General features: G+C 41.7%; 5 protein-coding genes and 1 pseudogene across 5 annotated transcripts; 4 read left to right on the plus strand and 2 right to left on the minus strand.

Annotated features, from left to right (window-relative positions):
* The first annotated feature begins 2,450 nt into the window (after positions 1–2,450).
* On the plus strand, positions 2,451–3,044 carry LOC117662206 (olfactory receptor 5V1-like; annotated as a pseudogene).
* Positions 3,045–7,338: 4,294 nt separating this feature from the next.
* On the plus strand, positions 7,339–8,475 carry LOC117662207 (olfactory receptor 2D3-like). Its single transcript, XM_034411522.1, has one exon. It carries the CDS (start codon positions 7,339–7,341, stop codon positions 8,281–8,283), a length of 945 nt encoding a protein of 314 aa, XP_034267413.1. The 3' UTR covers positions 8,284–8,475.
* Positions 8,476–16,561: 8,086 nt separating this feature from the next.
* Positions 16,562–17,604, minus strand: LOC132711563 (olfactory receptor 2D3-like). The gene has a single exon (XM_060690931.2). It carries the CDS (start codon positions 17,602–17,604, stop codon positions 16,660–16,662), a length of 945 nt encoding a protein of 314 aa, XP_060546914.2. The 3' UTR covers positions 16,562–16,659.
* Positions 17,605–28,958: 11,354 nt separating this feature from the next.
* On the minus strand, positions 28,959–29,903 carry LOC117662208 (olfactory receptor 5P76-like). The gene has a single exon (XM_034411523.3). It carries the CDS (start codon positions 29,901–29,903, stop codon positions 28,959–28,961), a length of 945 nt encoding a protein of 314 aa, XP_034267414.3.
* A 21,339-nt stretch (positions 29,904–51,242) lies between these two features.
* Positions 51,243–52,187, plus strand: LOC117662209 (olfactory receptor 5P76-like). The gene has a single exon (XM_034411524.1). The coding sequence runs from the start codon at positions 51,243–51,245 to the stop codon at positions 52,185–52,187; it is 945 nt and encodes a 314-aa protein (XP_034267415.1).
* Positions 52,188–69,211: 17,024 nt separating this feature from the next.
* LOC117662210 (olfactory receptor 2B8-like) lies at positions 69,212–71,999 on the plus strand. Its single transcript, XM_060690930.2, has 2 exons — positions 69,212–69,387; positions 71,042–71,999. Exons 1-2 carry the CDS (start codon positions 69,212–69,214, stop codon positions 71,997–71,999), a joined length of 1,134 nt encoding a protein of 377 aa, XP_060546913.1.
* Positions 72,000–72,089: the final 90 nt, after the last annotated feature.

Here is a 72,089-nt window from a genome sequence, read left to right on the forward strand (position 1 = left end):
TCCTCAAGAAGCCTTCCCTGGACCCGGCTGAATTAGTTAACTATCGTCCGGTCTCCAACCTTCGTTTTGTGGCGAAGGTTGTTGAGAATGTGGTGGCACGACAACTGCCCAGGCACCTGGATGAAGCTATCTATCTAGACCCGTACCAGTCAGGCTTCAGGCAGGGGCACAGCACAGAAACGGCATTGGTCGCGTTGGTGGATGATCTCTGGAGGGCCCGGGATAGGGGTTGCTCCTCTGTCCTAGTCCTATTAGATCTCTCAGCGGCTTTTGATACCATCGACCATGGTATCATGCTGCAGCGGTTGAAGGGGTTAGAAGTAGGGGGCACCGTTTTGCGGTGGTTCTCTTCCTTCCTCTCCGGCCGCTCGCAGTTCGTGTTGGCAGGGGGACAGAGGTCAACCTCGAGGCATCTCGCATGGGGAGTGCCACAAGGGTCAGTCCTCTCGCCTCTTCTGTTCAACATTTATGTGAAGCCGCTGGGTGAGATCATCTGTGGTTTTGGGGTGAAGTGTCACCTGTACGCTGATGATACTCAGCTGTACATCTCCACCCCAGACCACCCCAACAATGCCCTTGATGTGATGTCTCTCTGCCTGGAGGCCATGCGGGTCTGGATGGGGAGGAACAGGCTCAGACTCAACCCTTCCAAGACCGAGTGGCTGTGGCTACCGGCGTCCCGATATAGTCAGCAGGTGCCATCGCTGACTATTGGGGGTGAATCTTTGCCCCCCACAGAGAGGGCTTGCAATCTGGGTGTCCTCCTGGACGCACGGCTGTCTTTAGAAGAGCATATGATGGCCGTGGCCAGGGGGGCCTTTTATCAGGTTCGCCTGATCTGCCAGTTGCAGTCCTTTCTGGACCGGGACGCCTTGCGCACGGTCACTCATGCCCTTGTCACCTCCCGGCTGGACTATTGTAATGCTCTCTACATGGGGCTCCCCTTGAAGAGCACTCGGAGGCTCCAGGTGGTCCAGAATGCGGCCGCGCGGGTGGTTATGGGCGCACCTCGTTGTGCCCACGTGACACCCCTCCTGCGCGAGCTGCACTGGCTCCCAGTGGTCTTCCGGGTGCGATTCAAGGAGTTGGTTACCACCTTTAAAGCGCTCCATGGCCCAGGACTCGGATACCTTCGAGACCGTCTTCTGCCACCAATAGCCTCCCACCGACCAGTCCGTTCCCACAGAGAGGGTCTCCTCACGGTGCCATCAGCCAAGTTATGTCGGCTGGCGACACTCAGGTGGAGGGCCTTCTCTGTGGGAGCCGCAACCCTGTGGAATGAACTGCCCCCGGAAATACATAAGATCTCCGACCTCCGGGTGTTCCGCTGCGCACTGAAGACCCTGTTGTTCCACCAGGCAGGGCTGTCAATATAATAATTTTAAATTGGGGTATTTTAATTTTTGGGGTTTTAAATCGGCCAAATCTATTTAATTATTTTAATTTTTAATTATTGTTGTGTCTTGTGTTTTTAAATTGGCTGTACACCGCCCTGAGTCCTTCGGGAGAAGGGCGGTATAGAAATAAAATTATTATTATTATTATTATTATTATTATTATTATTATTATTATTATTATTATTATTATTATTATTATTATCTGTATTCCCCTCTTAATTAATGTTGTTAATTTTGAATTTCAAAAACTTTTCATCATCCATATTTACTTGGAAACCATCTCATAGCAACCCCAAAGATTTAACACAAATTGATTAGGTGAAGATTTATTTTCTTTAAACCCTATAACATTAATTAAGAGGTTTAAACAAAGAGCAAAACATTTATAATGATTTACTGAAAAGGATCAAGGGGAAATGAATAATTTCCATTGTAGATCTCTAGTCAATGAAAGCTCTTCTTATGATATAGAAGGAGGATAACATGTTCCCACTTCTCTTCAGGTCCTAAATAATTGCTTCATTAAGGTAATCTGTTGACAATGTCTTTGGTACTGTTCTGTACTAATCAAAAGGTAGAATCCAGATAGATGCATTGTCAATCAAGATTTCGCAGCTGACAGTGGATATACAGATTTTTCTTCCTCTTCTCTATCAGTGTTTTGCATTTAAACTCATTGTTATCTCTGCTCTGTAGGCAGAATGCCAAGATGGGCGCTGAGAACTTCACTTCAGAAACTGGGTTCATCCTTTTGGGGCTCACCTCACATCGAAATCAAGGCTATTTGTGGTCTTCCTAATAATGTACTTGCTCACAGTTTTGGGTAACCTGCTAATCATCATATTGGTACACATGGATGCTCAACTGAACACACCTATGTACTTCTTTCTCAGCCATCTGGCAAGCCTGGACATAGTGTATGTCACTTGCTCTTTGCCTCAGACTTTAGCCCACCTCGTGGTTGGAAAAGGAGTGGTTTCCTCGATAGATTGCATCTTATAGGGGGGCACTGCTCTGAGCTTGGCCTGTACTGAATGCTTGCTGTTGGGTGTCATGGCTTATGATTGCTACTTGGCCATCTGCAACCCCTTGAGATATGCCTCTTCCATGGACAGGAAGCATCAACATCTGCTTGCCATCTCCTGCTGGATCATAGGCTGCCTCCTCTCAATGGTCACTATTGTTTGAATCTTTGGTCATTCCTTCTGTGGTCCCAATCACATTAACCACTTTTTCTGTGAGGTGCGTTTTTTGCTAGACCTTGCATGTGATGACATAAACCGCACCAGAGACATAATTAATGGTCTATCAGTATTTGTAGTTCTGGTTCCCTTTTCAATTATCTTGCCTTCCTATTGTTGCATCCTGCATTCAATTTTTCAAATGCAGTCAGTTGCAGGGCGTTATAAGGTTTTCTCCACCTGTGGCTCCCACCTTGCTGTGGTCACCTTGTTCTATGGAACCATCATCTCTATATACATAATCCCCCAGTCAACCTCATCTCCTGATAAGAACAAAAAGGTTGCGATTTTGTATCTTGCGGTCACTCCCCTGCTTAACCCCATCATTTACACTTTGCGGAATAAGGATATCCACAGGGCTGTGATCAAGGTGTGGAAAAGAAGGAACTTTGAAGAAAAACCATGAAGAGTCTTATCTTGTTGAGTTCACCTCTTTTGACTCTTCCTTAAAGTCACTATCAAGATGTCACTAAAATAATTCAACTGTTTATTTCTGAAAAGTTTTCTGAAACATCAGACATGATTATCAATTGAATGGAATGCAATTTAACTCTGATTCCTCTAACTTTGTTCAAAGAAAAGCTTGGAACAAAAAGCTATGAAAGCTCAATGTTTTTAATTACTGAAAAGCTACTGCAGAAAAGGAACAGCAGCATTCTCATTCATTAGAATGAATGGGATGGAAGGGACCTTGGAGGTCTTCTAGTCCAGCCCCCTGATCAAGCAGGAGAACCTATACCATTTCAGACAAGTGACTGTCTAGACTCTTCTTAAAAACCTCCAGTGATGAAGCACCCACAATGTCTGAAGGCCAGCTGTTCCACTGGTTAATTGTCCCCACTTTTAGGAAGCTTCTCCTTAATTCCAGGTTGCTTCTCTCTTTGATTAGTTTCCAACCATTGTTTCTTGTCCTGCCCTCCGGTGCTTTGGAGAATATTTTGACCCCCTATTCTTTGTGGCAACCCCTGAAGCAGGGGTGAAATGCTCCCGGTTCAGACCGGATCGCCCAAACCTGGGAGTCCAGGAGCGATAGAGATAGGTGGTTCGGAGAACCGGTAGCAAAAATCCCTGCCCCCCCCCCATCATGCCCAGTTGAGCTGCACGATCATCAGAGGCTTTTTTTTTTTTTTTTTACTTTTAACAGCATTTTTTCTACAACCTGTTTGGCCGAAAAAATGCTTTTAAAAGTAAAAAAAAAAGCCTCTGATTATTGCGTGGCTCAGCTGGGATCATCAAAGGCTTTTAAAAGAAAAAAAACTTTTTTTCTTTTAAATGCCTCTGACGATCCAAGCTGAGTTGCCTGATTGGCAGAGGCTTTTTAAAAAGATCAGGCAAAGGTGGTCCATGTTTTTTTACTTCCATTTTTTAAGTGCTTTCAAAAGGCTCTGACGATCCCAGCTGAGTTGCTTTATCAGCAGAGTTTTAAAAACTCAGCTGGGATCATCAGAGGCTTTTTAAAAAAGCATCTGCCAATCAGGCAACACAGCTGGGATCGTCAGAGCCTTTTGAAAGCATTTTTTACACAATCTCTTCACCGAAGTTGTTGTAGAAAAAATGGTTTTAAAAGTAAAAAAAAAAAACAATTGGCCACACCCACCCAGTCACATTACCACCACCCCGCCACCAAGCCATGCCCACAGAACTGGTAGTAACAAATTTTAGATTTCACTACTGTCCTGAGGTGTTGCAATACTGCTATAATGTCACCCCTAATTCTTCTTTTCTTTAGACTAGCCACACCCAAATCCTGCAGCCATTCTTCATATGTTTTAGTCTCCAGACCTTTGATCGTCTTAGTTGCGCTTCTCGTGAACTTTTTCCAAAGTCTCAACATCTTTTTTGCAGTATGGTGAACAAAATTGGTTGCATTATCCCCTGGGACTCCGGCTGGCTCCTGACCTCCGCACCTTCCACCATGAATTAAAAACATGGCTGTTTGTGGCACCTAGCCTGGACTGAGGAGGTTTTCGATTATTTTAATGGGGTTTAATATTTGTTTATGTATGTATTTTATGTTTTTATTGGTTTGTTTTAATTGTTGTGAGCCGCCCTGAGTCCTATGGAGATAGGGCGGCATATAAGTTATATTAAATAAATAAATAAATAAATAAAATTATTCCATGTGTGGTCTTAAGGTAAAGGTAAAGGTTCTCTTCACACATATGTGCTAGTCGTTCCCGACTCTAGGGGGCGGTTCTCATCTCCTTTTCAAAGCCGAAGAGCACTGTCCGAAGACATCTCCGTGGTCATGTCTAAATGCCAAAGGCACATGGAACGCTGTTACCTTTCCACCAAAGGTGGTCCGTGTTTTTCTACTTCCATTTTTTACATGCTTTCAAACAGCTAGGTTGGCAGAAGCTGGGACAAGTAACAAGTAGGGATTCAAACCGCTGAACTGCTGACCTTTCGATCAACAAGCTCAGCATCTTAGCCACTGAGCCACTGTGTCCCTATATTTTAAAAAGTTTTAAAAAGCAGTACTAATACTTGACATCATCTTCATTCTATGCCTCTGTTTATGCAACCCAGGATTTTATTAGGTTTTTTTTTTTTTTTCTGCTGCTGGCCCATATTCAAGTGATCATCCACTAATACTCCAAGTTCCCTCTTACAGTTACTGTTTTTGAGGCAGGTCTCACCTCAATCTGTACTTGTACCTTTGATTTCTACCTTTTATCTCCATACCTTTTATCTCCATATCCTGTCTAATGTCTCTGTTTAATACATCCAATGTAAATATAAACAATATTGGGCACAGGGGACATTCTTGTCTTCTACCTTTTTTGATGCTAAATTCCTCAATTATATCTCCATTTACCATTATTTTCGTGATCTGTTTATGATATATCGCCTTGACTATGTTAACAAATTTCTTCCCAAAGTACATCTTTTTTAATTGGATTAACATAAACTGCCAGTTCTCATTGTCAAGTGCTTTCTGTGCATCTAAGAAAATCAGTGCCATTTGTTTCCCTGGATGTGCTTCATAATACTCCAAAGTAATATTTGACATCATCTTGATTCTATTCCTCTGTTTATACAACCCAGGATTTTATTACCTTTTTTTGTCTGCTGCTGCACGCTGCTGGCCCATATTGAAGTGATCATCCACTAAGACTCCAAGGTCCCTCTCACAGTTACTATTTTTGAGCTTTGATTTTTCCTGTCTAGATGTAAAACTTTGCTTTTCTGCATTTTAAAATTCATTTTGTTGGTTAGAGCCCATTCTTCAAGTTTTCAATATCTTTTTGGATCTTGAGCTTGTCTTCTGGGGTGTTGGCTATTCCTGCCAGTTTAGTGTCATCTGCAAATTTGAGGAGTTCCCCTTCTGTTCCCTCATCTAAATCATTTAGACTTAGTTTGTCTTTCCCAAGGGAATGCAGTCATTGTGGTGAGATTCTTGTACCATGATTGTGTAGCAATAAAATTTCTGTTTGAGACTCTTAACAAGTACTTCTGGTTGCTTTCACCTGACAATCATGGAGAATTTTCTCCTGAAGGACCTCTCATGAAAATTAAAAAATCATCTTAGTGTGACTGAACATTTAGTAACGAACATATATTTACCCTCCTATTTAGTCCACATTACCAGAACAATCATTCTAAATTGTCATGTATGAGAAGCCCAACATCTGTCCATATCTGTTTTCTCCCCTAATTCACTGAATTCCAAAACTCTTCATAATCCATACTCAGGGGAAACCAGCTCATGTCAACATAAAACTTTAACACAAATTGACGAGGTAAAAAATTATTTTCTTTACACATCATAACATTAATTATGAGGTTTAAAGAAGGAACAAAACATTTATAATGATTTATTGAAGAGGACCAAGGGGAGTGGAGTAATTTCCCTTAAGTGGGCCTCTAGTTGATAAAAGCTCCTCTTATATTAAAGAAGGAAGATCACATGTTCCCACTTCTTTTCAGGTCCTGAATAATTGTTTCATTAAGGTAAAGTATGTTTCAAGTTGACTTCAGCTCCCATGGATTTAACTGATACCATTTTCTTCGCAATCAATAACAATCTCTCTCTCTCTTTTTCTTTCTTTCTTTCTTTCTTTCTTTCTTTCTTTCTTTCTTTCTGTCTCTCTCTCTGTGTGTCTCTGTCTCTCTCTCTGTCTCTCTCTCTCTCTCTCTTTTCCCTCATGATGTTTTTTTGACTTCCACATCAAGCTATGGCCCCATTTCTATTAGAATCTATATCTCATATACAGCAACCAAAAACTTTCTATTCTGTACTAATCAAAGGGTACAATCCAGATACATGCATTGTAAATTAAGATTTTTTAGCTGACATTGTGTTAATAGAATAGAATAGAATAGAATAGAATAGAATAGAATAGAATAGAATAGAATAGAATAGAATAGAATATAGAATTGGTCAAGGGTGATTGGACATACAAGGAATTTGTCTTTGGTGCATATGCTCTCAGTGTACATAAAAAGACAAGATACACTCTTCAAGAATCACAAGGCACAACCCTCAGTGACAGTCATGTGCTATAATAAGTAATCAAATCATACTAGGAAACAATCAATGTCAATATAAATCGCAAGAATACAAGCAACAAAGTTACAGTCATGCAGTCACAAGTGGGAGGAGTGGGTGTACTGATTTCTCTTCCTCTTTCCTATTCATGTTTTGTGATTAAAATCATTGTCCATCATTATCTCTGGTCTATAGGCAGAATGCCAAGATGGGTGCTGAGAACGTCACTTCAGAAACAGGGTTCATCCTCTTGGGACTCACCTCTCATCGTAATCAACGCATTGTGCTTTTTGTGGTCTTCCTAATAATGTATTTGCTCACAGTTTTGGGTAACCTGCTAATTATCCTATTGGTGCACATGGATGCCCAATTGCACACACCTATGTACTTCTTTCTCAGTCACCTTGCAAGCTTGGACATAGCGTATGTCACTAGCTCTTTGCCTCAGACTTTAGCCCACCTCTTGGGTGGAAAAGGAGTGGTTTCCTTGAAAGGTTGCATCTTACAGGGAGGTAGTGCTCTGAGCTTGGGTTGTACTGAATGCTTGCTGTTGGGTGTAATGGCTTATGATCGCTACTTGGCCATCTGCAACCCCTTGAGATATGCCTCTGCCATGAACAGAAAGCACCAACATCTGCTTGCCATCTCCTGCTGGATCATAGGCTGCCTCGTCTCAATGGTCACTATTGTTTGCATCTTTCGTCATTCCTTCTGTGGTCCCAATCACATTAACCACTTTTTCTGCGAGTTGCGTTTTTTGCTAGCTCTTGCATGTGATGATGTAAACCGCACCAGAGACATACTTAATGGCTTATCAGTAGTTGTAGTTCTAGTTCCCTTTTCAGTTATATTGTGTTCTTATTGTTGCATCCTGCATTCAATTTTTCAAATGCAGTCAGTTGCAGGACGTTATAAGGTTTTCTCCACCTGTGGCTCCCATCTTGTTGTGGTCACCTTGTTCTATGGTACCATCATGTCTATATACATAAGACCCCATTCAAGCTCATCTCCTGATAAGAACAAAAAGGTTGCAATTTTGTATCTTGTGATTACTCCCCTGCTTAACCCCATCATTTACACTTTGCGGAATAAGGATATCCACAGGGCTGTGATCAAGGTGTTGAAAAGAAGGAACTTTGAAGAAAAACCATGAAGATTCTTATCTTGTTGAATTCATCTCTTTTGACTATTCCTGAAATTCACTATCAATATGTCACTAAAATAAGTCAGCTTTTATGTCTGAAAAGATTTCTAAAACATCAGACATGATTATCAACTGACTGGAATGCAATTTAACTCTGATTCCTCTACCTTTGTTCAAAGAAAAAAATAAAAATCTATGAAAGCTCAATCTTTTTTAGTTACTGAAAATGTATTACAGAATGCTTAATACTTTGAAAGGGTAAGAAAACTGGGACAATATTAAGAGAAATTTTCAGGGAAATGTTCTTAATTTGGTTCAAACTCATGATAAAATGACATAGCATTGCAAAGATTGTACCCTTTTCATCACTCACTGCAATTTAATCCTAATGGATTAAAAATTGTATCAGCTATAATAATATTGTACTGCTTAAAATATACTCCCTAACGCGAGATGAAAATGTTGTTTCTGAAAGATAACCCTGGGAAATGCTAAATAGGAATTACGATAAAAGCCTATGTCTAAAATTTGCCATATCGGCAATATCAGTTTTACTCTGGAAATGAAAAAAGATAATGACAAGAAAGTGAGGAAGATTTATAACCAAATCCAACAACACCAAAAATTAACAACAATGTCCTGAATTACAATATAAAAGATACACTCACACAATTTTGCTGCATATGCTCATAGACATATAGTCTTGCAATTAAAACTACTGTATGCTCAAAATGTAAGGTTTAAATTGGGGCCATCTAAAACTCAATCAGTTAGTTCGTAAAAGCCCAGGGGTTATCTTATCTCACCTTCTTCACTGAAGGATATTTTAGAACTAATCTTTGAAATAATCTGCTTCCTGACATTATTAACCAGGGATCTTCCCAAATTTATGAAAAGTTTTTGCTGTCCAGTATCGGAGGCAGAACACTGCAAGACAATATGGCTGGAGCAGGCAGGCTGGCATGTTAAGGGAAAGGGATGGGAAATTGGAGGATTAACGTCTTCTATCTGCATCTCTGTACTTCATTGAGTCTGTTGAAATGGGAACATTGAGATGCTGCTGTGTTTCCATGGCTTATTCTATTCTATTCATAATTTCCAAAAAGCTTAACCTTTATCCCTTTTAATACATAGCCTGTAGAAGTCTATATTTAGGCAGTATTCTTTAATATGTATTATGCAGACTTCTTTCATCCTAACCTGATCAGTGACTGGGAAGGAGTCCTTTGACTGACATAATGTGTATGCAAGAAAACAAAATAATGTTATGTTGTATATTGTAAATATTTGTATTATAAACTGCCCACAGCTACCTTATGCTTAGATGGGTAGTCAAGAAATTTAATAAAACAAATAAATAAAATAAACATTTTTCTTTATGATTGTGTTTTAATAGTTAAAAATAAATTTATTTAATTTCTTATTTTTCTTTCTTTATTTTTTTAAAAAAGATTTGATTTTGACTAAATGCTGGACAAAGACCCCAATATATTAAAATGATATCTTATATAAACTCAAAGTTATTAAAAAGATCTAACAAGTCTAGAAACATTTGTACAGCCTGTGGTAAACAAAAATTGTTGGCCTGTTATATTTTGCAAAAAGGATCATTTATTCCCAAATTGAATCAAAGGTAACTTTTCTGATATATCACATACATAATTTCATTGAAAATATTGGTATCTGTGAAGTTTGAGGGGTTATTTGAGTTTCATAATCTACAATTAATAGATCTCAAATAATAATGAGGAAATATTGTCTGGCTAGAATTTTTCTGCCCAGTATAGCTCTAGTACTTAGACTTAAATACCATTTGACAGTGCTTTACAGCCCTCTCTAAGCAGTTTAAAGAGTCAGCCTATTGCCCCTAACAATCTGGGTACTCATTTTACCCACCTCGGAAGGATGGAAGGCTGAGTCAACCTGGTGAGATTTGAACTGCCAAATTGCAGGCAGCTGGCAGTCAGCAGAAGTAGCCTGCAGTAATGCACTCTAACCACTGTGCCACTATGGCTCATATTAAGTAAAATTGGAATTCCATGACCCTCTGTAGTGCTAATTGAAAAGCAACTCCTCTCACAGTTCAACAACAGGAAGTAACTAAAGAGCACCATGTAGAATGTTCCTCCAACCCCTTCTATTCAACCCTCTGAAGAGTAAAATGTGTGGGAACTCATAGACATCATCTTCCTATTTCTTAGGCCAGGGGTGGGCAACTATGGCCTCTTTATCTTGTGTTCCTATAGTTGCATCCTGCATTCAATTTTTCAAATGCAGTCAGTTGCGAGACGTTATAAGGTTTTCTCCACCTGTGATTTCCACCTTGTTGTGGTCACCTTGTTCTATGGAACCATCATGTCTATATACATAAGACCCCGTTCAAGCTCATCTCTTGCTAGGAACAAAAAGGTTGCAGTTCTGTATCTTGTGATCACTCCCCTGCTTAACCCCATCATTTACACTTTGCGGAATAGGGATATCCACAGGGCTGTGATCAAGTTGTGGAAAAGAAGGAACTTTGAAGAAAAACCATGAAGATTCTTATCTTGTTGAATTCATCTCTTTTGACTCAAAGCCTCTTCCTTGAAGTTTTTACCAATTTGTCACTAATCTTATTTTAATTCATGAATTCAATTTCATGAAATTAACTGCTATGGTATTTAAAAAAGAACTAGGCTGATATAATTTATTCTTCTTCCTAAACTGCCACCCCCCCCCCAATGATGTTTTGTGGATTACAAACTCTCTGTTCAATGAAATGTTCTACTGCAGGGGTGTCAAACTCAAGGCCCATGGGCCAAATCCAGCCGGTGGGGCCACCTTGGAAACAGCAAAGGACTGGCCAGCGATGCCTCTGCCAATGAAAATGGAGCTGCCTTACTGAGCTCCATTTTTGGCTGCAAAGGCCTTCTGCAACACTCTGCAAGGGAAAACAGAGCTCCAGAGGACAGCATGCAGCCCTCCCAAGTTTTTTTTTCACTGGCAGAGTGCTTGGACCACCACAGGGCCCCCGACATGAGTGATGTTGAGCTGGTCATGCCCCCTGGGCCCCCAAGGTCAAACGCAACAGTTATGTGGCCCTCAGTGAAATCAGGTTTGACACCCCCTGTTCTACAGCATCTTACGTATCAACACAAAAGCCACGAACCTATATTTTCTCCCATCCAATCCTTCCCCTTAGGTACTACAGGATAGAATAGGCCTACGTTCTACTGAGAGCTAAAATAGCAGGTTCAAGCTATGAGTCAATTGCCTTTTCAATGAATCAAAAGATAAGGTCTGATTTCCATCACAAAGATGCTGTACTCTGAGCCATGCTGTTTCTCATCTTTATGACTGCCCACAGAAAACTAAAAGTGTATTCTGAGACAATAATAAAATGGTGGAATGACTGGAAACAGCAAGATAGTTAACAAGGAACTTGGAACTAGATGTCTGTCAGGTTTCGATGTCATCTCTAATAAATTGCATTTCCAAACAAATAATCTTTGCTGAAATCTTCCATTTATTGTACAACAATACAAGTACAACAATTTGGTCCTGATTCCGTCGTAGCCGACACTAACCCTCTGACCCCAAACCCTTCCCTTTCCGTTCCCCAATTCTCAGCGTCTCATTGGCCATCTTCCAAGTCAGTCTCCCCACCTCCTGACTTCAACTCACAGGAATGTCCCCCCTCCCATTCCATCTCCTAGGGGATATTATCTACAGAGAAAATAAGTAGGTGAAAAGTCAAGCCTCTTCTCCATCTCTTTATGGCAGCATTAGAATGCTGACAATGTCACTGTTTGGGAAATATAAGCCAGGAGCAACCACCCAGCAGCATGGTAACCACTGATGGGATTCAAATAATTTAACAACTGGTTCTCTGCCCTAATGACCACCTGGCGAGTGTAGTGGGCGTGGCCATGGTGGACTCACCCTCCTGAGAGCAAAAATGGGTTGTACGGGGTACGTGCTGCTCCCCTGTACCCAGTTTTGGGTCTAGTAGGCCTCCCTGCAGCCTCCTGGGAGTGAAAACTGGCCAACAGGATCTCTCTTCAATGGAGAAGGTGGCCCTTTAACTCCTACAAGACCAATTTGAGCTGACTCTCTCAGTCTCTCAACTAAGACATTTAAGTGAATTTTGTCTTGCTTTAAGAGCTTTCCTGTCACAGTGGTTAAGTGAATCACTGCAGTTATTAAGTTAGTAACATGATTGTTAAGTGAATCTCACTTCCCCATTGACTTTGCTTGTCAGAAGTTTACAAAAGGAGAATCACATGACTCTGGGATGCTGTGACTGTCATAAATATGAGTCCATTGCCAAGCTTCTAAATTTTGACCACATGACAATCAGGATGCTGCAATGGTTGTAAGCGTGAAAAATGGTCATGAGTCACTTTTTCAGTGCTGTTGTAACTTTGATCAGTCACTAAATGGACTGTTTTAAGTCGAGGAGTACCCGTAAGAGCTTGGTGAATATCAATTCCTGTACTATTTCTTATCTTCAGAATGTCGATTAAAATGAGGTGGGAGAATCATTGTATTGTTAACTCACAAAGCATCCCTGGCCATAGGCAAAGGGGATGGGAAAATGGCGAAGCAGCATGGCAGCCAAAAACAAAAGCACATTCTGGACATATCTCTCTCAAGACTGTCTCCCAGGGTTACCCACAGCGGCCGGAGGGGAGTGATCTCTACAACAAGCAAAATTGCTCCATTGGCGAATGTGACTGATGACACACCCTGGAGGGAGGGGGGAAACAGGGTCAAGATTGGGTTGTAAATTACGTGGGATCAGAGTTGGCTTCACTTGGAATGTGCTGACATGAAGCTCCTAATAAATGACTGGATTTCTTTTGAAGCTTGGCTCGAGGCTCATGATTTAATTAGGGCATCCGTCAGAACCCTGACATGTACTGTATCATGCAACTTTTCTCAATAAGATCCAGGGAGAAGATATTCTTACCATGGAGACTAAGGGCTCAACTTTGATTTATTGTATGTATTGGAAGAAATATCCATCTGGTTCAGTTCGAAGCCAGGAGAAAGACACTGGAAACATGGAAGCTGATTGGAAAGATGGTTTAATGATGAAGCAGAAAAACATCAGTGGTTCTGGTGCAGCTGACCACATGGAGTTGAGAATGAGGGGTATTTAAAACTTCTCTTGGGCTTTGCACTTGAACTTCCTGTTCCTGTACAAGAACATGTATTCTATTGGTTGTTGTCAGGCTCCCATGAGACCAGGTACAAATCCTAGGAGTTTGTCTGAGCTAAATTGAGGTTTGTTGAGGGTGATGCAATGTCCTTAGCAGTTTGTGTAATGCAGTGAGTTCTGTGTCTTAGTGGATTAATCCTATTATGTCCCAAAGGGTCATGTCTTAATTCCTTCACCCTGGAGCTCTTTTGTTCGAAGGTCTTTTGTTTTGTAGATAGGTTGGCCCAATCTTTCTCAATGGGCACAAAATAACTGTTCAGGGAGAGGAAGCTGGGGTTTTGAGTTTCTGTCTCCCTTAAAATTTTTCTTTCTCTTTTAGGGAAAATATTTCATCCTGCCTTTTAAAAAAAAAAAAAATCCCTCCCTCAAAATATTTCATTCTCCTAGGAGAGGAGTGGGTGCTAACTTTCTACATATGTATTGAGCAAAAAGATATCTTTCTTTGATTATTCTAAGTTTTTTTTTTCCCACTGGGGGTACTGCAAATGCTAATTACACAAGAACTTTGCATCACTTCTCAGTTTCAGATCTTCAGTGACTTTGGTGGCAGCTTTTCCAGTCAGCCCTACGTTGTCCACTGAGATGTTTTCACCCACTTAGTGAAATTGCCAGCAAAATTATACAGTGTGTGGCAGGACAGACATGTTACGTTACATTGCCCTCCTTATTTGAGTACTTGGAATATATTTGTGGATTTCATAAACTAATAGCTATTCATTTAGAGAATCCCCAATGATCAGTGTAGTTCTGTTGCTCCGTAATTAAACCTCCTGAGAATCTGAAGTAGTTTAAGATAGCAAAATAATAATTTAAAAAAACCTCTTTTGAACAATGAATCATAAAAGCTAAAATGTTCTTTCCTTCTGACTAAAAATCTCACAAACCTTTGACATTCTTTGACTGGAAAAATGTGATGGAAAACATACAGTATGTGACAACAACATATAAATATTAAATCTTCCAAAAAGAACATTATTCTATATCCGTGATGGCAAACCTATGGCACGAGTGACACATGTGCGTGCTGGCCAGCTGATTTTTGGGCCTTCCGGGCCCACCAGAAGTCAGGAAATGGGCTTTTTCTGGACCTCCGGAGGGCCCGGGGGGGAAGCCATTTTCGCTCTCCCCTGGCTCCTAGAAAGCCTCTGGAGCTTGGGGAGGGCAAAAAATGGGCCTACTGGGCCCACCATGCTATCATGTGCCAAAAGCGGGGGGTGGGGGTCACGTGCGCATGCATGGGGGGGACGGGGCACATTGAATTACGGGTGTAGGTACGCGTGCGTGCAATCCCCCCGCTTTTGGCACGCAACGGCAAAAAGGTTAGCCATCACTGTCCTATATGTTGACAAAAGAAAGACTGAGGAGAAATATTTTTTTTCCTTCTGTATTTATTTTTTTTAAAACTGCCAAGGAAATCTCAAACTGCATTTAATTTGAACACACTCACCACCCATAAATATCTCTTATCCAAACTTCTTAATACATCCTTTAGGAGGTCCAATAGACATAAAATATCCCCTTACCCAAATTAATTTCCTTCTCAAGTAATATGAAATATATTTTAGATTTCCTTTTTAAAAAAATTATCATTTTTATTTTTATTATATAAAATACAAAGAAGAAAACAAAATAGGAAATTAATGGAGGAAAAGGGAGGGGGAAAAGGGGGTGTGAGATTGAAAGGGGAAGAGAAGAAAGCAGTAAGGCCAAAGAATTTAAAAGTATACAATAAATTTTGTAAATAAAAACGGTGACAACTCAGAAAGATTACTAGGTACAAATAGAAATACACATTATTCCCATAGCAAGGAAGATAAAGCAGGAATGGTTAGTTGATTACTTTATTTAAAGAAGAGAATATGTTCTTATTTGGCTATCATTCTGGAATTTGTGCTTGTGAAGAGAAAAATAAAACTTTGATCTTGGTTTTGTTGATTAGAAACATTTGGTGTTGTAGAAATGGCTAGTTATGTAGTAATGTGTAGAAGCAACAAGTTGAGGTTGGAGTGTGTTTATCTTGTACTGTGCTAGGAAGAGTTGGAAGATTTCTTAAACTCGATTTCCCCAAATTGGGTAGTCTAATTCTTTGTTCCACACTTGCATACAAACTGATCTTAACTTTAATCCTGTTTTTCAAATTCCTTATAAAATTGAACAGTTGATTTCACTTCAAGGGCTCCACTCTTAAGAATTACAAGTCCTTCTGAACTTCAAAATACATGAATCTTAATGTAAACACTTAATGTAAGTTTTTGTCATTGAGTTATAATTACTAAAATTGCAGCTATATATTTAAGCATATTTACTTCACATAGTGTGATACATTTTTTTAAAAAAAAAAAACCAAACCCAATCTGAACAAAGTATATGACCTATTTCTTATAGCAGTTTATGGATATTTTAAATTTCAAAGGCCAAAATTAAACATTTTCAAGTTGATAGTGTAATGAGATTACGATTCTTATTACTTTTTCGTAACTCACTCATTAAGTCATGTCTGATTTTTGGAAACCCATGGACCACAGCACATCAGGCATCCCATTCTCCAGTGTCATCTGAAGCTTGCCCAAATTTATGTTTGTTGCGTAGATGACACTATTTATCCACCTCATCCTCTACCATCCCCTTCTCCTATTGCCTTCTGTCTTTCCCAACATCAGGATCATTTCCAATAAGTCCTCTCTCTTCTCATTTGAATGCCAAAGTGTTTGAGCTTCAGCTTCAGTATCTGTCCTTCCAAAGAACATTCAGGTTGATTTCCTTCAGGATTGATGGATTTGATCTCCTTGCAGTCCAAGTGAAGAGTCTTCTCCAACAACAATTCAAAAGCATCAATTCTTTAGCACTCATCCTTCCTTATGGTCCAGCTCTCACAGGTATACATTATTACTGGAAAAAAACCCATAGCTTTGACAATATGGACCTTTATTGGAAAGGAGATGTCTCTGCTTTTTAATATAACTTTAACACTGACACACATATTTATTTAAAATGTTTGCATCGTTGGTCTAAAGAAACAATTTATATTCAAAGTACTTTATTTCACATGGATTAGACTGGAGGAACATAGCAGTGTAAGATTTTCAAATTGAATTCATGAATTAAGATTAGTGACAAATTGGTGAAGACTTAAAGGAAGAGGCTTTGAGTCAAAAGAGATGAATTCAACAAGATAAGAATGTTTATGTTTTTTCTTCAAAGTTCCTTCTTTTCAACACCTTGATCACAGCCCTGTGAATATCCTTATTCCGCAAAGTGTAAATGATGGGGTTAAGCAGGGGAGTGACCACAATATACAAAATTGCAACCTTTTTGTTCTTATCAGGAGATGAACTTGAATGGGGGGTTATATATATAGAGATGATGGTTCCATAGAACAAGGTGACCACTACAAGATGGGAGCCACAGGTGGAGAAAACCTTATAACGTCTTGCAACTGACTGCATTTGAAAAATTGAATGCAGGATGCAACAATAGGAACATATAATAACTGAAAAGGGAACCAGAACTACAACTACTGATAAACCATTAAGTATGTCTCTGGTGCGGTTTACGTCATCACATGCAAGAGCTAGCAAAAAACGCAGCTCACAGATAAAGTGGTTAATATGATTAGGACCACAGAAGGAATGACGAAAGATTAAAACAATATTGACCAATGAGACAAGGCAGCCTATGATCCAGCAGGAGATGGCAAGCAGATGTTGGTTCTTTCTGTTCATGGCAGAGGCATATCTCAAGGGGTTGCAAATGGCCAAGTAGCGATCATAAGCCATGACACACAACAGCAAGCATTCAGTACAAGCCAAGATCAGAGCACTACCACCCTGTACCATGCAACCTATCGAGGAAACCACTCCTTTTCCAGCCAAGAAGTGTGCTAAAGCCGGAGGCAAATCATTAGTGACATACACTATGTCCAAGATTGCCAGATGGCTGAGAAAGAAGTACATAGGTGTGTGCAGTTGAGCATCCAAGTGCACCAATATGATGATCAGCAGGTTACCCAAAACTGTGAGCAAATACATTATTAGGAAGACCACAAATAGCACAATGCGTTGATTTTGATGAGAGGTGAGTCCCAAGAGGATGAACCCTGTTTCTGAAGTGAAGTTCTCAGCACCCATCTTGGCATTCTGCCTGTAGACCAGAGATAATGATGGACAATGACTATAATCACAAAACACGAATAGGGAAGAGGAAGAGAAATCTGTACATCCACTATAAGACAACATCATCTAAGGAATCTTGATTTCCAAAAGAATCTTTCTGGATTCTACCTTTTTTTTTTTTTTTTTAAGTACAGAACAGTAGCAAAGACATTGTGAACAGTTTATCACAATATGTAATATTTCCCAGATAATGAATCAACTCCTATCTTGGATTGCTGTCATTAAACTTAAATGTTGGAATGATTAATACACAATTTATCCTGTAGAGAAAAATCAATGCATTGATAGAATCTGGAACTCCTGCCTAATACCTGTAGGAGGGCTATAGACCATTTTTAGAAAGAGTGACAAATATCAGATGGAAGGATAGTAAGAAGTGATATGACACACTGGCTTCCTTTGTCTCTAACCTCCCCAGAATAAATATATGTCATTAAGTAGCTTTGTAAGAAGTCCTTTGTCCATGCAGTCAGGATCCTCTCCATTCAAAGTTACCAATAACGTAGAAATTTATAAACTTCTAACCCATATCAATCATTTCAAAGTTCTCAATATCCCTTTACATTATAAACTAACTAGATTTTTATTTATGCATTTCTTAGATTATCTTATGATCCTACAGGGATCATAGACTCTAAGCTCTATGGAACCTATTCTATGGAACCTTGAAACATACTTTACCTTAATGTGGCAATTATTCAGGACCTGAAGAGAAGTGGGAACATGTGATCTTCCTTCTTTAATATAAGGGGAGCTTTTATCAACTAGTGGCCCACTTAATGGAAATTACTCCACTCCCCTTGGTCCTCTTCAGTTCATCATTATAAATGTTTTGCTCCTTCTTTAAATCACATAATTAATGTTATGATGTGTAAAGAAAATACATCTGCACCACATCAATTTGTATTAAAGTTTTATGTTGCTATGAGCTGGTTTCCAAGTAAGAATGGATGATGAAGAGTTTGGGAAGCCAATGAATTAGGGGAGAACGGACGTTGTCTGGTCTGAACGTCCATTTTCTGGGCGCTGCGACCACAATCCATAGATGGGTTTTATTCCACTTGTCCTGACAGTTAGAGTGAAAAAAAAAAATTTCTCCTTCGTGCTATGGCCACACCCACCTTTCCCAAGAACCTCCAGTCTTTTTGTCACGAATACACTGGAACCAGACCATGAACATTAAGAACCAACAATTCGGAAAACGATCAAAGTCAAATCCAACAAATGAGCAGGAAGCCCAAAGGAAGACAAGGGTGGGGATGGATTGTGGTCGCAGCGCCCAGAAAATGGACGTTCAGACCAGACAACGTCCGTTTTCCAGTGTGCTGCTCCCACAATCCATAGATGGGATATACCCAAGTTCACGGTCCCTGGGCGGGAGGCTTACTGCTCTCGTGTCCCGGGTCAGACACAACCTTTTGCAACACCCTGCGGCCAAAAGAGGCCTCAGCCGAGGCATACGTATCGATCTTATAATGTCTAATAAAGGGTGATGCAGATGTCCATGTGGCCGCTCTGCAGATATCTAGTACTGACGCCTGGGAAGACCAAGCAGCCGTTGCGGCAGCACTGCGAGTGGAGTGTGGCAGGATCTTGCCAGGTAACGGCTTGGCCTTGATCTCATAAGCCATGGAGATACAGGCTTTGATCCAACACCCCACTGTAGGGGCCGAAACCTTCAACCCCATAGAAGTCGGGTGAAACGACACCAGCATAGCCTCCGTATGACGGAAGGAGGCAGTGCGATGAATATAGTGCTTCAGAGCCCGTCTAACATCCAGACGATGCCAGCGTCGCTCTTGACGATGCCGAGGTGATGGGCAAAAATCCGGTAACACCAGTTCCTGAGACCAGTGAAACAGAGAGTTCACCTTGGGTGTGAAGGTTGGATCCAATCTCAAGACGACTGTGTTGCTGTGGAAGATACAAAGGTCCTTCCGTATTGACAAAGCTGCCAACTCTGACACCCTCCTCGCAGATGTAATGGCGAGTAGGAATGCCACCTTAAAAGATAGATGTTTAAGAGAAATGGAGTTCAGCGGTTCAAACGGTGGCTCTACAAGTGTCTGTAATACAAAGGGGAGGTCCCAGGAAGGGAATCGGTGCACCATGGGAGGAGAAATATTAGATGCCCCATGCAGGAAACCCTTAATTCGAGGGTGATGGGCCAACGTTGGATAGGGCGCACAAGTGAGTATAGTAGATAATGCGGCGGTCTGTCTGCGCAGTGTGGAAGGTGCAAGACCCTTCTTCAGGCCTGCTTGAAGAAATTCCAGGATTGAAGGAACATCCGCTGATGCCGGATCCAGGTGCCGCTCACCACACCAAATGCAGAATGCTTTCCAAGTTGCCTGATAAATTCTGGATGTCGATGGTCGGCGAGATGCCTGGATGACTTCGATCACCTCATCTGACAGACGATCCCTCCTCATGATGGCCCTCTCAAGTGCCAGATGGTCAACCTGAGCCACTGAGGGTCCGGATGACGGATGGCACCCTGGCACAGAGAGAGCCGATGAGGAGGAATCACCCACGTGGGAGACGCCGACAGGGCCACCAGATCCGCGTACCACTGTCTTCGGGGCCAGTTGGGCGCCACCAGAAGAAGCTCTGCGTTTTCGGCTAACAGTTTTCGGATTACTCTGGAGATCAGAGGTATTGGGGGAAACGCATACAGTAGGCCCTCCGGCCACGGGCATCTGAGGGCGTCGCAGTCCTCCGCTCTCGGGTGCGGATACCTGGAAAGGAAGCGTGGGAGGTGGGAGTTCAGGTGACTGGCAAACAGATCTATGACCGGTGTTCTGAATCGCGCGGTGAGCTCTAGGAACAATTGGGGATGCAACTGCCATTCGGCAGGGTCTATTCGCTCCCTGCTGAGCCAGTCCGCCTGTACATTGTCCACCCCCGATATGTGGTCCGCTCTGATGGACGACAGGTGCCGTTCTGCCCACTGAAACAACCTTTCCGACTCGACCATGAGCGCCTTCGATCTCGTACCTCCCTGTCGGTTGACATGCGCTTTGGCTGATACGTTGTCTGTTAGGATCAGCACGTGGGCGCCTTCGAGGGTGGACTGGAATTGTAGAAGGGCCAGCCGAATCGCCCGGAGCTCCAACAGGTTGATGTTCTTTAGTCTCTCCAACGGAGACCACTGGCCCTGTGTCACTAGGTGTAAGAGATGGGCGCCCCAACCCTGGAGACTGGCATCCGAGGTAAGGACCAGTCGAGCTGGCTCCAGGAAGTAGGAACCTCGAGTGACCGCTGGAGAGATCCACCACCGCAGGGAAAGCCGAATCTTTGGCGGCAAAACCACCTTGCGCGCCGATGTGCTGCGCCCCGACCTCTGAAAGGGGAGGAGGTACCACTGCAGAGGACGATAATGACTTTGTGCCCACGGTACAATGTCGAAAGCCGACACCATCTTCCCCAAAATCTGTGACAGCGAAGTCAGGGAAACCCGGCGTTGGCTCAAGCATTGATTGATGGACTCCCGGATACTTTCGATTCTGTCGGGAGATAGGGAAACTTGCCCCACAGCCGAGTCTATCACTGCCCCAAGGTGTAAGATATGCCTGGTCAGGACCAGATGACTCTTTGCGATGTTGATGGTGAACCCATGTCGTTGGAAGGTATCGATCACACAGGTAATGTCGCTGCGGGCCGACGTAGGTGAGCTGGACAGGACCAGGATGTCGTCCAGGTAACACAAGACTCGAACAGGGACGGTTCGTAGGGAGGCCGCCACCACCGCTACCAATTTTGTGAACGTCCTGGGGGCAGAGGAGAGCCCAAAGGGCATTGCACAATACTGGTAGTGGCAGCCCGAATATTCGAATCGGAGGAAGCGACGGTGGGCAGGATGCACCGGGATATGAAGGTACGCCTCCCGGAGGTCCACGGACTGAAGGAAGTCCCCTTGTCTGACGCAGCCAAGTATTGAGCGGAGGGAGTGCATCTTGAACCTTCGATAGCGCACCGACAGGTTCAAGGTTTTCAGATTGAGTATGCCCCTCCAGCCCCCTGATGTTTTGGGGACCAAAAACAGACCTGAATAGAAGCCGAGGCCCTGGTGCTCTGCTTGGACCGGTTCTATGGCCCTGATGGACAGTAAATGGCGGATCTCTTCTTCCATCAATGCTCTCCTGACTGGAGAAGATGGAATTGGGCAACGCAGGAAACGATGTGGGGGTTGTCCGGTGAATTCTATCAGCAGGCCATGGGAAATGGTTCGGAGCACCCAATTGTCCGCAGTTGACTCCTCCCATTGACGATAAAACAGCTGGAGTCGACCGCCGATGGGAGCGGGTGTCAGGGCGTCACTTGCCTCTGCGAAAAGGTTTGTACCCAGATCCTCGGCCAGGTTTCCTAGCTGGGGGTTGGTACCTCCCCCGATCTCTGGACTGCTGTCGATCCGGGTATCTGTCTCCGCCAAAGGACGAGAAACGTTGAGAAGAGGATCCCCCCGATCCCGAATAGGCCCGAAATGGCTGTCGTTGGGTGTACGGGACGTACCGGCGTTCAGGTCGCCGAAAGGACGAAGGAAGGACTTTTCTCTTGTCCTTATCCTCTATTAAAAGTGGATCCAAGATGTCCCGAACAGCTTCGCACTTTCGTAGGGAGCAGCCGCCAGCTTCCACTTTGCCTTGGCCTCTGCTTTCCAGTTGCGGAGCCAAAACAAGCGGCGTGATGTAACAGTCGAGGCCATCATACGGGAAGCGAATTTCGCCGAAGATAAGGAAGCGTCCGCAGAATATTCGACGGCTGCCACTATTTTATTGATATCTTGATGCCACCTGGTTTCTTCCGGAGGCAGACGCTCTTGAAGCTGTCTTAGCCAGATCAGAGTCGCCCTGTTAAAAAACGACGTGGCTGTGGCGGTTTTAATTGCCCAGGCGGCCGCCTGGTGTGCCTTCCGAAAGGATAGTTCAGTCTTGCGGTCCTCCGACTTAAGGCTATCTAAAGGGTCTGTAGAAACAGCAGAGGAAGACGAGAGGCTTGCTACCGGGGTATCTATAGTCGGCAACTCCAGAAGAGCCTCAAGTTCGGGAGCCGCACAAAACAGCTTTTTGTCTTGGTTACTGGGCGCTGTTAGGGAGCCAGGCTGAACCCACGGAGAACGAACGACCTCCGTAAACAACTGAGGGCAAGGGATGAAATCCTTGTTCAGAGTAGAAATGCGAAAAAGTGCATCATGAGGCCTCGCTGTAGCCTGGGGCTCGGAAGCGGACGAGGATGTTTGCTCAAAGTTAGTGGCCAAACGGGCCTTATGCAGCAGAGATTTAAACATCGAAGGCTTAAAGAGTCCAGTGAAGGCCGGGGTATCCGGGGGGAGATCCTCGTCCTCGGACAACTCCACATCTTCAGGAAGCTCCTCCTCCTGTTCGGATTCGGATGGGGAGACACTGTGTTTGTGAAATACGTGGGCCCTCGCAGGGGGAGGTGGTGGCGGGGCAGGAATTTGTTGCTGGGGAGGGGTGATCCCTTGTTGCATACTCGCAGCCCATAGCGATGACAGGGCCGATGAGAAAAATGACTGGAAGTCAATTTGGTTCCCCATCAGACTGCCATCGGTTGTACGCATGCCAGCAGCTGTGGGCGTGAATGTTGCCTCTGGCTGGCGGTGAAGTGGGGATGCAGATGTCGCCCCACCGATCGATGACACGTCCGGCAAGGAAATGGAGACCCCCCTGGTTAGACCCCACGGGATAGTTGTGGTAGCTTGATCGCCCTGCAACTTTGACTGGGGAGGCGCGGAAGGCTGATCTCGCATGTTGATGCCTGGACTAGTTGACCTTCGCAGGGAAATCTGGTCACCCAATACCATTGAGGCTTGGCTAGCCCTCCTAGCCTTATCGTATTGTTTTTCCAATGCCCTGTGGCGCCGCAAGGCGTCCTTATCTTGGGCCGCGGAAGACCTGGCTTGAGATGAGGAATGGCCTTCTGAAACTGTCCCCTTGCCGGTCTTCTGCCTGTGAGAGGTGGAAAGCATAGGTGGACTGACCTCAGTCTCTGAGTCTGATGACAGGGGTGTGTCAGCCATAATTATTTTAAGTGCTACAGGGCACCTTGAATAATGCCTCCAGATGGCGCTGTCCCGCCAAATGAACAGGGACACTCGCCTTACCCCTTTCTATTCAAGGGCCACTTCAAAGAGGCCACAACCCGCCAAAACGCCAAATGGCGAAGATGACTTATCTGTTGAGATGTCAAGTCCAGATAGGCAAGCCTCCCCTCTCCGCTGAAAGGCTCTCAGCTGCCACCCTGAAGTAATTACCGTTGGCGCGCTATGGAGTAGCGCACGGCCGGTGGAAAATGGCGGTCGCCGCGATCACAAAATGGCGGCCGCAACTGCTGGGCGGCAAGGGCTGTCGTGGATATTCAAGCTGCGCAGTGGCGTCTTTAACGGCAGGTGCAAAGCCGCTCGACACGGAGACTGCGCCCAGCAGGTAATCAGCGGAGAGAAAAAAACGTCGGAGCCTGCTCGATCTCGTGCAGTCGCTCCGGAGCCGCTCGCTAATTTGAGAGCTTAAAATGAGGTGCGGGAAGGTAAGCCAGCTCACCAGCTGCCTCCCCTCGGCACCGGCGGCTAATTAGGCCCTTCGGCTCCGCCCCGTAGGGTCAGAGTGCCGAAAGCTGCAATCTGAAGCGAGAGAGAGAGAGAGGCGTGGGGCGGCCTGGAGCCCCAGAGCCGCCACGTGCGCTTCCGCAGCGGCCAGAGATCTTCTGCTCTCAAACCGATCACAAATTTAATCAAAAATAAAGGAAATCACCTAAATAGCAACTAATCACCGCAATGAAAAATAGCACGAGGAAACACTGCAGTCCTGTCAGAGACAGAGTGAAAAAAAGACTGGAGGTTCTTGGGAAAGGTGGGTGTGGCCATAGCATGAAGGAGAAATATTTTTTTTTCACTCTAACTGTCAGGACAAGTGGAATAAAACCCATCTATGGATTGTGGGAGCAGCGCACTGGAAAATGCAGATATGGACAGATGTTGGGCTTCTGATACTTTATTTACGAAAATCAAATATGACAATTTAGAATGATTGTTCTGGAATATGGGGACTTAATAGAAGGCAAAAATATATGTTCGATACTAAATGTTCAGTCACACTAAGATGATTTTTCAATTTTCATGAGAGCTTTCAGAAGAAAATTCTCCATGATTGTCAGGTGAAAGCACCCATAACTTGTTAAGAGTCTCAAGCAGAAATTTTATTGCTACACAATCATGATACAAGAATCTCACCACAATGACTGCATTCCCTTGGGAACACCAAAGTAAGTCAAAATGACTTAGATGAGGGAATAGAAGGGGAACTCATCAAATTTGGAGATGACACTAAACTGGCAGGAATAGCCAACACCCTAAAGTCAAGCTCAAGATCCAAAAAGATCTTGACAAACTTGAACAATGGGCCCTATCCAACAAAATGAATTTCAGTGTGGATAAAATTAAAGTTTTACATTTAGGCAGTATAAATCAAAGGGACAAGTACAGATTAGGTGAGACGATTAGTGGATGATCACTTGAATATGGGCCAAGAGTGTGCAGCAGCAGCCAAAAAAAAAAAAAAGCTAATAAAATCCTGGCTTGTATAAACAGAGGTATAGAATCAAGATGATGTCAAGTATTAATAGTACTTTATAAGACCCTATTAAGACCACACATGGAATACTGCAAGCAGTTTTGTTCACCACACTGCAAAAAGATGTTGAGAAAAAGTTCAGAGAAGAGCAACTAAGATGATCAAAGGCGTGAAGACTAAAACTTCTGAAGGACAGCTGCAGGATTTGGGTGTGGCTAGTCTAAAGAAAAGAAGAATTAGGGTAGACATGATAGCAGTATACCAGTTCTTGAGGGGCTGCCACAAAGAAAAGGGGGTCAAAATATTCTCCAAAGCACTGGAGGGCAGCACAAGAAATAATGGTTGGAAACTAATCAAAGAGAGAAGCAATCTGGAATTAAGGAGAAGCTTCCTTACAGTGAGGACAATTAACCAGTGGAACAGAGTGCCTCCAGAAATTGTGGGCTCTCCACCACTGGATGTTTTTAAGAAGAATCTAGACAGTCACTTGTTTGAAATAGTACAGGTTCTCCTTCTTGATCAGGGGGTTGGACTAGAAGACCTCCAAGGTCCATTCCATCTCATTCATTCTATTCTAAACTAAGGCTTCAAGGATTATAGGGGAAGACCAGCTTGTGCTACTCACTGCAGTGCAACACCTCTAAACTTGGATCCCTCTTGACCTCTCCCTCCTGCCTAGCTGAAGATTCCACCATGATGATTAGAACTTTATGAAGTCACTTATGGAAGGCAATTTTTCTTAGGAGCCACGGTGGTGCAGTGGTTGGAGTCACGGGTGAAATTCAAAAATTTTCGCTACCTGCTGTGTGGGCATGGCTTGGTGGGTGTGGCTTGGTGGTCATGTGGCTGGGTGGGCGTGGACTTTTTAAAGTGTCTTTTAAAAATCTTAGGTTCCTTTTTGAAATGTTATTGTATATGGATTAGATATTTTCATATATTAAAAGCTGCCCTGGCCGGGTAGAGAGGTGTCTATGCCCCACTAAATCCCACCCCAGGTCCCGGATTGGGGAAGGTGAATGTAGGTTGTGTTAATGTCCATCTCACCTCAAGAGGTTGGGAGGGAGGTGCGTAACTTCCCACTTCCATCTGTTCAAAATGCTCCGGGAGCCCAGTTAAGGATTGGCTTCGCATGGGCACAACAGGTCCCAGTCTCAGGAGTCTCTGGATCCCATAGCTGTCCCCATCCTCCGGTCTGGCTCATGGGGTGACTTCATTGGGCTGGGAGCAGCACTATATCCAGGCGGTCTGCCCTCTGGTCCCCATCCTGGAGCTGATTCAGACTGGCAACTCTTCCAGGAATCTGATGCCATGGCCCGGGCCCCCAGCCTTCAAGCTTCCTCTGCAGCCTCAATGGCTCACACCATTTCTTCAGAAGGAGGAAGCAAGGTGTTGGTAAATCCTTGAGCATCCGTTTCCATGGCCTCCTCTATGATTTCTCTTTTCTCCTCCATCTTAACTTAGTCTTCGCACCACCCAGAGGTTTAGGTAGATGCTGGGGCTCAGCACTGCCAACAGCCCCCTTTTGGGGTGCCATTAGGCTTTAAGAGGGATTCGGGTTAATGTCAGTGTTCCAGAAAACCCCAGCTCCAGGTAACTGGAAGCAAGCAATTTCCAAAGTTCTCTTTATTCTTTACCATCCCCTCACTCCTCAGTCGATTACATACTCCAATCAATGTCCATCCCATCTTGACTCAGCACTCCAACAATTCCTTCTCCAGATGCTGGATCGCCCTGACCTTGACCAACAGGAAGAATGCTATTACGTCTACAAACAACCCCTCTACTAAATCCCCCCTCCTACTTTCCCACACATGAGAAGGTGGCAGCATGGAAGCTTCCGGCTTAATATGGCTTCCAAAGCTGACAATATACTTTAAAAATCACATTTAAATCTTTGAGTATTATAATTCTTTCCAACATAGTATTAACTTATGCTCTGATTTAAAACTGAAACAAAGCCGTAGCTGGACACAGATACATCTTATGAGTGAAGAAAATCTCAAATTGCATATAATGTACACTCACCACGCACAAACATCTCTTATCCAAACTTCTTAAAACATCTTTAAGAGGTCCAATAGACATAAAATATCCCTTCCCCAAATGAATTTCCTTCTCAAGTAATATGAAATATATTTTTGATTTCTTTTTTAAAAAACTTTATCATTTTTATTTTTATTATATAAAATACAAAGAAGAAAACAAAATAAGAAATTAAAGGAGGGAAAGGGAATGGGGAAAAGGGGGTGTGAGATACATGGGGGAAGAGAAGGGAGCAGTAAAACGAAAGAATTTGAAAGTATACAATAAATTTTGTAAATAAAAACGGTGACAACTCTAGGTGCAAATAGAAATACACATTATTTCCATAACAAGGAAGATAAAGCAGGAATGCTTAAACTGATTACTTTATTTAAAGAAGAGAATATGTTATTTGGCTATCATTCTGGAATTTGAGCTTGTGAAGAGAAAAATGAAACTTTGATGTTGGTTTTGTTGATTAGAAACATTTGGTGTTGTAGAAATGGCTAGTTATGTAGTAATGTGTAAAAGCAACAAGTTGAAGTTGGAGTGTGTTTATCTTGTACTGTGCAAGGAAGAGTTGGAAGATTTCTTAAACTCGATTTCCCCAAATTGGGTAGTCTAATTCTTTGTTCCACACTTGCATACAAACTGAGCTTAACTTTAATCTTGTTTTTCACATTCCTTATAAAATTGAACAGTTGATTTCACTTCAAGGGCTCCACTCTTAAGAATTACAAGTGCTTCTGAACTTCAAAATGCATGAATCTTAATGTAAACACTTAATGTAAGTTTTTGCCATTGAGTTATAATTACTAAAATTGCAGCTATATATTTAAGCATATTTACTTCACATAGTGTGATACATTTAAAAAATAAAAAAAACCAAACCCAATCTAGCAGTTTATGGATATTTTAAATTTCAAAGGCCAAAATTAAACATTTTCAAGTTGATAATGTAATGAGATTATGATTCGTATTACTTTTTCGTAACTCAGTCATTAAGTCATGTCCGATTTTTGGAAACCCATGGACCACAGCACATCAGGCATCCCATTCTCCAGTGTCATCTGAAGCTTGCCCAAATTTATGTTTGTTGCGTAGATGACACTATTTATCCACCTCATCCTCTGCCATCCCCTTCTCCTATTGCCTTCTGTCTTTCCCAACATCAGGATCATTTCCAATAAGTCCTCTCTCTTCTCATTTGAATGCCAAAGTGTTTGAGCTTCAGCTTCAGTATCTGTCCTTCCAAAGAACATTCAGGGTTGATTTCCTTCAGGATTGATGGATTTGATCTCCTTGCAGTCCAAGTGAAGAGTCTTCTCCAACAACAATTCAAAAGCATCAATTCTTTGGCGCTCATCCTTCCTTATGGTCCAACTCTCCCAGGTATAAATTGTTACTGGAAAAAAACCCATAACTTTGACAATATGGACCTTTATTGGAAAGGAGATGTCTCTGCTTTTTAATATAACTTTAGCAATGACACACATATTTATTTAAAATGTTTGCATCGTTGGTCTAAAGAAACAATTTATATTCAAAGTACTTTATTTCACATGGATTAGACTGGAGGAACATAGCAGTGTAAGATTTTCAAATTGAATTCATGAATTAAGATTAGTGACAAATTGGTGAAGACTTAAAGGAAGAGGCTTTGAGTCAAAAGAGATGAATTCAACAAGATAAGAATGTTTATGTTTTTTCTTCAAAGTTCCTTCTTTTCAACACCTTGATCACAGCCCTGTGAATATCCTTATTCCGCAAAGTGTAAATGATGGGGTTAAGCAGAGGAGTGACCACAAGATACAAAATCGCAACCTTTTTGTTCTTATCAGGAGATGAGCTTGAATGGGGTCTTATGTATATAGACATGATGGTACCATAGAACAAGGTGACCACAACAAGATGGGAGCCACAGGTGGAGAAAACCTTATAATGTCCCGCAACTGACTGCATTTGAAAAATTGAATGCAGGATGCAACAATAGGAACACACGATAACTGAAAAGGGAACCAGAACTACAACTACTGATAAACCATTAAGTATGTCTCTGGTGCGGTTTACATCATCACATGCAAGAGCTAACAAAAAACGCAGCTCACAGAAAAAATGGTTAATCTGATTGGGACCACAGAAGGAATGACGAAAGATGCAAACAATATTGACCATTGAGACGAGGCATCCTATGATCCAGCAGGAGATGGCAAGCAGATGTTGGTGCTTTCTGTTCATGGCAGAGGAATAACTCAAGGGGTTGCAGATGGCCAAGTAGCGATCATAAGCCATGACACCCAACAGCAAACATTCAGTACTGCCCAAGCTAAGAGCACTACCTCCTTGTAAGATGCAACCTATCGAGGAAAGCACTCTTTTCTCAGCTAAGAGGTGTGCTAACATCTGAGGCAAAGAGCTAGTGACATACGCTATGTCCAAGCTTGCCAAATGGCTGAGAAAGAAGTACATAGGTGTGTGCAGTTGAGCATCCATGTGCACCAATATGATAATTAGCAGGTTACCCAAAATTGTGAGCAAATACATTGTTAGGAAGACCACAAATAGCACAATGCGTTGATTTTGATGAGAGGTGAGTCCCAAGAGGATGAACCCTGTTTCTGAAGTGACGTTCTCAGCACCCATCTTGGCATTCTTCCTATAGACCAGAGATAATGATGGACAATGACTATAATCACAAAACACGAATAGGGAAGAGGAAGAGAAATCTGTACATCCACTATAACACAGCCAACAAATCTTGATTTCCAATGTATCTATCTGGATTCTACCTTTTGGTTAGTACAGAACAGTACCAAAGACATTGTGAACAGATTATCACAATTGTTGTTGTATTTCCTAGATAACGAATCACCTCCTATCTTGGATTGCTGTTATTAAACTTAGATATTGGAATGATTCATACACAATTTACTCTGTAGACAGAAATCAATGCATTGATAGAATCTGGAACTACTGCCTAATACCTGTAGGCGGGCTATAGACCATTTTTAACAAGAGTGACAAATATCAGATGGAAGGACAATAAGAAGTGATAGGACACATTGGCTTCCTTTATCTCTAACCTCCACAGAATAAATATATGTCATTAAGCAGCTTTGGAAAAAGTCCTTTCTCCATTGGGAAAGAATGCAGTCAGGATCCTGTTCATTCAAAGTTTCCAATAACATAGAAACTTATAAACTTCTAACCCATATGAATCATTTCAAAGTTCTCAATATCTTTTGAACAGTCCCTTTACATTATAAACTAACTAGATTGTTATTTATTCATTTCTTAGATTGTCTTATGATCCTACAGGGATCATAGACTCTAAGATCTATTCTATTGACCCTCTTATTATGCATGGATTATGATGACAATATCTCAGGGGGTTCTGAAATGATAACGTTTGACAATGTTGACAATTGTGTAGCAACCACGGGTTTTGCATTTTGGAAGCTTTTCAGCTGCTATACATGAGATGTAGATTTCTGGTAACATAATATAAATGGGGCCATAATTGGACTGAGAAGTTGAAGAGACATCCTGGAAAAAGAAAATAAGAGAGAGAGAGAGAAAGGGAAAGAGAGAGAGAAACAAAGAAAGAGAGGTAGATAGAAAAAGATTGTCATTGATTGCCAAGAAAATGGTATCAGTGAAATTCACAGGAGCTGATTTCAACTTGAAACATACTTTACCTTAATGAAGCAATTATTCAGGACCTGAAAAGAAGTGGGAACATGTTATCTTCCTTCTTTAATATAAGAGGAACTTTTATCAACTAGAGGCCCACTTAAGGGAAATTATTCCATTCCCCTTGGTCCTCTTCAGTCAATCATTATAAATGTTTTGCTCCTTCTTTTAACCTCCTAATTAATGTTATGATGTGTAAAGAAAATAATTTTTCACCTCATCAATTTATATTAAATTTTTATGTTGATATGAGGTGGTTTCCAATTAAGTATGGAAGATGAAGAGTTTGGGAATTCAGTGAATTAGGGGAGAATACAGATATGGATAGATGTTGGGCTTCTGATACATGACAATTTAGAATGGTAGTTCTGGCATATGTGGATTAAATAGGGGGGAAATATATGTTTATTACTAAATGTTCAGTCACACTAAGATGATTTTTCAATTTTCATGAGAGGTCCTTCAGGAGAAAATTCTCCATGATTGTCAGGTGAGAGCAACCAGAACCATTTCTTTCTTTTTTGTTTATTGAAAAGTTTTACAAAAAAGAAATACAAAAATTTTCTTCCCCCCATGTTCCCCCCACCCTTTCCCCCCCTTCATCCCACCCTCTCCCCCAGACTTCCCAGAACAAAATACAAGGTATTTCATTTAATCAATCATAAACTAGATTAATCTACTTACCCTCAAAGTACTAACTCCCCCCCTGAAACCTTAACTCCACTATAGATAACCTAATACTTCTAATACTAACATTCATTCATAAGCTATTTGATATTTTCTTGTCTGATACTTATTTTGAATATAATCAATCCATCTTCTCCATTCCGATACATATCTTTCTTGCGTGAGGTCCTTCAAGTACGCTGAGATTTTCGCCATTTCTGCTAGGTTTATTACTTTCAATATCCACTCTTCAATAGTAGGCAAAGAGTCCTTCTTCCAATATTGAGCTACCAGCAGCCTAGCTGCTGATATTAAGTTCAAAATCAATTTAGTCTCTGAAACTGTACAGTCCATAGTTATACCCAATAGAAACAATTGAGGAGTAAATTTCAACCTTCTTTTCAAAATGTTCTGCATCACCCACCAAATTTTTATCCAAAATGCCTTGATTTTCTTACAGGTCCACCATATATGATAATAGGTTGCATCATTACATTCACATCTCCAACATTTAGTTTGCAAATTCGAGTACATACATGATAATTTTTTAGGTTCTAAGTGCCATCTGTAATCTTGAATTTATCAAATATTTTTTGGTCTGAACCATTTCTTAAGAGTCTCAAACAGAACTCTTACTGAAACAGAGTCTCAAATTTCAAACAGAAATTTTACTGCTACACAATCATTATACAAGAATCTCACCACAATGACTGCATTCCCTTGGGAACGACAAACTAAATCTGAATGACTTTGATGATGCAATACAAGGGGAAGTCATCAAATTTGCAGGAATAAAAACTGGCAGGAATAGCCAACACCCCAGAAGACAAGCTCAAGGTCCAAAAAGATCTTGACAGACTTGAACAATGGGCTCTATCCAATAAAATGAATTTCAATGTGGAGAAAAGCAAAGGTTTTCATTTAGGCAGGAAAAATCAAAGGGACAAGTACAGTAACTATGAAAGGGACCTTGGAGTCTTAGTGGATGATCACTGGAATATGGGCCAGCAGTGTACAGCAGCAGCAGCCAAAAAAAGCTAATAAAATCCTGGGTTGTATAAACAGAGGCATATTGTAGAATGAAGATGATTTCAAGTATTAGTACTGCTCTTTAAAACTTTTTAAAATATAGGGACACAGTGGCTCAGTGTCTAAGACATTAAGCTTGTCCATCGAAAGGTCGTCTGTTCAGCGCTTTGAATCCCTAGTAACAGGGTGAGCTCCTGTTATTTGTCCCAGCTTCTGCCCACCTAGCAGTTCGAAAGCACATAAAAAATGCAAGTATAAAAATAGGGACCACCTTTGGTTGGAAGGTAAGAGCATTCCGTGTGCCTTTGACATTTAGTCATGTCAACTACATGACCACAGAGACGTCTTCAGACAGCGCTGGCTCTTTGGCTTTGAAATGGAGATGAGCACTGCCCCCTAGAGTCAGGAATGACTTGCACATGTGTGTGAGGAGAACCTTTACCTTTACCTGAAGACCACACATGGAATACTGCAACCAATTTTGTTCACCATACTGCGAAAAAGATGTTGAGACTTTAGAAGAAGTTCAGAGAAGAGCAACTAAGGTGATCAAAGGCCTTGAGACTAAAACATATGAAGAACGGCTGCAGGATTTGGGTTTGGCTAATCTAAATAAAAGAAGAATTAGGGGTGACATGAAAGCAGTCCTTGAGGGGTTGACACAAAGAATAGGGGGTCAAAATATTCTCCAAAGCACTGGAGGGCAGGATAAGAAACAATGGTTGGAAACTAATCAAAGAAAGAAGCAATCTGGAATTAAGGAGAAGATTCTTAACAGTGAGGACAATTAACCAGTGAAACAGCTTGTCTCCAGAAATTGTGGGCACTCCACCACTGGATGTTTTTAAGAAGAGTCTAGACAGTCACTTGTCTGAGATGTTTGAAATGGTAGTCACTTGTCTGAAATAGAATCATTCATTGTTATACAGAGAGAAGAGAAGTGGGGAGAGCACACAGCCTTGGGGGGGGCTGTACTAATTGTACAGGTATCTGATGCGATTCTGCTTAGCTTCACCTGCTGCTTCCTGTTTGTTAGGAAGCTTATGATCCACTTACAAGTGTGTTCAGGTACCTGTAGCTGGTTTAGCTTAGTTAGAAGTGTGTCTGGAATGATGGTATTGAATGCTGAACTAAAGTCTACAAAGAGGACCCTTGCATAGGTCTTTGGAGATTCAAAATGTTGTAAGATGTAGTGCAGAGCCACATTAACAGCATCATCTGTTGATCTATTTGCTCGGTATGCAAATTGCAAGGGGACTAACAGCGGATCCGTGATGGTTTTCAAGTGGGACAGCACTAGCCTTTCAAAGTTTTTCATGACTACAGATGTTAGAGCAACTGGTCTGCAGTAATTCAGTTCCTTGATGGTGGGCATCTTTGGCACTGGGATGATAGTAGAGTGTTTGAAGCAAGAAGGAACATAGCATATCTCCAGCAATTTATTGAAGATGGGGGTGAAGATGGGGGCCAATTGGACACCACAGACTTTTAAGCAAGAAGGAGTTATCTTGTCTGGGCCTGGAGCTTTTCCTGGCTTTTGTCTGTGAAATAGGTCTGGCACTTCCTTTTCTGTGATCACTAGGGGTTGTGAACCCAATGGGATGGGGTCAGTTGTAGGAGGCTTGGCTATTGTTGGTGTTTCTGAGATGGGGGTTGTGGTGATAGGCGGCTGTAGTTTGCTTTCAAACCTGCAGTAAAACACATTCAGGTGATCTGCCAGTTGCTGATTTCCTTCAGCCTGGAAAGGAGGTTTGCCATAGCCGGTGATATTTTTAAGAGTTTTCCACGTTTGCTGGTTCATTTGCTGAGAACTAATTCTTTAGCTTTTCAGAGTAGCTTCTTTTTGCTCTTCTGATTTCCCTTGTTAATTCATTTCTGGCCTGAATGTACTGAATGAAATGCATTTTATCACCTTTTCAAGGCTTCCTTTTTGGAATGACGTAGCTGCTTAAGTTTAGCTGTGAACCAAGGTTTGCTATTACTGTAAATTCACAAGTTCCTGGTTGGTTCACATAACCTGACATATGATGTTACAGTATCTGTGAGTTCATCCAGGTCTGCAGAGGTATCTTCAAAAATATTCCAATCAGTGCAGTCAAATCAAGCCTGTAACTTTAACTTTGCCTCCTCAGTCCAAGTCTTCACTGATTTAACTGTTGGTTTTGTGGTTTTAAGTCTTTGCCTGTAAGCAGGTACAAGGTGAATCATGCAATGATCAGAGAGTCCTACAGCTACTTGTGGTGTTGGAAGAAACATCCTTCTGGGTTCTGCTCCAAGTGGGGAAACAGACACTGGAAACATGGAGACTGCTTGGAAAGATGGTTTAATGGTGGACAGGATCACATGGCTTGAGTTCCTGAACAGAAAAAGGGCAGATACAGAAAATCCTCGGGTTTTTATGCTCTCCCTGGCTCTGCATTTCTTGGGGCCCAGAAAGAGTTTCATGATTGGTTTGCAGACTCCCAGGGGGTGGGGGCCTTGCTGGCTGATGGTCACATGTGCTTCCCAGGTCACATGTGGTGAGTTTCTGCTGCTATTGTGTAGAGGGCTAATCCCATCTTTGGCAATTCCTACTATGGCTCTGCCTGAAGGAGGTAGATCTTTGTTATGTAGAATAGACTGCCCCAGGCCTTAATGGCCCATTGACAAAGGATGGGGGCAGGAAGATGGGAGCTGCTTCAAAACATGCTTATCCCAGGGAAATATAATATTCTGCCTTTTTCATATTTCCTAAAATTTCACTCTTCCAGGAGAGGGGTGGGTGCTAACTTCCTACAATCCCTACTCTTTTTTTTTTCAAAACGTGAGTTTTGAAACAAGTTCTTGGCAAAAGATTAAAATTGATCAGATCAGGGAGCCTTAATGGGTGCTTTTAATTTTCTAATGCAAAGGGGAGGCATTGATAGAGGCAACAGAAAAGGATTCCTTCAGTGGCTCTTGAAAGCTTTCAACCATGAAGGTCTAGCAGCCAGGAAAAAATTTCTGGTAAGAATTTTACAGTATCCAATTTCTATGCCAATTAATTTCAGATTTCAAATTCTATGCCAATTATTTTCAGATTTCAGATATCACTTTCTGTGAGCTTCCAGTCAGGTTTCAAGCAAGCACATGTCCCAAAATTTTTCACAGCCATGATTTTCCTTTAAATTGCAGGCTGCCCATTTCCAAGGGTTGGTTACTGAACCTGTCCTAGCTCTTAGTTTAGTGCATCCAGGATTTGTGAGTCCAAATTGAGGTTAGCCAGTGTACAATATCCATTCTTTTGTGTGTGTGTGTGTGTGTGTGTGTGTGTGTGTGTGTGTGTGTGTTACACATAATGAGCCCTGGGATTTCTACTCATGAGACCACCAGTGCAATATATCTTCCTTTACTGGGCAACTGGGCAGCATCATTTGTAAGTCACAGTCAGGGCTTGGGTTTTGGAGATCACTTTTCTGCTATCACTTCAAGTGAGGGAATTGCCTGAGGGGTATTGCTTCCTTCCCCATGGAATTAGCAGGGAGGTAAGACTACTTGGGCTTTTAGTGCTACAGAGCAAAAATCAATCTAGGAGAAGCTTTGTGTGGAGGTAAGTGAAGGAAATAGTTTCAATCTAATTCTGAATAGTGTGTCTCTCTGTGTGTGCATGTGTATGCAGCTACTTTTACAATACAGGCAATACAAACATTTTGGACATATTTCTCCTCTCCACCAGACAGAAATCTTAAGGTGTACATAACTTGCTGTGGAAACCACTCCCAAATACAATTCTTACAATAAACTGATTACAATATAAATGAGACAAGAAAGAAAACCTTACAATGAATTTCCACCCTCCCCCCATAGTCTTTCCAGCTGTCTTCTGGGAATTGAAAAGAGTCTTTTGGTCTTTACTTGTACATCTCAGGGTCTTTTCTTTCATGTCTGCTGGGTAGCATGCTTGGTGGTAAGACTGGTCAGTCAGGCTTGGGAAGGTCTGCTCCACTCTGCTTGCTGTGATGACTTTCAGTGGAGGCTGGATTCAAACCCAATTCCTGGTTCAAACAGATGGAAGGTCTGCTTTGGAGGCAGCATCTGGATCCATGTGCTCTGCTTCCACAGGTTGCAGAGTCCTTTGTGCAGGGCTGAAAGACATGAGAACAGGGTCCCCTCCCCCTTTTGTGGGTAATCTTCCCAGGAAAGGCATTGTAACAGGATTAGAGATGGGGGGGGGTGTTAGATAGCTTGCAGGCAGAGTTTGAAAAGAAACAACACAACAGTATTGCAGTTACTAAACAGATGATACAGTTTCAACAAAATGGAGACACAACAGATAAGAAAAAAACTGGATTCACATGCTTCAGGAAAGAGATGAACAGGTAAAACCCATTTAAACACATACAGTAAATGCAAGACTGATTTTTTTTTCTTGTAAACAAACTTAAAACGTTTCCTCATAAACTTGAGTTGTTACTTTAAGATACAGGGAGGGAAGGAGAAAAAAAAATAGAAATGAAATGAAATGCTCTCTTTAATCTGTGTTTGTTGGCCGGACAAACACAGGGCAAAGGCTCTTTCTTTCTTTTTTCTCTCTCTCCCCCATTTTCATTGCTTCAACCCTTTTTTTTCTCTTTTCTAACAATTTAAAATTCTTGTCTCTAGAGATCAGATACATTTTACAGTTACAATTACCTCGAGGGCGCCCAAAGACACACACACATAAAACAAAGAAGATGAAGAGAAGAAAACGGAACTCTGAGATTTCACACATACTGATCATTCCCACGTAAATCTCAGTTAAATTAGGGAAGGCACAAATCTTAAGAAACATACCACGTGGTTGCATAGAAGACAGAGAGACAAACAAACAAACAAACAAAACAAACAAAAAAACCCCAACATTCCTATTTATATATTTCCCTTTTCTTTTAAGTACCTTTATTTAGCCAAATTTGTCTTCCGGTGTTATTTTTTAGCCTAACCCATTTCTACACAATTTCTGAGCTTTCCTTTTGCTCCTGCCAGGTAACACTGGCGTCCGCCTGACATCTCAGGCCACAATCTACCTGGCGTCCCAGGCCACAATCCAGGGGATTTTCCACTGCCCTCGAGCTACAGCTTCCCATGATCCTTGAAATGTAAGGCTCACTTTGTCTCAGCCGGGCGATTCTCCTTCATTTTCAGAAAAAAAGGTTCTGAGAAGGATGCAGATTTCCTTTCATGAAATCTGCCTGGGTTTTTCGAATCCAAAATCCGGGAGGACCTCACTGCCCCTACAGTTAGTACCAGTACCTCCCCGTGCACACGCACCTCGGGCTGCTTTTCCTTTGAACACCGGGACTTCTTTTCTACTTTTAATACCCCTTTCACTTTCGCTTTGGCTTTCGCTCGGCTTCCACTCCCTTCAAACACAAAGTTCCACGTTTGGCTTCCCCCCCTTGCTTTCTCTATCCTACCGGTCATGGCTCAGTGGAGCTAGCAGTAGGCGGAGGTGCGGCTAGAGGTCACTCAAAGAGGTGAAATCAGACTGTTTTCCAGGTGGAATCCCACACACACACTTCCTCCTTCCCTAACAGAAGGTCCTGTGCTCTGGCAAAACCCCCATGCTCTCCAGACTGTTAGTCTTTCTGCGGCTAGGAAATGCACAGAGGAAGCAAGATCCAGCTGTAATTGGGAGAAGGGCCTTCACTCACACACATGCAGGCATACACAAATTTCCCATTCTTTTCCATACTTTAAAATTAAAATTTAGAGGTACTCACCTTCTTTCCAAGCAGCCTTTGAGCTCAAACTCAAAACCCCTTTAAAACCTAGTTCCAAATGGCCAAGGTCCACGAAAACATACCCACAGACTCAATGGGTCTGCTGCTAGCAAGGGAGGCTTACCTGGGCCTGGTCCATTGGTTAGGTTAGCTTGGAGTCCCATCTGGGTCGCCAATTGTTGGAAGAAACATCCTTCTGGGTTCTGCTCCAAGTGGGGAAACAGACACTGGAAACATGGAGACTGCTTGGAAAGATGGTTTAATGGTGGACAGGATCACATGGCTTGAGTTCCTGAACAGAAAAAGGGCAGATACAGAAAATCCTCAGGTTTTTATGCTCTCCCTGGCTCTGCATTTCTTGGGGCCCAGAAAGAGTTTTGTGATTGGTTGTCAGACTCCCAGGGGGTGGGGGCCTTGCTGGCTGATGGTCACATGTGCTTCCCAGGTCACATGTGGTGAGTTTCTGCTGCTATTGTGTAGAGGGCTAATCCCATCTTTGGCAATTCCTACTATGGCTCTGCCTGAAGGAGGTAGATCTTTGTTATGTAGAATAGACTGCCCCAGGCCTTAATGGCCCATTGACAAAGGATGGGGGCAGGAAGATGGGAGCTGCTTCAAAACATGCTTATCCCAGGGAAATATAATATTCTGCCTTTTTCATATTTCCTAAAATTTCACTCTTCCAGGAGAGGGGTGGGTGCTAACTTCCTACAGTGGTAAAGACCAGTAAGCATCTTTTAGTGTTGTGTGGCAATGGTCTAAAGTATTCTTGCTTCTAGTGGGACAATTGACATGCTGAAAGTATTTTGGTAGCTCTTTCCTTAAGTTTGCCTTGTTTAGATCTCCCAAAATAATGGCCAGTGAATTGGGGTATTTAGCTTCAGCCGCTATAATTTGGTCAACTAGAGTTCATAATGCCTTGTTTACACAGGCTTCTGGTGGGACATAAACAGCCATTAGAAGAAATGAGGAAAATTCATGAGGCGAATAGTATGGTTTGCAGTTGATAATTAATGTCTCTAGATTTTCATCACAGAATCTATATATTATAGTTATATCCTGAGACCAGCTGTTGTTGATATATAAGCATAAGCCTCCTCCCTTCTTTTTACCAGATGTTTCTGCAATTCTGTCTGATCATTGAATCTAAAACCCTGAGATATGCAGGCTGCTATCTTCAATTAATTCATTTAACCAGGTTTCAGAGAAGCTTAGGGCTGCTGAATTGTAAAAATCAGAATTGTATCTGTTTAAAAGGAGTATTTCATCCATCTTATTAGCAAGTGAACGTACATTGGTTAGGAAAATTGAAGGCAGAGGAGTTTTATTTCTCCTATTCCTTAATCTGTTTAAAATTCTCACCCTTTTACCTCCCTTTCTCCTCTTCCTCCATTTGGGGTTTTTTTTTTTTTTTTTTTTTTGGTAATCCATGGCTCCAGGGAAATAGCTTCTTCCTGTGTTAGAATCTCCTCTGTGTTTGTAAAGACATGGGGGGGGAGGGGGCGGATGTGAGATCACAGAAACCTGCTCCTTAAAGAAATGTTGCTTAATTTTTATCAGATGGTCTCGTGAGTAAGTAATCCATAGTGAGTCACAGAGAATAATTAAAAATAAAGAAACCATTAGAGAGCATTTCACCGAGGCAGCCTTCAGCGGCGCCATCTTGGATTCATGAACACATGAATCATGTTGTGGCACATTTCCAAATGTTTGGGCACATTGAACCTTTTGTCTCTTCAACACATAAAGGTTAGCCACTTTTATGCCCTGTGCACATACATTCCCATTTCTCTTTATGAGACACCTCCCATTTACAAATGTGGTCTCAAATCCTTGCTCATCTAAATTAGAGACACTCAGCAAATTATGCTCCATTTTAGGAACACATAATAATCATTAAGCCTCTTTTCCAGATATGGAATTTGCACCCTGCCTCTTCCAAGGCTACTGCATTTCCAGCAGCTGAATGCAACCTGTAAAACAATTTAGAATTGTTAACAATTGTTTGACTTGCCCCACTGTCAATCAACCATTTGTCTCTGCTATTGCAACAACTAACTCTTGCAACAGCAATCTGTTCATCTTGCAATTGTCCTTGCAAATAATTCTTGTCTTGCAAATAACTTCTTCCTTGCAAATGGTTTGTCCTTTGCAAACAGTCTTTCTTTGGATGTGTTCTTTCACCACAAATAAAGCACATCCATTGTTGCTGTTCTTTCTGCTTTCAAAGTCTTTGCTGGGCTGTAATCTGATATCTTCTGCTGCTACTTATCTCTTTGCAGATACCTTTTCTGTTGCTAGCCAGTCTATGGACTTTTCCATTCTTCTTCTCACTCTGCTCCTTGCCCTCCCCCCACTCAAGGATTTCTCCTCATGGCTCTTTCTATAATGGCATGTGTTCTCCTCAGCAATTGGACAAGCTTTTAAAGCAGTGGTTCTCAACCTTCCTAATGCCGCGACCCATTAATGCAGTTCCTCATGTTGTGGTGACCCCCAACCAGGGGGGTTTGTGGGCATGGCTTATTTTGTGGGCTTGGCTTGGAGGTCATGTGACTGGCTGGGCATGGCTAGCTGGTCATGTGACCGGGTGGCCATAGCTATGTGTATAGGGACTACTCAGAGGGCTGAAAAAAAGTCATTTCTGACAGATCCTCGCACTTTTGACTGGTCCTCACACTTATGACCATCTTCACATTTATGCCCGTGCAGCATTCTTAACAATCGTGTCACTCATTTCACAACTGCTTCTCTTCACCATGGTGACAAGATAGGGCAAAAACGTAAAATGTGAGGACAGTCGTAAATTCAAGGACTGGTCAAAAGTGTGAGGACCAGTCAAAAATAACTTTTTCAGCCCTCTGAGTAGTCCATATGCATAAAAGGATACAGCAATAGAGAGGGATGAAGGAAGGGAAGGGAAATTAGAGTAGGAGGAGGGTAAGAGAGAGAGGAAGAGAGGAGGAGAAGGAAAAAGGAAGAGGAAGTAGGGAGGAGAAGAAGAGTGGGAGGAAGAGAAAGTAAGAAGGAAAAAAAAGAGAGAGGTGGTAGGTTTGAGGAGAAAGATTGCTGTACAATAAAAAAGATGAAAGGGAAGAAAGCCAACCCCAAACAAATATAAAGATATTAAGATAAAGAATGAATTGTTAAACTTTAAAGAATAAAAGAGAACAAATATGAATAAATAACAATAATTAGAAATGCACATACAAACATACAATGTATTTTTTTTGAACAGAGTATTTGGCCGGTTCACAAATTTAAACAGTGTTTAGTCATTTCAATTAAATTTACAATTTATATATTTCCTTTTTGCCATATTTATTCCTCATCTATTTTTGTAAAAAACCAATATTACCCTTCATCCTCATCTCTAATGTTAATCAAATTCAATTTTTCCCTTCTATTCTATATTATACCCCTTCCCATTGTCATCTATTTTTATATCCATCCTCACATTGGTTAATTATGTAATATTACAGTTGTTTAATATAAATTCAATTTTAATATAAATCAATTAGTTATATAACTATCTTTTTTGTATATTAATCAATATGAACATGAATATTCCAATTATTTCCATGCAATCTAATTTCTTACAAATCAATTAATTATATTTACCAATAATAATAAACCAAATAATTTCCCTCATATATTTCTCCAAACCACAACTTAACCATTTCTGCTTTCAACACAATATTAATAGTATCTCAATTATTACAATTCCCTAGTTAAATAGAGCTTTTTTTCTTTCGTGTTTTAAAATCTTGAACTCTCCTCTTTTTCCCTAAATTTCCCATTGTTTGCACCTACCTTTTTTGGTGAAGAAAAAGAAAAGAAATCTGCCTGCCTAATTTTCCAACCTTGCAGCAACAGCAAAGCAGTTTCAGTTTCGTTTTTCAGCATAGCTAGGGGGGGGAAATGTGCTCCAGGACTCTTTGCAAGGAAGCAGCAGAGCCCTGAGCAAAACAGCTGAGAGTAAATCAGCTGAGAGTCGGGAGCCGATCTAATCAAGGGCTAATTAGCCTATGCTGAAGCTGCGCGGGCCAATAAGATTACAAAAAAACACCGAACCATTTGTTAAATTGCTGGCTCGCCCACCCCTCGCCCACCACTATTTATTGGCAATAAATAGTGGTGCGGAGGGGCGGGGCAAGCCAGCAATTTAAGAAACGGTTCGGCTCCTAGAACCGGCAGAATCCCACCACTGGCTATAGGGCGGCCCTTTGAAGCCTCACGGCAAGAATTTGAACAGTTTTTTTCTTCCTCTAGCCATCAGTTGGGACTCAGGAGGCAGCAATAGATTGGGAGTGGGCAGGGTAAGCGAACGGCCGACGATCCAACAGAGCAGAGAGTGAGGGTGAGTGAAGGCGTAGGGGGGGCAAGAGAGGGCTTTGGTGACCCCTGTGAAATGACCCCTGTTCGACCCCCAAAGGGGTCGCGACCCCCAGGTTGAGAACTGCTGTTTTAAAGCCTCCAAACTCAACTCCTGCTCTGGTTTGCACTCAAACACTGCAGAAACAATGTCCCAAGTTTCATCCAGACTGTTTAACACTAGCAACACTTCTGGGACTCAGGAAACTGCAATCCATACTGTTCTAATTCCACAAAGTTTGCATTTGTACAAAAGGCTGTTCCACAGATTCTCCTGGTTGCAAACAGGCTCTGTATAATTTTCTTGACAATTGAACAATATTCCATGCTGACACACACACATACACATTTCTTAATTCAGACAGACCTCTTTTGCAGTCTTTAAATCAGCTACATTGAGAAATTGATCATCTTCCAAATTCAGGATGATATTAGCCATTTGTCAGGTTATGTCATCTCAAATAAATTGCATTTCCAAACAAATAGTCTTTGATGAAATCTTTCATTTATTGAGCACAACAATCTGTCCCCGACTCCATCGTAGTTAGCACTGACCTTCTGACCCCAAACCCTCCCTTTCCATTCCCCAATTCTCTGCGTCTCATTGGCCATCTTCCAAGTCACTCTCCCCATATCTACTACTTCAGCTCACAGGAATGTCCCCCCTCCCATCCCATCTCCTAGGGGATAATATCTTCAGAGAAAATAAGCAGGTGAAGAGTCAAGCATCCTCTTCTCTTCCTTATGTCAGCACTGGAGTGCTGACACCATTGTTTTATCATGCTCTGCAACAGTAAATGGCACCTGTGGTGGATTAATAACCATATCCCACAGCTCCTTTGCCTTCAGGAAACATTCCAATTTTGCAGCCCAAATAATATAGTTCTTCTGTTCCAAATGAAGCACAGAGCTCTCCTGCAATTTAACAGCAGCCATTTTGCAATTTCTCTTTTAACACAGGAAGTATCTCATCTTAAATTACAATTCAGTCTTCTTTGTGCTCTGGGCCCAAAACCAGTCAGAGTTTCTTGTAAAAATCAAATCCAGAAGCACACACAGATAACTGATTCATTAACTTCTTTATATTCATAATAACACATAAAGTATATTTACAATACCAACAGTGGTTCTTCAGCTCAAATCAGCAGACATGTTCACACACAGAGTGCCAGCTTTGGAAGCCATATTAGGCCGGAAGATTCCATGTTGCCACCTTCTCATGTGTGGGAAAGTAGGAGGGGGAAATTTAGTAGAGGGGTTGTCTTTAGACATAATAGCAGGGCGATCCTGCATCTGGAGGAGGAGTGGTCAGAGTGATGTCTTGAGATGGAACAGTTGGTGATTGGAGCATGTGATCGACTGAGGAGTGAGGGGATGGTTTTGGGGGTTTTGATTTACTGAGGGAAAACCCGGACCTTTCAGATTCGGGTTTTCCCAGATGTGCCAGTTTACCTATTCTAGTAAATAGAACTTTGAATAATGTTTGCTTCAGAGTTTTTCTTGGAGTTGGAGGGTTTCTGGAATGCTGACATTAACCTGAATCTCTCTTAAAGCATAACAGCACCTCGAAAGGGGGCTGTGAGGGGCGCTGAGCCCCAACATCTAAACCTCGGGTGGTGCGAAGACTCAGTGAAAATGGAGGAGAAAGAAGAGATCACAGAGGGGGCCATGGGGATGGATACTCAATGATTTACCGACACCCTGTTTTCTCCTTCTGAAAAAATGATGTGATCCATTGAGGCTGCAGAGGAGGCCCAAAGGCTAGGTACTCGGCTCAAGGAATCGGATTCCTGGCAAAGTTGCCAGTCTGATCCAACTCCAGTAAGGGGACCAGAGGAGAGACTGCCTGGATATACATAGCACATAGACTTCTGTGGGAGCCCCAGCCCTGTGGAATAAACTGCCCCCGGAAATACGTAAGATCTCCAACCTCTGGGTGTTTCGTTGCGCATTGAAGACCCTGTTGTTCCGCCAGGCCGGGCTATCAACATAATGATTTTAAATTGGGGTATTTTAAATTTTTGGGGTTTTAAACCGGCCAAATCTATTTAATTATTTTAATTTTTAATCATTGTTGTGTCTTGTGTTTTTAAATTGGCTGTACACCGCCCTGAGTCCTTCGGGAGAAGGGCGGTATAGAAATAAAATTATTATTATTATTATTATTATTATTATTATTATTATTATTATTATTATTATTATTATTATTATTATTATTATTATTATATACCACTTTGCAGTGCTTTATAGCCCATTCTAAGCAGTTTACAGAGTCAGCATATTGCCCCCAACAATCTGGGTCCACATTTTATCCACCTCGGAAGGATGGAAGGCTGAGTCTGTGAGGGATCTCATGAAGAATGATGGTTCATTGAGGGCGCTTCCAAGAAAGGGTCAGCATGCAAGGATGCAATCAAATTAAGTCTTTATTTAGAAGTAAAAGTAGAGTAAAATAAGTTCCCAGGCATGGAGGCATCCATGCCTGGATTGAGCCCATGGGTCAGTCCCATAGGAGACTAGAACAAGAGCAGGGAAAAGGGGGAAAGGAAAAAGCAAAAGGCAGTGAGCAGCCCCTGTGCCTGGGTTCTTATAGGGGCCCCTGGCCCCTCCCTTACCCATGTGTGTGAGGGGGCTGGAGGGCCATTAACTCTCCCCAATGGGGCTGCAGGGGCTGGAGCCCCTTGACCCACCAGTGGGATCAAAGGTGCCTCTTTGCCCCCATCAAATGCCTCTGGAGTGTCACTGGAGGCGAAGAGTCAGGTGAAGATGGCGTGTCTTCCCCCCAGGACTGGACGGCTCATCCTCCTCATCTGGAGCAGGTAGGCTGACCTCTTCGTCCTGTTCCTCGCTCTCGTCAGTGGCAGGGTCTGTGGTTGTCTCAGGCGGTGTCATGGTTGGTGCAGCTTTGCTGGGCCAGTTAATGTATGGACCCAGATTATTTGAGTGGATCTGGGTCCAATTGGAGTCCTCTTCGAAGGAGGCAGATTGGGAGGTCACAGTCCTGCCCCCTTCTCCCAGGAATCGGTAGGCCTTGGAGCCAGGGGCATAGCCCAAGAACCTCAGTCTCTGGGAGATGGATCTCCCCTTCTTCCACAGCTGCTTGGGGATGTGCACCCAAGCGTAGCCAAACACACGCAAGTGTCTCAAACTTGGCTTCCTATCGTGGACCAGAAAATATGGGGTCTGGTTCACAACACTGCTCCAGGTGCAGTTCAGGGTGTAGTTGGCGTAGTGTACCACCTCCGCCCAGTACGATTCTGCAACCCCAGCATCCACAATCAGGCTGTGCACCATAGTCTGCAGAATGCCATTTCATTTTTCTACAACACCGTTCTGCGCATGGCCGGCCGGCACCATGTTGGGGAGCCTCCTGGGTACTGGGGAAGGACTTACCTAGTGTCTAGAGGCCCCCTGCGCTGGTGTCCCACATGGCTTGGCTCCTGGCATCCCTCGGGCTGCAAGGAGCGTTCTTAGCAGCTCTCTGTATTCCTCATCAGTGAGCTGGTCCATGCTGGGGGTGGCCTGGTCCCTGGACGCATCCCCAGTGTCCTGGCAGTCCTGGGTGGACTGCTGGCCTTCCACGCCTTCCTCTGTGGCTTGCAGCTGCAAGGAAATGTGCGAAGGGGTCCCTTGCATTCCTCTGGGTCCTCTGGGGGCATACAGATCATCTGTACCCTCCTCTGGATTGAAGCTCGCATCAGGAACTGGATGCAGGGCTGCCAACCTTGCTTGGAGACTCCTGGTCATGACCAGGGAAATCCTGCCATCCATCTCTTGGGGATTCTTGCTGGAACCTCCTGGCATCTTGCTTCTGCTGGCTTGGAAACGTTGCCTCAAACCATCCTCAGCTACCACTTTGTGAGGGATCTCACGAAGAATGATGGTTCGTTGAGGGCACTTCCAAGAAAAGGTCAGCACGCAAGGATGCAATCAAATTAAGTCTTTATTTAGAAGTAAAAGTAGAGTAAAATAAATTCCCAGGCATGGAGGCATCCATGTCTGGATTGAGCCCATGGGTCAGTCCCATAGGAGACTAGAACAAGAGCAGGAAAAAAGGGGAAAGGAAAAAGCAAAAGGCAGTGAGCAGCCCCTGTGCAGGGGTTCTTATAGGGGCCATGTGTGTGAGGGGGCTGGAGGGCCATTAACTCTCCCCAATGGGGCTGCAGGGGCTGGAGCCCCTTGACCCACCAGTGGGATCAAAGGTGCCTCTTTGCCCCCATCTGGTGGCCTTTGAAGAGACTGCCATGGCTGGCACAAAACACCTAAAAGAGTCAACCTTGAGCCTGGTGAGATTTGAACTTCCAAATTGCAGGCAGCTGGCACTCAGCAGAAGTAGCCTGCAGTACTGCACTCCAACCACTGCACCACTGTGGCTCATATTAAGTAAAATTGTAATTCCATGACCCTCTGTAGTGCCAGTTGAAAAGCAACTCCTCTCACAGTTCACCACAGGGAGTAACGAAAAAGCACCATGTAGAATGTTCCTCCAACCCTTTCTAATCAACCCTCTGACGAGTATAATGTATGGGAGTAAGGAATAGTAGAACTCATAAGCATCATCTTCCTATTTCTTAGGCATATCATTTTTTCCATGGTTTATTATTTATTCTGGAACATCTAAGAATTAGTCATCAAAGATACTCTAGATGTCTTGCCTTCCATAAGTGACTTCATAAAGTCCTAATCATTGTGGTGGAATCTCCAACTAGGCAGGAGGGAGAGGACAAGAGGGGTCCAAGTTTAGAGTTGTTGCACTGCAGTGAGTTTAGAATAGAATGAATGAGATGGAAGGGACCTTGGAGGTCTTCTAGTCCAGCCCCCTGATCAAGCAGGAGAACCTATATCATTTCAGACAAATGACTGTCTAGACTCTTCTTAAAAACATCCAGTGGTGGAGCACCTACAATCTCTGGAGGCAACATGTTCCATTGGTTAATTGTCCACACTTTTAGGAAGCTTTTCCTTAATTCCAGTTTGCTTCTCTCTTTGATTAGTTTCCAACCATTGTTTCTTGCCCTGCCCTCCAGTGCTTTGGAGAATATTTTGACCACCTATTATTTGTGGCAGCCCCTCAAGGACAGGAATACTGCTATCATGTCACCCCTAATTCTTCTTTTCTTTAGAGTAGCCACACCCAAATCCTGCAGCCATTCTTTATAACCTTTATACAGGTTCGCCTTGTACACCAATTGCTACCCTATCTGGATTGGGAGGCTCTTCTCACAGTCACTCATGCCCTTGTGACCTCATGATTGGATTATTGCAATGCACTCTACATGGGGCTACCCCTGAAAAGTGTTCGGAAACTACATTTGGTCCAGAATGCAGCCGCTCGAGCAGTCATGGGTGCACCTAGGTACTCCCACATTACACCAATCCTTTGTGAGCTGCACTGGCTTCCTGTTGGTCTCTGGTCACAATTCAAGGTGTTGGTTATTATCTTTAAAGTCCTATATGGCTTCGGGCCAGGCTATCTTTGAGACCGTCTTCTACCGCATAGCTCCCAACGACCGATAAGATCCCACAGAGTTGGCCTCCTCCAGGTCCCGTCAGCTAAACAATGTCGCCTGGCGGGTCCATGGGGGAGGGCCTTCTCTGTGGCTGCCCCGGCTCTCTGGAATCAGCTACCTCCTGAGGCCAGGACCACTCCCACCCTACTGGCCTTCTGGAAAATGGTGAAAACCTGGCTTTTCCGGCAGGCTTGGGGCCGTTGATCTCACCATTGCGATCTTGTGAAATCCGGCCATGAGCGATGTGTATGGGTTTTTAATGTCTCTTATTGTATATTGTTCATACTGTCTTTGTTGTAAGCCACCCAGAGTCATTGGAGAGTTGGGCGGTAGAGAAATACAAATAATAAATGAATGAATGAATGAATGAATGAATGAATGAATGAATGAATAAATAAATAAATAAATAAATAAATAAATAAATAAATAAATAAATAAATAAATAAATAAGTTTTAGACTCCAGGCCTTTGATCATCTTAGTTGCTCTTTTCTCAACTTTTTCCGAAGTCTCAACATCTTTTTTGCATTATGGTGAACAAAATTGGTTGCCGTATTCCATGTGTGGCCTTACTAGGGTTTTATAAAGTACGACTTATATTTGACATCATCTTAATTCTACGCCTCTGTTTATACAACCTAGGATTTTATTAGCTTTTTTGGTTGCTATTTCACACTGCTGGCCCATATTCAAGTGATCATCCACTAAGACTCAAAGGTCCCTCTGAGAGTTACTGTTTTGGGCCAGGCGTCACCTAATCTGTATTTGTGCCTTTGATTTTTTCTGCCTAAATGTAAAACTTTGCTTTTCCCAACATTGAAATTCATTTTGTTGGATAGGGCCTATTGTTTAAGTCTGTCAAGATCTTTTTGGACTTTGAGCTTGTCTTCTGGAGTGTTGGCTATTCCTGCCAGTTTAGTGTCATCTGCAAATTTGATGACTTCCCCTTCTGTTCCCTCATCTAAGTCATTTAGATGCACTGCACTGCACTGGCACCCAGTGGTCTTCCGGGTGCGCTTCAAGGTGTTGGTTACCACCTTTATAACGGGTCCATGGCATAGGACCTAGTTATCTTCGAGACCGCCTGCTGCTATGACTCCCACCGACCTGTGCGCTCCCACAAAGAGGGCCTCCTTGGGGTGCCATCAGCCAAACAATGTAGGCTGGTTTCCCCCAGGGGGAGGGCCTTCTCTGTGGGGGCACCTACCCTCTGGAATCAGCTGCCCCCAGAGATAAGGAGAATCCAAGACCTCGGTGCCTTCCGCTGTGCCCTTAAAACCTTCTTTTTCCAGCAAGCCGGGCTGGCTTAACATATTTTTTAACATATTTTTAATTTTTAATTGGTTTGTTATCTTAAATTGGAACCAAATAAATATATATCCTTTTAATTGTTTTTTAATGTTTGTATTGTATGTTTTGATCTGGCTGTATACCACCCTGAGTCTTTCGAGAGAAGATGCAGTATATAAATTTGAAATAAAATAAATAAAAATAAAATAAAATTTAGACTTAGTTTGTCGTTCCCAAGGGAATGCAGTCATTGTGGTGAGATTCTTGTACCGTGATTGTGTAGCAATAGAATTTCTGTTTGAGACTCTTACCAAGTTGTTCTGGTTGCTCTTACCTGACAATCATGGAGAATTTTCTCCTGAAGGACCTCTCATGAAAATTGAAAAATCATCTTAGTGTGACTGAACATTTAGTAACAAACATATATTTCCCCCCTATTTAGTCCACATTACCAGAACAATCATTCTAAATTGTCATGTATCAGAAGCCCAACATCTATCCATATCTGTATTCTCCTCTAATTTACTGAATTCCCAAACTCTTAATAAACCATACTTAGTTGAAAACCAACTCATGTCAATGTAAAACTTTAGCACAAATTGATGAGGTGAAGATGAATTTTCTTTATATATCATAACATTAATTAGGAGATTTAAAGATGAAGCAAAACATTTATACTGATTTACTGAAGAGGACCAAGGGGAGTAGAGTAATTTCCATTAAGTGGGCCTCTCATTGATAAAAGCTCCCCTTATATTAAAGAAGGAAGATAACATGTTCCCACTTCTCTTCAGGTCCTGAATAAATGCTTAATTAAGGTAAAGTATGTTTCAAGGTGACTTCAGCTCCTGTGTATTTAACTGATGCCATTTTCTTGGCAATCAAAGACAATCTGTCTCTCTCCTTTTTTTCTTTTTCTAGGATGTCTCTTCAACTTCCCAGTCCAACTCTGGCCCCATTCCTATTAGGTTACTAGGAATCTACATCTCATGTATAGCAGCCCAAAAGCCTTCAGAAAGCAAGAACTGTGGTTACCGATAGAATAGATCTTACAGTTTATGATCCCTGTAGGATCATAAGACAATCTAAGAAATGCAAAAATAACAATCTAGTTAGTTAATAATGTAAGGGGCTGTTCAAAAGATATTGAGAACATTGAAATGATTGATATGGGTCAGACGTTTATAGGTTTCTACGTTATTGGTATTTGAATGAAGAGGATCCTGACTGCATTCTTTCCCAATGGACAAAGGACTTTTTCCAAAGCTACTTAATGACATATATTCATTCTGTGGAGATTAGAGACAAAGGAAAGCAGTGTGTCATATCACTTCTTACTCTCCTGCCATTTTATATTTGTCACTCTTGGTAAATATGGTCTATAGTCCTCCAGATTCTATCAATGCATTCATTTCTGTCAACAGGGTAAACTGTGTATGAATCATTTCAACATCTAAGTTTAATAACAACAATCCAAGATAGGAGTTGATTTGTTATGTGGGAAATGCAACACATTGTGATAATCTGTTCACAATGTCTTTGGTACTGTTCTGTACTACTCAAAAGGTAGAATCCAGAGAGATGCATTGCAATGCTTAGCTATGTTATAGTGGATGTACAGATTTCAATTCCTCTTCCCTATCCGTGTTTTACATTTAAACTCATTGTCCAACGTTATCTCTGTTCTGTAGGCAGAATGCCAAGATGCGTGCTGAGAACTTCACTTCAGAAATAGGGTTCATCCTCTTGGGACTTACCTCTCATCAAAATCAACGCATTGCGCTATTTGTGGTCTTCCTAATAATGTACTTGCTCACAGTTTTGGGTAACCTCTTGATCATCATATTGGTGCACATGGATGCTAAACTGAACACACCTATGTACTTCTTTCTCAGCCATCTTGCAATGTTGGACATAGCGTATGTCACTAGCTCTTTGCCTCTGGCTTTAGTACACCTCTTGGTTGGAAAAGGAGTGGTTTCCTCAATAGGTTGCATTTTACAGGGTGGCACTGGTCTGAGCTTTGGTACTACTGAATGTTTGCTGTTGGGTATCATGGCTTATGATCGCTATTTAGCCATCTGCAACCCCTTGAGATATGCCTCTGCCATGAACAGAAAGCACCAACATCTGCTTGCCATCTCCTGCTGGATCCTAGGTGCTGTCTTCTCAATGGTCAATATTGTTTTAATCTTTGGTCATTCCTTCTGTGGTCCCAATCACATTAACCACTTTAACTGCGAGCTGCGTTTTTTGATAGATCTTGCATGTGATGATGTAAACCTCACCAGAGGCATACTTAATAGTCTATCAGTAGTTGTAGTTCTGGTTCCCTTTTCAGTTATCTTGTGTTCCTATTGTTGCATCCTGCATTCAATTTTTCAAATGCAGTCAGTTGCAGGACATTATAAGGTTTTCTCCACCTGTGGCTCCCACCTTGTTGTGGTCACCTTATTCTATGGTACCATCATCTATATATATATAACCCCCCATTCAAGTTCATCTCCTGATAAGAACAAAAAGGTTGCAATTTTGTATATTGTGGTCACTCCCCTGCTTAACCCCATCATTTACACTTTGCGGAATAAGGATATCCACAGAGCTGTGATCAAGGTGTTGAAAAGAAGGAAATTTGAAGAAAAATCATAAACATTCTTATCTTGTTGAATTCATCTCTTTTGACTCAAAGCCTCTTCCTTTAAATCTTCACCAAAATGTCACCAATCTTATTTTAATTCATGGATTTAATTTGAAAATCTTACTCTGCTATTTTCCTCCAGTGAAATAAAGTACTTTGAATGCAATTGTTTCTCTAGACCAACGATGCAGACATTTTGAATAATTATGTGTGTCATTGCTAAAGTTATATTAAAAAGCAGAGACATCACCTTTACAACCAAGGTCCATATTGTCAAAGCTATGGGGTTTTTTCCAGTAATAATTTATACCTGGGAGAGTTGGACCATAAGGAAGGATGAGTGCTAAAGAATTGATGCTTTTGAATTGTTGTTGGAGAAGACTCTTCACTTGGACTGCAAGGAGATCAAATCCATCAATCCTGAAGGGAATCAACCTAAATATTCTTTGGAAGGATAGATACTGAAGCTGAAGCTCAAACACTTTGGCCATCAAATGAGAAGAGAGAAGACTTATTGGAAAATATCCTGATGATGGGAAAGATAGAAGGCAAAAGGAGAAGGGAATGGGAGAGGATGAGGTGGTTAAATAGTGCCATCTATGCAACAAACATAAATTTGGGCAAGCTGCAGGAGACATTGGGTTTACTTTTTTTTTTTCCAAAATATTGTATATCACACTACGTCAAGTCAATATGCTTAAATATATTGGTGCAATTTTCATAATTATAATTCAATATCAAAAACATACATTAAGTGTCTAGGTTAAAATTCATGCATTATATGTTCCAGGATTCTTTTTGAAGTTCAGAAGCACTTGTAATTCTTAAGAGATCAAACCCACAAAAAGTCAAGAAAAAAAGAAATAGGTCTCATAAAAACAAAAAATTTTAAACTAGGCAACAGCGTTGCCAGTTATCTAAAAGATGATTGAATATATGAAAAGACAGTTGAGGCGAAGTATTGGTTTATATTATCTTGAGGAGCGTGACAGACCTCTGCAGTGCCGTATTTTTGGGATGTGAAAGGGGCTTTAAACTGTTGGATTGCAATTATCTATTTTGGATTCTTTGATAAATGTATTACGTTTATGCTGAGTTACATGGCAAGAGAGCTACGTTGGGGCACGCAGAGGATCTGGTTGTTACCCCATTATGATGGTTGGAATTAATAATCTTGAAGAAAGCCACTACTACAGATACTATATGGAATACAATTATAATGTCACTCGGGTGGTTGTTTTCTTTTTTTATATATATATATATATACATGAAGGTATTTATTATTGATGGGGGCAGATGATAACTGAGGATTCCGAACATACTGTTGGGATTAGGATGTGATGTTACCCTAATATGGGTGATGGAGTTAACAATCCAGTTGAAAGACATTATAGAAGACATTATATGGATTACAAGTTTAAAGTCATTGATTTTATCTATATAAGGGAATATTTTTTTAGTAGGGTGGGCAGAAGAATAAAGATATTAAGAATTGTTATGTATGGTAATTTTGTAGGAAAGTGGGTGGAGACAGGCTAGTTTATTGCTTGTTTAGTTTAAGAAAAGGGATGTTTAAGAGATATACTTATGGGAGTGGAGGAAATGGATAGACTATGAGTTGAATAAATGTTAAATTAGGATTTATTATATAGCTTTATAGTGGAAGGCTGCTTTGAAATGTTATATTATTATATAGTCTTAAAGTGGAAGGTTGTTTTGAAATGTTATATTAATATACATAAAAGGTTTGATTTAAGAGATATATGTATGGGGGAGGAGAAAAAGGACAGATTATTGCTAAATTGGGAGTTATAATAATATTACTATGCTAAACCAGAAGTTATTATACAATGTTATAGTAGAATGTTATTTTGAAATGTATAGTAAAAGGGGGATATAATAATATTATTAGAAAGAAAGGGTCAGTATTTGGGGGATGGAGCAAGGGGATGGTAAAGTATTATATAATCTGTTATGAATTTGGGTTTTACTTTGAAGAAGTCACAGGGGGAGGGGTGGTGAGGGGGGGTTAGGGAGGAGGGGGGAGAAAAAAGGGGGAAAAATTGTATTTGAAAAACTTTTTCAATAAAAAAAAAACATACATTAAGTGTCTAGGTTAAAATTCATGCATTATATGTTCCAGGATTCTTTTTGAAGTTCAGAAGCACTTGTAATTCTTAAAAGCGGAGCCTTTGAAGTGAAATCAACTGTTCAATTTTATAAGGAATGTAAAAAACAGGATTAAAGTTAAGCTCAGTTTGTATGCACGTGTGGAACAAAGAATTAGACTATCCAATTTGGGGAAATTGGGTTTAAGAAATCTTCCAACTCTTCCTAGCACAGTACAAGATAAACACACTCCAACCTCAACTTGTTGCTTTTACACATTACTACATAATTAGCCATTTCTATAACACCAAATGTTTCTAATCAACAAAACCAAGATCAAAGTTTCATTTTTCTCTTCACAAACACAAATTCCAGAATGATAGCAAAATAAGAACATACTTTAAATAAAGTAATCAATTTAACCATTCCTGATTTATCTTCCTTGCAATGGAAATAATGTCTATTTCTATTTGCACCTAGTAATCTTTCTGAGCTGTCCCTATTTTTATTTACAAAATTTATTTTATACTTTTAAATCCTTTGGCCTTACTGCTCCCTTCTCTTTCCCCTTGTATCTCACACCCCCTTTTCCCCGTTCCCTTTCTCTCCCTTAATATTCTATTTTGTTTTCTTCTTTGTATTTTATATAATAAAAATAAAAATGATAAAGTTAAAAAAAAGAAATCTAAAATATATTTCATATTACTTGAGAAGGAAATTAATTTGGGGAAGGGGATATTTTATGTCTATTGGACTTCTTAAAGGGTGTTTTAAGAAGTTTGGATAAAGATATTTGTGGGTGGTGGGTGTACATTATATGCAATTTGAGATTTCCCTCATTCATAAGATGTATCTGTGTCCAGCAATTGCTTTATTTCAATTTTAAATCACAGCATAAGTTAATACTATGTTGGAAATAATTATAATACTCAAAGATTTAAATGTGATTTTTAAAGTATATTCCTAAAGTAAAGAATTTTGTCATTTTCTGAAGAATTTTAGCTGTATCAAATCTGGGGTTCATCAGAGAGGCTAATCTTATGTTAATGATAATAAAATTAATCTCTTTATACCAAGGAATAAATGCAGGATATGGGTCTCTTATGTATTGTTTAAAATACTTAATGCTTTAAAGAGGAGGCAATATGTTTCTATATGACCTAGTTTAAATCATAATCTGAGGGACTGAAATAATTCTAACTAATATTATAAGGATAACTTATTAGTCTTTTCTCTATTTTATTTAACAAGTTTTTTTTTTTTTTTTTTTTTTTGGTTTGGTTAGCCACCAACAATGTATGTCGATTATTTTCTCACTTTTTGAGAGTTTAAAAAAATAACTACAGAAAGAAAAAAAAAGTCTTTCTCCTCAATCTTTCTTTTGTCAACATATACAAAATGTTCTCTTGTATGTTGTTGTCATATATGTTTTCCATCACATTTTTTCAGTCAAATAATGTCAAATGTTTGTGAGATTTTTCTTCAGAAGGAAAGAAGCTTTTAGCTTTTATGATTCGTTGTTCAAAGGAGAAAGCCTGTTATTTTATTTTTCATTTTGCCATCTTAAACTACTTCAGGAGGTTTAATTACGGAGCAACAGAACTGCAATGATGGTTGGGGATTCTCTAAATGAATAGCTATTAGTTTATGAAATCCACAAATTTATTTCAAGTACTCAAATAAGGAGAGCAATGTAACGTAACATGTCTGTCCTCCCAGATACTGTATAATTTTGCTGCCAATTTCACTAAGTGGGTGAAAACATCTCAGTGGACAATGTAGGGCTGACTGGAAAAGCTGCCACCAAAGTCACTGAAGATCTGAAACTGAGAAGTGGTGCAAAATTCTTGAATAATTAGCATTTGCAGTACTCCCAGTGGGGAAAAAAAATCATAGATTAATCATAGAATGATATCTTTCTGCCCAATACATATGTAGAAAGTTAGCAGCAACCCCCACTCCGAGGAGAATGAAATATTTTGAGGGATTTTTTTTTTTAAAAAAAAAGCAGGATGAAATATTTTTCCTAAAAGAGAAAGGAAAATCTTAAGGAAGACAAAAACTTAGAGCCCCAACTCCCTCCCCTCCAGCAGATATTTTGTGCCCATTGAGAAAGATTGGGCCAACCTATCTATAAAAGAAAAGACCTTCAGCTCCAGGATGAAGGGATTAAGACATGACCCTTTGGGACATAATAGGATTAATCCACTAAGACAGAGAGCTCACTACATTGTACAATCGCCTAAGGACATTGCATTGCCCCCAGCAAACTTCAACCAAACTTAGCTCAGACAAATTCCTAGGATTTGTACCTGGTCCCATGGGAGTCTGACAACAATCAATAGAATACATGTTCTTGCACAGGAACAGGAAGTTCAAGTGCAAAGCCCAAGAGAGAGTATAAATATCCCTCACCCTCACCTCCATGTGGTCAGCTACCTAGAACCTATGTGTTTCTGCTTCATTAAACCATCTTCAAATTCAAATCTTTATTGTCAGTGCACAGCATACGTAGAATGAGATTGGTTGAGCTCTCTCAGTGCACACACACCCCAACATAATACAACTCATATCTTTCCAATTAGCTTCTATGTTTCCAGTGTCTTTCTGCCAGCTTGGAACTGAACCAGATGGATATTTCTCCCAACATATACAATAAATCAGAGCTGAGCCCTTAGTCTCCATGGTAAGAATCTCTATTCCCAGGACCTTATTGAGAAAAGTTGTATGATACAGTACATATAAGGGTTCTGAGGGATGCCCTAATTAAACCATGAGCCTCAAGCCAAGCTTCAAAAGAAATCCAGTCATTTATTAGTAGCTTCATGTCAGCACATTCCAAGTGAAGCCAATTCTGACCCCATGTAATTTACGACCCAATCTTGACCCTGTTTTCACCCCCCCCATCCCCACTAGGCTGTGTCATCAGTAACATTCGCTAATGGAGAATTTCATAGGTTGTAGAGATCACTCCCCCTTGGCCGCTATGGATAACCCTGGGAGACAGCCTTGAGAGAGATATGTCTGGAATGTACTTTTATTTTTGGCTGCCATGCTGCCTCACCGTTTTCCCATTCCCCTTACCTATGGCAACTCGAGAGCAGGCCAGGAATGCTTTGCGAGTTGACAATACATTGATTCTCCCACCTCCTTTTAATCAACATTCTGAAGATAATAAATTGTACAGAAATTAACATTAACACAGCTCATACAGGTATTCCTTGACTTAAAACAGTCCATTAAGTGACCGATCAAAGTTACAACAGCACTGAAAAAAGTGACTCGTGAACATTTTTCACACTTACAACCATTGCAGCATCCTGATGGTCATGTGGTCAAAATTCAGAAGCTTGGCAATGGACTCATGGTTATGATGGTTGCAAAGTCCCAGGGTCATGTGATTCCCCTATTGTAAACTTCTGACAAGCAAAGTCAATGGGGAAGTGAGATTCGCTTAACAACTGTGTTACTAACTTAACAACTGCAGTGATTCATTTAACCACTGTGGCAAGAAAGCTCTTAAAACAGGGAAAAATTCACTTAGCTGTCTCGCTTACCAATGGATATTTTTTGCTCCATTGTGGTCATAAGTCAAGAACTACCTGTAGATATAGGCTACCTATTACTTAGAAATGAATATGTGTTTGTGGGTTGTTCTTTATTTCAGAAAATCGTCAGCTACACCTATGATACATCAAGGATGTAACTGTCCTTCCAAAAGCCCATTTTTTTAAAAAAAGTACTTTTTTCCCCTCAAATAAGTTACACTGAAAATGAGAGAGTCAGCTTAGACTGCTCTTGTAGGAGTTAAAGGGCCATGTTCTCCATTAAAGTGAGATCCTGTTGTATAAGAAGTCTATCTGAAACAGCTTTTTTGAATTTGTTTGTTTGTTTTTCACTTATCTGAACCACCCATTTCCCTCAAAGAGGGTCCTTATTTTCTTCTTTCAAATCACAGGAATTCTGTTTTATGATATTTAGAGGAATATAAAGCAATAATGCTTCCATTATTACTGAAGCATCCTGGCCCTAGTTTAAAATTCTATGAAAAATCGTGATGAAGAGATTCGATTTCGGAGGTTCCCGCTCTTTCTCAGACACCTGGTGTTCTCACTGGAAGTCAGAGACTTTATTTGAGTAGATAAGATACTTTATTGGACTGATGGATTATGAAGTTGCAATGAAGAACCACTTGTATGAAAATCTAATTCTACATGTATATGTATGTCCCAAACATTAAGATTCTTTCACTCATTATTTTGTGATAATAGATTCCTCACAGTCCATTCCCATCAGTGGTGGGATTCAGTCGGTTCGGACAGGTTCAGGTGAACTGGTTGTTAAATTGGTGGCTGACCTCACCATGGCCCTTCCAGGAGTCCCCACACGACCAGTTTTTGTTCCCAGGTGGATGCAGGGAGGCCTTCTAGGACCAAAATGGGGGAGGGGGCAGGTGTGCTTCACCGGCCCATTTTTGCTCCCAGGCAGGTACATGAGGCTGAGTGCTGCCTGTCACACACCATGACTACACCCACCCAGCTGGTCATTAGGGCAGAGAACCGGTTGTTAAATTATTTGAATCCCACCTCTGGTTACCATGCTGCTGGGTGGTTGCTCTTGGCTTATATTTTCCAAACACTGACATCTAGTTCCAAGATCCTTGTTAACTATCTTGCTGTGTCCAGTTGTTCCACCATTTTATTACTGTCTGAGAGTACACTTTTAGTTTTCTGTGGGCAGTCATATAGATGAGAAACAGCGTAACCCAAAAATCAGACATTATCTCTTGATTCATTGAAAAGGCAATTGACTCATAGCTTGAACCTGCTACTTTAGCTCTCAATAAAACATAGGTCTATTCTATCCTGGTGTACCTAAGGGGAAAGATTGAATGGGACAAAATATAGGTTTGTGGCTCTTGTGTTTTTACATGAGATGCTGTAGAACAGGGGTGTCAAAGTCAATTTCATTGAGGGCCATGTTAGGGTTGTGTTTGACATCAGGGGTTGGGGGGATATGGCCAGGGTGGGCATGGCCAGCTCAACATCACTCATGTCGGGGACCTGTGTTGGCCTGAGAACTCTACCAGTGAAAACAAACCTTGGGAGAGCCGCACGCTGCCCTCCAGAGCTCTGTTTTCACTGGCAGAGGGTTGCAGGAGGCCATCGCAGCCGAAAATGGAGCTCAGGAATGCAGCTCCATTTTCATTGGCAGAGGCATCACTGGCCAGACCTTTGCTGTTTCCAAGGTGGCCCCACAGGCTGGATTTGGCCCGTGGGCCTTGAGTTTGATACCCCTGCTGTAGAACGTTTCATTCAACAGAGAGTTTGTAAACATCTAGCTGGACGTGGTCAAACAAAAGATGACAAGACTGACCATTGACATCTTAGGAATCAGTGAACTAAAATGGACAGGAATGGGTGAATTTAATTCAGATGACCATCAGGTATACTACTGCAGGCAAGAAATGGAGTAGCATTCAAAGTCAATTAAAAAAATAGGAAAAGCAATACTGGGATACAATCCCCAAAATGACAGAATGATCTCAGTTCGAATCCAAGGCAAACCATTCAATAGCACAATAATCCAAGTCTATGCCTCAACCACTGGTGCTGAAGAGGATGAAATTGATGGGTTCTATGAAGCCCTACAGCACCTTATAGAATTAACACCAAAAAATGATGTCCTTATCATCATGGGGGATTGGAATGCTAAAGTAGGAAGCCAAAAGCTAACTGGAATAACAGGCAAGTTTGGCCTTGGAAGTACAAAATGAAGCAGGGCACAGGCTGATAGAATTTTGTCAAGAGAATACGATGGTCATAGCAAACACTCTTTTCCAACAACCCAAGAGACGACTGTATGCATGGACATCACCAGACGGTCAACACAGAAATCCGATTGACTATGTGCTCTCCAGCCAAAGATGGAGAAGCTCTATACAGTCAGTAAAAACAAGACCAGGAGCTGACTGTGGCTCAAATCATGAGCTTCTCGTTGCAAAATTTAGGCTTAAATTGAAGAAAGTAGGGAAAAGCACTAGGCCACTCAGGTATGAATTAAATCATATCCCTGATGAATATACAGTACAGGTGACAAATAGATTTAAGGCATTAGATCTGATAGACAGAGTGCTTGAAGAACTATGGATGGAAGTTCTCAACATTTGGGGATGGCAACTAAAGCCATCCCCAAAAAACCCACAAGAAAACAAAATGTCTGTCTGAGGAAGCTTTGCAAATAGCTAAGGAAAGAAGGGAAGTGAAAGGCAAGAGAGAAAGAGAAAGATACACCCAATTGAATGCAGAACTCCAGAGAATAGCTAGAAGAGATAAGAATGCATTCTTAAATGAACAGTGCAAAGATATAGAAGAAAACAATAGAAGAGGGAGGACCAGAGATCTCTTCAAGAAAATTAGAGATATGAAGGGAACATTTCATGCAAAGATGGGCATAATAAAGGACCAAAATGGCAGGGACCTAACAGAGGCAGAAGAGATTAAGAAGAGGTGGCAAAATTACACAGAAGAACTATACAAGAATGAACTTAACATCCCTGATAACCAAGATGGGGTGGTCACTGACCTTGAGCCAGACATCCTAGAATGTGAAGTCAAATGGGCTCTAGGAAATCTGAGCAACAACAAAGCTAGTGGAGGTGACCACCTGAGCTATTCAAAATCTTAAAAGATGATGTAGTAAAATTGCTATGCTCAATTTGCCAACAAATTTGGAAAACTCAGGATTGGACCACAGGATTGGAAAAAATCAGTTTACATTCTAATTCCAAAGAAAGGCAATGCCAAAGAATGTTCAAACTATGCTAGGCTCCAGCAGTATGTGGATCGAGAACTACCAGAAGTACAGGCAAGATTTTGAAGAGACAGAGGAACTAGAGATCAAATTGCCAACATAGGCTGGATCATGTAGAAAGCTAGGGAGTTCCAGAAAAACTTCTACTTCTGCTTCATTGACTATACTAAAGCCTTTGATTGTGTAGATCACAACAAATTGTGGCAAGTTCTTAAAGAGATGGGAGTACCACACCATCTTATTTGTCTCTTGAGAAACCTACATGCGGGTCAAGAAGCAACAGTGAGAACTGGACATGGAACCATTGATTGGTTCAAAATTGGGAAAGGAGTCCGGCAAGGCTGTATCCTGTCACCCTGCCCATTTAACTTATATGCAGAGCATATCATGAGAAAGGCAGGACTAGATGAATCAAAAGTTGGAATTAAGATTGCCGGGAGAAATATCAGCAACCTCAGATATGCAAATAATACTACTCTAATGGCAGAAAGTGAAAAAGAACTAAAGAGCCTCTTGATGCGGGTGAAGAAGGAGAGTGAAAAAGTTGGCTTGAAACTCAACATTAAGAAAACTAAGATCATGGCCCTCTCAATTCCTGGCAAAAAGATGGCGAAGAAATTGAGGTAGTTACAGATTTTATTTTCCTGGGCTCCAAGATGGGGACTGCAGTCAAGAAATTAAAAGACACTTGTTCCTGGAGAGGAAAGCCATGGCAAATCTAGATAGTTTACTAAAAAGTAGAGACATCACCCTGCCAACAAAACTGTGTATAGTCAAGGCTATTGTTTTCCCAGTTGCAATGTATGGCTGTGAAAATTGGATCATAAGAAAGGCTGAGCACCAAAGAATTGAGCCCTTTGAACTCTGGTGCTGGAGAAGACTCCTGTGAGCCCCTTGGACTGCAAGGTGAATAAACCGGTCAGTCCTAGAGGAGATCAACCCTGACTGCTCTTTAGAAGGCCAGATCCTGAAGATGAAATTGAAATACTTTGATTGCCTAATGAGAAGGAAGGACTCACTGGAGAAGAGCCTAATCCTGGGAAAGATTGAGGGCAAAAGAAGAAGGGGATGACAGAGAATGAGGTGGCTGGATGGAATCAATTAAGCAGTCGGCGTGAGCTTAAATGAACTCCAGAGGATGGTAGAGGACAGGAAGGCCTAGAGGAACGTTGTCCATGGGGTCACGATGGATCGGACACGACTTTGCAACTAACAACAACAAGAAGAACAAAAAGACAGACAGGATCTGGCATATCCTTAAATTCAGCTGTCTTCTACAAACATTCTGTTAACAAATAAAAGCATTCAGCATTTTCAGCAAAATGATACCAGTTAGTACAGTGATGGATAACCTTTTTGCTATCGTGTGCCAAAAGCTGGAAGAGTTTGGGATAGTTGTGCGCGCACATGCCCACACCCATAATTCCATGTGCCCTGCTCCCCCACACATGCGTGCATACCCTTCCTGATGGCACAGTGGGCATGATAGGCCCATTTTTTGCCCTGCCCAGGCTCCAGTGGCTTTCTAGGAGCCTGGGGAATATGAAAACAGCCTTCCCCACCCCACCAGAGGTCCTCTGGAAACCGGAAACAGCCCATTTGCCGACTTCTGGTGGGCCCAGAAGGTCCAAAAATCAGCTGGCCTGCACATGCATGCATGCTGCAGGTGAGCTAGGGCAATGCTTGCATGCCCACCAATATAGCTCCGCATGCCACATGTGGCACGCATGCCATAGGTTCGCCATCACTGAGTTAGGAAATAAAAACTGTTCTATTTATTTCTCTCTGTGTCTCTGTCTCCCTTGTTTCTGTTTCTGTCTCCCTCTGTCTCCCTCTCTCTCTCTGTCTCTCTCTGTCTCTCTGTCTCTCTGTTTCTCTCTCTGTCTCTGTCTCTGTCTCTGTCTCTGTCTCTGTCTCTCTCTCTCTCTCTCTCTCTCTCTCTCACACACACACACACACACACACACGCACACACACACGCACGCACACACACACAAAAACTGGCTTCATAGCAGGGTTTTACATTTTAAGAAAATAATTGACTGGCCATGCTCAAAAATGGCAAATTTGTAAGGTGAATTAACAGTTAAAATAGTGACACAATGTGAGATTTGGCCTGAAGAAGAAAAGGCTGTGCTTTCATGAAGAGAAGAGCATAGAGATTTTTTTTACAGCAAGATTATAAAGCACAAAAGATAGAATGATAGCTTGAATATATTCTACAATTTAAGGTGCCATTTTCATAATTTATAGACCTGCTTTCCTTTTCTTTGATGTATGAAGTGTTTATGACATATGTAGAGTTTTTTGGACAACTCAAGTTTAGAATTGTTGCACTGCAGTGAGTAGCACAAGCCAGTCCTCACCAAGAATCCTGGAAGCCTTAGTTTAGAATAGAATGAATGAGATGGAAGGGACCCTGGAGGTCTTCTAGTCCAGCCTCCTGCTCAAGCTGAGAACCTATACTATTTCAGACAAGTGACTTTCTAGCTTCTTCTTAAAAACATCCAGTGGTGGACCACCCATGATTTCTGGAGGGAAGCTGTTCCTCTGGTTAATTGTCCTCACTGTTAGGAAGCTTCTCCTTCATTCCAGATTGCTTCTCTCTTTGATTAGTTACCAACCATTGTTTCTTGTCCTGCCTTTCAGTGCTTTGGAGAATATTTTGACCTCCTCTTTTTTGTTGCAACCCATCAAATACTGGACTACTACTATCATGTCACCCTTAATTCTTCTTTTCTTTAGACTAGATACACTCAAATCCTGCAGCAGTCCTTCGTATGTTTTAGTCTCCAGACCTTTGATCATCTTAGTTACTCTTCTCTGAACTTTTTCCAATGTCTCAACATCTTTTTTGCAGTATGGTGAACAAAATTGGTTGCAGTATTCCATGTATAGTTTTACTAAGGTTTTATAAAGCGGTAATAATACTCCAGAATTTTTTTAGCTTTTTTTGGCAGTGGTTGCACACTGCTGGCTCATATTCAAGACCCCAAGGTCCCTTTCACAGTTATTATTTTTGGGCCAGACCTCACCTAATCTATACTTATACCTTTGATTTTTCCTGCCTAAATGTAAAACTTTGCTTTTCTCCACATTGAAATTCATTTTATTGTATAGGGCCCATTGTTCAAGTCTGTCAAAATCTTTTTGGACCTTGAACTTGTCTTCTGGGGTGTTGGCTATTCCTGCCAGTTTAGTGTCATCTGCAAATTTGATGATTTCCCCTTCTATTCCCTCATTTAGACTTAGTTTGTCATTCCCAAGGGAATGCAGTCATTGTGGTGAGATTCTTGTACCATGACTGTGTAGCAATAAAAATTTCTGTTTGAGACTTTTAACAAGAAAGTTCTGGTTGCTCTCACCTGACAATCATGGAGAATTTTCTCCTGAAGGATCTCTCATGAAAATTGAAAGATCATCTTTGTGTGACTGAACATTTAGTATCGAACATATATTTTCCCTCCTATTTAGTTCATATTACCAGAACAATCATTCTAAATGGTCATATTTGATTTAGGTAAATAAAGTATTAGAAGCCCAACATCTGTATTCTCCCCTAATTCACTGAATTCCCAAACTCTTCATCTTCCATACTTAATTGGAAACCAGTTCATAGGAACATAAAAATTTAACACAAACTGATGAGGTAAAACATTATTTTCTTTACATCTCATAACATTAATTAGAAGATTTAAAGAAGGAGCAAAACATTTATAATGATTTACTGAAGAGGACCAAGGGGAGTGGAGTAATTTCCCTTGTGGGCATCTAGTCGATAAAAGCTCCTCTTACATTAAAGAAGGAATATAACAATAAAAATTTCTGTTTTGAGACTCTTAAAAAGTATTTCTGGTTGCTTTCACCTGACAATCATGGAGAATTTTCTCCTGAAGGGCCTCTCATGAAAATTGAAAGATCATCTTTGTGCGACTGAACATTTAGCAACGAACATATATTTTCCATTTTATTTAGTCCACATTACCAGAACAATCATTGTCATATTTGATTTTGGTAAATAAAGTATCAGAAGCCCAACGTCTGTTCATATCTGTCCATATCTGTATTCTCCCCTAATTCACTGAATTCCCAATTCATCATCCACACCTACTTGGAAACTAGCACATAGCAACATAAAAATTTAACACAAATTGATGTGGTAAAAAGTTATTTTCTTTACACATCATAACATTAATTAGGAGGTTTAAAGAAGGAGCAAAACATTTATAATGATTGACTGAAGAGGACCAAGGGGAGTGGAGTAATTTCCCTTAAGTGGGCCTCTAGTTGATAAAAGCTCCCCTCATATTAAAGAAGGAAGATAACATGTTGCCACTTCTCTTCATGTCCTGAATAATTGATTCATTAACGTAAAGTATATTTGAAGTTGACTTCAGCTCCTGTGGATTTAACTGATACCATTTTAGATACCATTCAAATTATTAGAAACTAAAGAGGGAAAATTAATTTCAAAGATCTACAAATACCTACTAGAGTTCGACCTGGCAGAAAACATAGTCAAAGGCCAAATGATAGCTTGGGCTAGGAACATTGGAAGAAGTATACAATTAGAGGAGTGGGAAATGATATGGGAAAATAATTGTAGAATAACGAAGGCAACCACATACAAAGAGAACCACTATAAGATGTGGTGTAGGTGGCACCTAGCCCCTGCTAGATTGGCAAAAATGTACCTAAATTGTAATCCGATGTGTTGGAAATGCAGAAAATCACTGGGAACCTTTTATTATCTTTGGTGGCTTTGCCCAAAAATTAAAAAAATTTGGATGAAAATTAGAATATGGATAACAGAAATAACAGAAGAAGAGATTGACCTAAAACCTGAAATTTTTTTATTAGGCATACTTAAAAAAAGTAGTAGAAAAGAAATAAAATACATCACATTACACATAATTACGGTGGCTAGATTAACCCTAGCCCAATCCTGGAAATTAGAACAGTTGCCAACAGAATAACAAATAATCAAAAAAATATTCATATGTGCAGAAATGGATAGATTAACTTTAAAATTAAACAAGGAAGACTCACAGTATTACAAAATATGGGACAGATGGTATGAATGGATCAATCGATGGAAAAAAAACTAAAGTAAAAAACAGCAAGAAATTAAGGGTAACAAATGTACACCGTCATTAAGAAATCAAGGTTAATGTATATATGTATTTACATGTTTAAATATAGATAGATAATCCTGTTTGTTAGTTTGAGTATATATGTAATTTAGAACTGTACTTTTTTTTATAGAGTTAAGAATGTTTTGTATAATCCTTTATCTCTTTAAATTGAATAAAGTTTGTTTTTAAAATTAAAAAAAGAGAGAGAACATTGAAATGATTTATAAGGGTTAGATGTTTATAAGTTTCTATATTATTGGTAACTTTGAATGAAGAGGATGCTGACTGCATTCTTTCCAAATAGACAAAGAGCTTTTCACACAGCTACTTAATCTTAATCTGTGGAGGTTAGAGACAAAGGAAGGCAGTGTGTCGTATCACTTCTTACTGTTCTTCCATCTGATATTTGTCACTCTTGCTAAAAATGGTCTATAGCCCTTCTACAGGTATTAGGCAGAAGTTCCAGATTCTATCAATGCATTGATTTCTGTCTACAGGGTAAATTGTGTAGGAAATATTTCAACATCTAAGTTTAATAACAGCAATCCAAGAAAGGAGTTGATTGGTTATCTGGGAAATATCTGTTGTATTTATCTGGGAAATACAACAACAATTGTGATAATCTGTTCACAATGTCTTTGGTACTGTTCTGTACTACTCAAAAGGTAGAATCCAGAGAGATTCATTGGAAATCAAGATTTCTTAGGTGACATTGTGTTACAGTGGATGTATATCCGTGTTTTACATTTAAACTCATTGTCCAACGTTATCTCTGCTCTATAGGCAGAATGCCAAGATGGGTGCTGAGAACTTCACTTCAGAAATAGGGTTCATCCTCTTGGGTCTCATCTTTCATTAAAATCAATGCATTGTGCTATTTGTGGTCTTCCTAACAATGTACTTGCTCACAGTTTTGGGTAACCTGCTGATCATCATATTGGTGCACATGGATGCTCAACTGCACACACCTATGTACTTCTTTCTCAGCCATCTGGCAATCTTGGACATAGCATATGTCACTAGCTCTTTGCCTCTGGCTTTAGCCCACTTCTTGCCTGAAAAAGGAGTGGTTTCCTTGATAGGTTGCATCTTACAGGGAGGCACTGGTCTGATCTTGGGTTGTACTTGTTATGTCCTTATAAGGACATCCGCCCGGATTGGCTGCCAGCCATCGGGCGGGAAAGTTTGAATCACTGTCAGGGGCGGTGCGACTGCCGGAGCGAATATAAGGAGAGCTCCGGCAGCGTGCAGCCAGTCTTGCTACTGTTACTAAATAAAGATATTAATGCAACGAGCTGGTCACGTCTTCCATTCCTGCGCCGATCTAACACTGGCGACGAAGGACTAGAGAGAGACGAACCTCGTGGCACCAAGCCAACAAGACCAAGACTCCAGCACCTGAAACCACAGTAGGCATTTCCGAAGGCATGGCATCTGCTGAAGTCACCTTGCCAGCCCTTGCTCCATTCCGCCCAGGGAAGGACAAGTGGAAATCCTACATAGTCAAATTTCGGCAATACCTGAGAGGCAACAACATCAGGGATGTGGATGATGACCGCAAGAAGGGCATCTTCCGGGCTAACTGCGGCTCCGAAGTCCTGGACATGGCAATCGACCTCGTAGCACCACGAGACATCGAAGAAGTGCCATGGACGGACCTGCTGCAGATCCTGGAGGACCACTATGCCCCAACTGGAACACCAGTAGCAAACCGTTTCACTTTCCATCAGAGGGATCAGAAGGAAGGTGAGACCATCAAAGAATTTGTGGCTGCCCTGCGCCAAATCGCAGCCAGCTGTGAGTTTGACCACATGGACAATGCCATCGCTGACCGCGTGGTTTTCGGCATGAGGGACAGAGGCCTGCAAAAGAAATTCCTGAGCAGGAAGAAACTCGTGCTCAAGGATGTGGTGGAGGAAGCCACCGCATCCGAAATCTCGGAGAAAGCGGCAGCCGCAGTAAGCAGAGCGAAGGGAATCCACAAGATTCGCTCCACAAAACAATCGTCGTCTGAGGATTCCACAGCTGGATCGGAATCAGAGGAGTCCACCGTCCACAAAGTATCCAGACCCCCAAGGTGGGAAACTGCCCAAAGAAGTTACAAGGGGGAACGCTGCGCCGCTGCAGAGGGGATTATGCCAGGGCAACCTGCAAGTGGAGAGATGCGACCTGCAGACGCTGCAACAGAAGGGGTCACATCGCCGAAGCTTGCAGAGCTGAGGAACCAGCCCCAGAACCCTCCAGCCACCATCCCTAGCCGCATGGGGGATGGCAACACCAACCCAGCGAGGTGGGCACCGGGCATGACAGGGCGAGGGACCACCAAAACAGCCCACGAGTAGATCGGGACATACCCCAAGGGGGAGCATTGCACCCACCCGGCAAAGGCAATCAGCGACAGCCCTGCCAGGGAGACCTCCACCACAGGTGAGTAGACCGGGGACCATCCGAGGTGGGCACACCACAGCCCAGGAGTGAGAGTGGCACACAACTCCCCAGCAAGAGAGACCCCCGCCCAGCACAGAAGGCAACCCGGCAACAACAACCCAGCCCAGATGACCCCAGCCACCAACCCGCGGTAGACCAAGGACTAGGGCGAAGGGAAAGCCGACAACAACCCGGCCAGGGAGGCCTGCACCACCCCGGCAGGGGAGACCTCCACCGACCCACGGAGGTAGCCCCACAACAACACCCCGACCAGGTCAACCACCGCCGACCCGATGGGGTAGGCCAACACCAGCCCGACCAAGGGGACCTGCGCCACCCCTGCGAGGTCAGACAGCACGACACGACCCAACACCATCCACCGCTGGCAGACCGGACCCGAGGGCACCAATCCGAACCACCCCCCAGACGACAATGAGCCGAACCGCAGCTGAACCACAGCGCCCAGGAGACCGGGGAGGAGAAAGTGACAGCCTGGGACTTACCGAGACTCAGACGCTCTTCCTGGGTCAAAACCGAGCAGCCTCGACGAGATGATAGATCCACAGGCCAGGAGGAAGACCACCAGAACCAGTCATCCAAAGTCTGCGGTCCGGCCGGAGGCGCTGAGGGTGACCCCGCACACTCGCCAGCCGAACCGAGGCCGGTTCCGGGGAGGGAACCAGGAGACACAGGAGCCCCATCCGTCCGGGTCGGGGACGAGGAAGAAGTGAGACTGCGCAGGTCAACTAGGGTGCCGAGGCGTCCTACGTACCTGCGTGATTACGTGACTTTTATTGATGAACGTTGACTGTTTCCGAACTAAGAGGGGAGGAGTGTTATGACCTTATAAGGACATCCACCCAGATTGGCTGCCAGCCATCGGGCGGGAAAGTTTGAATCACTGTCAGGGGTGGTGCGACTGCCGGAGCGAATATAAGGAGAGCTCCGGCAGCGCGCAGCCAGTCTTGCTACTGTTACTAAATAAAGATATTAATGTAACGAGCTGGTCGCGTCTTCCATTCCTGCGCCGACCTAACAGTACTGAATGCTTGCTGTTGGGTGTCATGGCTTATGATCGCTACTTGGCCATCTGCAACCCCTTGAGATATGCCTCTGCCATGAACAGAAAGCACCAACATCTGCTTGCCATCTCCTGCTGGATCCTAGGTGCTGTCTTCTCAGTGGTCAATATTGTTTTAATCTTTTGTCATTCCTTCTGTGGTCCCAATCACATTAACCATTTAATTGTGAGCTGTGTTTTTTGATAGATCTTGCATGTGATGATGTAAACCGCACCAGAGGCATACTTAATAGTCTATCAGTAGTTGTAGTCCTGGTTCCCTTTTCAGTTATCTTATCTTCCTATTGTTGCATCCTGCATTCAATTTTTTTTTTAAATATTTTTTATTTATTTTTTCAAATTTAAACATAAAAACATAACTTTCAAGAGCAAAAATCTCAATCCGGTCATAGATGGTTACCACGCTTTGAAGAAACTTTGCTTAATTGCTTCATTAAGGTAAAGTATATTTCAAATTGACTTCAGCTCCTGTGGATTTAACTAATACCATTTTCTTGGCAATCAAAGACAATCTGTTTCTCTCTCTCTCTTTCTCTATCTCTCTCTCTCTTTTTTTTCTAGGATGTCTCTTCAGCTTCCCAGTCCAATTATGGCCCCATTTCTATTAGTTTACCAGGAATCTACATCTCATGTATAGCAGCCAAAAAGCCTTCAGAAAGCAAGACCTTTGGTTGCTGCACAATTCCCAGTGAATGATACATAAACATATGCATCAATGTTAAATGTTATCATTTCAGAACCCCCTGAGGTATTGTCACCATAATTCATGCGTAATAATAAAGGGATAAAGTAAAGGGATAGTTCACAAGATATTGAGAACTTTGAAATGATTGATATGGGTTAGAAGTTTATAAGTTTCTACGTTATTCATAACTTTAAATGAAGAGGATGCCGACTGCATTCTTTCCCAATGGAGAAAGGACTTCTTACAATGACATATATTCATTCTGTGGAGGTTACCTCCTACAGGTATTAGGCAGAAGTTCCAGATTGTATCAATGCATTGATTTCTCTCTACAGGATAAATTGTGTATCAGTCATTCCAACATCTAAGTTTAATAACAGCAATCCAAGATAGGAGTTGATTTGTTATCTGGGAAATACAACACATAGTGATAATCTGTTCACAATATCTTTGGTACTGTTCTGTACTAATCAAAAGGTAGAATCCAGAGAGATGCATTGGAAATCAAGATTTCTAGCTATGTTATAATGTTATAGAGGATGTACAGATTTCTCTGCCTCTTCCTTATCTGTGTTTTGCGATTAGTCATTGTAAATCATTATCTCTGGTCTATAGGCAGAATGCCCAGATGGGTGCTGAGAACGTCACTTCAGAAACAGGGTTCATCCTCTTGGGACTCACCTCTCATCGAAATCAACGCATTGTGCTATTTGTGGTCTTCCTAATAATGTACTTGCTCACAGTTTTGAGTAACCTGTTAATCATCGTATTGGTAAACATTGATGCTCAACTGCACACACCTATGTACCTTTTTCTCAGCCATCTGGCAAGCTTGGACATAGTGTATGTCACTGGCTCTTTGCCTCCAGCTTTAGCACACCTCTTGGCTGGAAAAGGAGTGGTTTCCTCGATAGGTTGCATTTTACAGGGAGGCAGTGCTGTAAGCTTGGGCAGTACTGAATGCTTGCTGTTGGGTGTCATGGCTTATGATCGCTACTTGGCCATCTGCAACCTCTTGAGATATGCCACTGCCATGAACAGAAAGCACCAACATCTGCTTGCCATCTCCTATTGGATCATAGGCTGCCTCGTCTCATTGGTCAATATTGTTTTAATCTTTCGTCATTCCTTCTGTGGTCCCAATCACATTAACCACTTTATCTGTGAGTTGCGTTTTTTGCTAGCTCTTGCATGTGATGATGTAGACCACACCAGAAACATCATTAATGGTCTAGCAGTAGTTGTAGTTCTGGTTCCCTTTTTGGTTATCGTGTATTCCTATTGTTGCATCCTGCATTCAATTTTTCAAATGCAGTCAGATGTAGGACATTATAAGATTTTCTCCACCTGTGGCTCCCATCTTGTTGTGGTTAGCTTGTTCTATGGAACTATCATCTCTATATACATAACTCCCCGTTCAAGCTCATCTCCTGATAAGAACAAAAAGGTTGCAATTTTGTATCTTGCGGTCACTTCCCTGCTTAACCCCATCATTTACACTTTGCGGAATAAGGATATCCACAGGGCTGTGATCAAGGTGTTGAAAAGAAGGAACTTTGAAGAAAAACCATGAAGATTCTTATCCTGTTGAATTCATCTCTTTTGACTCTTCCTTAAAGTCATTATCAATATGTCACTAAAATAAGTCAGATGTTTATGTCTG

Source organism: Pantherophis guttatus, chromosome 4, assembly GCF_059756535.1.
Source record: "Pantherophis guttatus breed Tessera chromosome 4, ASM5975653v1, whole genome shotgun sequence".
NCBI classification, from domain to species: domain Eukaryota; kingdom Metazoa; phylum Chordata; class Lepidosauria; order Squamata; family Colubridae; genus Pantherophis; species Pantherophis guttatus.

Coding starts and splice junctions, on each gene's coding strand:
- LOC117662209 (XM_034411524.1), top strand. CDS start 51,243: ATGCGTGCTGAGAACTTCACTTCAGAAATAGGGTTCATCCTCTTGGGA.
- LOC117662210 (XM_060690930.2), top strand. CDS start 69,212: ATGATAGATCCACAGGCCAGGAGGAAGACCACCAGAACCAGTCATCCA. Junction 69,388..71,041: donor GGGTCGGGGACGAGGAAGAA/GTGAGACTGCGC, acceptor TCTGGTCTATAG/GCAGAATGCCCAGATGGGTG.
- LOC117662208 (XM_034411523.3), bottom strand. CDS start 29,903: ATGGGTGCTGAGAACGTCACTTCAGAAACAGGGTTCATCCTCTTGGGA.
- LOC132711563 (XM_060690931.2), bottom strand. CDS start 17,604: ATGGGTGCTGAGAACTTCACTTCAGAAACAGGGTTCATCCTCTTGGGA.
- LOC117662207 (XM_034411522.1), top strand. CDS start 7,339: ATGGGTGCTGAGAACGTCACTTCAGAAACAGGGTTCATCCTCTTGGGA.